Source organism: Muntiacus reevesi, chromosome 1 (assembly GCF_963930625.1).
Source record: "Muntiacus reevesi chromosome 1, mMunRee1.1, whole genome shotgun sequence".
In the NCBI taxonomy this organism is placed as follows: domain Eukaryota; kingdom Metazoa; phylum Chordata; class Mammalia; order Artiodactyla; family Cervidae; genus Muntiacus; species Muntiacus reevesi.
In genome coordinates, this window is record NC_089249.1 from 192303762 (window position 1) to 192364963 (window position 61202).

Below are 61202 nucleotides of genomic sequence, written 5' to 3' on the forward strand. Positions count from 1 at the left end.
AATTTAGATGACAACATTCAGGCTGAAAGATATTAAGATCTTTCTCAGTGTCATTTAAATACATACAGCAGATATGACTCAAAATTGACTGTGAGTCTCTGAGGCCTGTGCGCTGAACTTTTCCACTGTTTGTGTCCACTTCAGAGAGTTTAAGTAGGGGATCAGAGGTGTCTCCCAAACGTTCTAAGGTATACCTTTAAACTATTTCTTGTTTCTTACCTAAGAATAAAGTCCAACACCCTCACTCTGTACTCCCTTAGAGATCAAGAGGATATAAATTACAAGAATGAAGGAATAAGTGGAAACAGAAAAAAAATCCAAGAGCTGGCTCAAGAGAGAGAACCGTCTTGAATCCTTATAAACAGAATCTTTGTGGGATTCCCACCCTCAGCTCAACCTTTTTTCCTACAGTTGATGCAGCAGTACCACCCCTGCTTTCCACTATGTCTACCATGAACCTCCAAAGGAAAGAGTCCAGTGAGCAGGACATCTCTGCCTAGGATGAAAGGAAAAAAGTTTGCTTTTTGCTATCTTTGTAGTGGGTTGATAAAACTTCTTAAAGATGTTGCAAAACCTAAACATTTGTGAAGGGTTGATTTCTCATCAGATCCTCATAAGTATACTCTTATGGATACTTGAGAAATTTAGGACCAAGGTCACGTCTGAAACCTAAAGTTGGCCTTTTATGACAATTTCAGAATTTTCAAGTCAATTTGCCCTTTTAGAGGACTGCATTTCTTCTAAATTCAGCTCTTTGAATACAGGTTGAGTTAGCAGAAAAGACTACTGTCTACATGCCCTATGGATGGGATTTCATTGTCTGCATTCAAATCTGAATTTAATCCTTTTCTACCCTAGAGCCTAGTAAAAAAATTGCATTAAAGTCCTATGTTCCTATCCTTAACTGTAAAATGATGCTAAAGCATATATGGGAGGTGATAATGCAGGTAAAAGGAAACGAGCTATATGAAATCTTAACTCAGCTCCTGGCATGTGGAATCCCTAGGTAAAAGTTTATAATTTTGTGGTTACTGTTCATTTTCATGACCTTCCCCTTCATGATCATCTGGAGTACTTAGGGCATAGTTTAGAGGTTTCTATTTCTTGTTCAGGTAGAAAAGATGCCCAAGGAAGAGAGAAGGGAGGAAAATAAGCACTTAAATAAGAGTGCTAAGATCCCCACTGGTAACAACAACATCAATTTCCTAGGCCTCTCAGCTGAATCTATGTATTTTGGTGCCCTCCCACTGGCTTGATGAGAAATGTCCCACTGCTTTGATGAGAAAACAAGGCTCCCCCAATCCCTCCTGCATTCAGTGTCTCTCACTGCGCTTGGCACTCACTGGGTTGTGCTGCGTCTCTGCAGGGGCAAGACTGAGGGATACAGATTGGCTGTCCCTTTTCCACCTGGTGTTGGATGAGGGCTGAGGCTTGTCCTCATGACTGGCAGCAAGGCAGACTCAGGTGTGGGCCTCCTGGTGTGGACAACAGCTCTGGTGGATGGGACACACAGGTATGGAGCTGGCTAACTAAAGGTCTGGGAAGCACAGGATGATTATTTATTGTGGTATAGCCTTGAGACCTTAATGTACATAGCAGATAATTAGCCAACTTGGTCCATGGTTTCACAGTCTCTGAGGATTTGCTAATTTAATGGAGGAGGAAGAGGAGAAACTGACTGTTTTAGGAAGAATCTAGACCTGTCCTCTTCTCAGGCTGATCTCTTCTCCTCACTTCTGACTTCCAGGTTGTTTACCTCATCATAAAATTCAGGCACATTCTATTTAAAAAGAGAAGGGAATATGTGACTTTTATATCTGCACATTTATTGAGTTCATCATGTAAACTAGAGAGATTTAGGTCTTCCATAACAGGATTCTGATAGTATTTCTAATTCTTAAGTTAAGATTTCTGTCTCTGAAAACTTCCTACTTTTTATGTAGTCTTGCTTTGAAGTTTTAGATTTTATGCCTTGGAGATGTATGGTTTTTGCTATTTTGAATGACAGTTCAAGTTCTAATTTAGGTGGAATTAAAAATTTTAATTGAAATTAATTTAAAATTTTTGCTCTAATTTTACTACTCAGTTGAAGTACATTTTCACACTGCACAAATCTTTATTTGACATATTTATCTGGTTACTTGCTACTTTGCTTAAACTCTTCAAGAGGCCTTAGAGATATTTACATTCAAAATGTGTTAGGGCTACAGTCCTTATAAGGCTTGCCTGGAAAAGTATCTGATTTCCCTCACTTACAAGTCTGTTGATGGGATTCAGCTCTTTGAGCTCCAGAGAATTCTCTTAGCTTCTTACCAAATGGACCTCTGACAATATGGCAGCTGGCTTCTATCTCACCAGAGCAAGGCGGTGGGATGGCCAGAGAGTGTTGGCAAGATAAAAGCTGAGTCCTTCTACACATTAAAGTTTGAAGGGACAGCCCAATAGTTTCCCAAATTCTGGAGTTTTTTTTGTTAATATTTCAGTAATCATTTAATGAATGAACTATTGTTTCTTGGCTGCCCATTTACTATTTTACATTAGTTCATCATTGTATATTTACTTTGATACAATTTTTTTATTTTTTATACTTTTAATTTTTGCCATTTATTTTTATTAGTTGGAGGCTAATTACTTTACAATATTGTAGTGGTTTTTGCCATACATTGACATGAATCAGCCATGGATTTTCATGTGTTCCGCATCCCGGTCCCCCTTCCCACCTCCCTCCCCCTCCCATCCCTCTGGGTCTTCCCAGTGCACCAGCCCTGAGCACTTGTCTCATGCATCCAACCTGGTGATCTGTTTCACCCTTGAAGCAAGTCACTGTTTCCAGTCCACTCAAAGAGACAGGTATCTACAAGAGCATGAACACAGGTGGCTGGTTTCACTGGGAGCATCTTTGAAGCTACCCACCACACAGAAATTACCCTCTATCAGGACAGCTGACTTGGAGAAAGGTAAGACTGTAGAGATATTCCTTTTTTTTCCAGCCTCATCTCCAATCCATTAAAACTTCATCTTTTCTAGAAAACTTTCCTGTAGAAGAACTGGAATGTGGAAGGATTTGCACTGTTTGGGGTATTTTTGCAGATGCCACCATACTGCTCCTGGCCATGTAGTCAGAAATTCCTCTAGTTGCTCTAGAGGAGCAGCTAGGCTCACCATAGAGTTCTTCCATCAATGTTCGAATAAGCCACAGTCATTCAGTGCCCCAGTTCTACAGTCCCCAAGTGACTCAGTGGTAAAGAATTTGCCTGCCAATGCAGGAGACATAAGTTTGATCCCTGGGTCAGGAAGATCCCCTGGAGGAGGAAATGGCAACCTACTCCAATATTCTTGCCTGGGAAATCACATGGGCAGAGGAGCCTGGCTGGCTACAATCCTGGGAATTACAAAGAGTCAGACATGACTTAGCAACTGAGCATGCACGCATGGCCTGAAGTGAGGCTAGCCCTGGGGACTCCTGAACTTGTGGTGGTATCTGAAATGAGGACAGGCTTGTGAGAACTGTTTCCTTAGGCTTTGTGGTTTAGCAAACTCTTTGCAGTGAGGAAAGACAGTAGGAAAAAAACAAGCCAAGTTGAAGCCCCTCAAAGGTCTCTCAAAACCTCCAGGAAGCTCTAGAGTTAGGATGATCCCTTGGATCATCCTGGAGTTGGGGCAAAGATAGATGCTTCTACCGCCACATCATATAGTAATTGGATGTGGGCTGCCTGCCTAGAGGCAGATCCCTCTAGAAGTAGATTGCTGAATGCTAACACCCAACATTGGAGCAGTATGTTCTCATCCCTGATAGGAGTTTTTTTTTTATTGTGGTAAAATAATACAAAATTTAGTCTTAACAATTTTTAAAAAACTTTATTGAAGTATAGATGTTTTACTTAGTTGTGTTTAATTTCTGCTGTGTAGTGAAGTGACTCAGTTGTATATATGTATATATTCTTTTCATATTCTTTTCTATTGTGGTTTATCACAGGATATTGAATATATTTCCCTGTTCTATACAGCAGGACCTTGTTGTGTATCCATCTCTATATAATAGTTTGCATCTGTTAATCACAAACTCCTAATCTTCCCTCTCACCTCTCCTCCCCCTTGGCAAATACAAACCTATTCTCTATGTTGGTGAGTCTGCTTCTGTCTCCTAGATATGTTCATGTGTGTTGTAGTTCAGATGCCACATATAAGTTGTATTATATTTGTCTTTCTCTTTCAGACTTACTTTGCTTAGAGTGATAATCTCTAGATCCATCCATGATGCTACAAATGGAATGATTTCTTTCTTTTTAATGGCTCTAATATTCTATCATGTATGTATACCATATCTTCATCAATTCATCTGTCAGTAGACCATCTTAACCATTTTTAGGTGTACAGTTCAGTGGCATTAAGTGCCTTCATATTGTTTTGCAACCATCACCATCAATCATCTCCAGGAATTTTTCATCTTCCCCCAACTGAAACTGTATTAAACACTAACTACCCATTCCTCCTCCCAAATCCTCTCTATGCATGACTCTTCCCTCCAGTAGTATGAATTGGACTTTGTTTGATATCTAATACACATGGAATCATTTAATATTTGTCCCTTTCTGTCTGGTTATTTAGTATGATTGGGGAGAAGGTTGACGGACTAGGAAGAGGAATTATCAGAAACATTGGGGATCAACTTTGCTCTGGTAGGTACTCTCCATTCTATTCCTGAGGAGCATTTGTCAGTTTTCTTAGGAAAGTTCCATGTGAAAAATCAATATTAATAGTGTATCACTTGAATTTTAAAATTTAAGCAGGATCTTACTCATCCTACATGTTAAAAAAAATCTGGCCACAATCATTTAGAAGCAAAAATATACTAGCTGTCTATTTAAAATGTCTAAATGTAGCTAAATGTCTACTAAAATATACTAAATATACTAATGTCTACCTAAAGAATGTCTACCTAAAGGTAGCATTTAGATACTCTTATTAAATAACAGGAAAAATCATAGGCAAAGTATAGAAGTAATCAAAAAGAAGAAAAAGAGAGCTACAATTATTTTGCAATGATAGAAATAAGCCTGTCTGTGATCAATACATTGTCTTTATGTATCCTGGATAATACATAGGAATGTGAGAATGGTATATTCATATGCCATGCAAAATCTAAGAAGAGTTATGACTTAAGTGGGAAACCCCAAATAATTTCCCAATCCTATTAGAGCAATTCCAAGAGGACAAATTGTGTAAAGAGAAAGCCAAGAGCTAGGCAGATACATATATGGACATTACCGCAGCATCTGAGTTTCCTGCAGCACATATTTGATTCTCCTTCCCTTTCCAGTCTCATGAACCAAAAAAGACCAAAAAAAAAAAAAAAAAAAAGACACTAGCACTGAGATTAGACTATTCTTCTGATAATCCTCCAGAGGGCACGCTTAATGTCCTTGTTCCTTGGGCTATAGATAAAGGGGTTCAGCATTGGGGTGACTACAGTGTACATCACCGAGGCCACTGCACCCTTCCTGGGGGAAAATGAGACAGCTGAGCTGAGGTATACACCCATGACTGTTTCATAAAATAAACAAGCAACTGCCAGGTGAGAACCACAGATGGAGAAGGCTTTGTAGTTCCCACCTGATGAGGACACTCTCATAATGGAGGATATAATTCGAGTATATCGAGTATATCCATTCCCTGAGAGTAGAATCCCAAATGATGGTACTAATGAAATAGACTAATGTGATATTGATGGAGGTGTCAGAACAGGAAAGGTTGAGGAGTTGAGAAAGGTCACAGAACAAATGAGGTATTTCACCATCTGCACAGAAGATAAGTTGTGACATCATCACGTAGTGCAGCAGGGAGGTCAAAAGGTTGATGGAAAATGACACCAGGACCAATAAGCCACAGAGGCAGGGGTTCATGATGACCAGATAGTGTAGGGGGTGACAAATGGCCACCAACCTGTCATAAGAAATCACCATCTGATGATGCAAAAAGAGAGAAAAAGGTCACCTGAGCTAGACACCTTGCATAGGGGATGGATTTACTGTGTGTCTGGAGATTCAGTAACATCTTGGGGACAGTGGTGGTGCTGAAACTGATGTCAGCCCAAGGACAAACTTGAAAGGAAGGAATAAATAAGGGTGTGGAGGTGGGGGTCAGAGATGACAGTCAGAATGATGAGCAGGTTCCTAAACACAGTGACCAGGTATATGGACAGGAAGAGTTCAAAGAGGAGGGGTGACAGGTCTGGATCATCTGAGAGGTCCAAGAGGAGGAATTCTAAGAGACCTGTTAGATTCTGAGGTTCCATGTTGATGAGGTATCTTTACAAAAAAGGAGAGAGTGTTGAATAAGCAACAATTGTGGAGGTACCCAGATAAGTGTCCAAACTTTGTATTTAATAATTCACAAATAGTTTTCACTCTTGAAGACCGCACACTCCAGCACCTTCAGCAATATTTCTCAATTGTGAGGACATTTTTTTTTTATGCCCAGAGTATTCACCAGTTTCTTTTTCTTCTTTTCTTTTTTCAGTCCAGAGCTTCTGCTTAATCAAAAGACACTGTAGGAAATGAAAGGAAAGTCACAGAGGGACAGAACCCCTTGGTAACACGTTGGTTACTAGTTTTCTACTGCTGCCTCAACTCATTACCAACAACCTAGGGACTTCAAAAACAAGGGAAATGTGTTACACATAGTTCTACAGCTAGAAGTCTGGCATGGGTATGACTGGGCTAGAAGCAGGTTGTCAGCAGTGTTGGTTCCTTCTCAAGGTTCCAAGGAGGAGTTTGTTTCCAGCTTCTGGATGCTCCTTCTTCAAAATATCAAGGACTCACCCCTCTGACCCTACTTCTGTGGACCATCTCCCTCTGATTGTGGCCAGGAAATCCTCTCTGCTCTGAAGGACTCATGGGATTCAGTGGACCCACCTGGATTTCACAGTGTCATCTCTCCATCTCGAGATTTTTAGTTTAAGCACATCTGCCAAGTTCCTGTCCCCATGTACTGTGACATACTCTTCAGTCCTGGGGATTAGGGCAGGAAATCTTTAGCAAGGGGAACTTTCTGCCTACCACAGCCTACTAAAAAAATCATGGTCTCATACCCAGGACTTTTTTTTTTCAAACTTTAAACCTTTTATTTTGTATTGGGGTATATCCGATTAACAATGATGTGGTAGTTTCAGGTGAGCAGTGAAGGGACTCAGTCATACACATACATGTATCCATTCTCCCCTCCCATCCAGCTGCCACATAACATGGAGTAGAGTTCCATGTGCTATACGATAGGTCCTTATTGATTCATTTTGAATATTGCTGTGTGTACATGACCTCACTACACCTCCCACCCTGACCCCAGGCAACCACAGTTTGTTTTCTAAGTCTGTGTCTCTTTCTATTTTGTAAGTAAGTTTATTTGTATCATCTTTTTAGATCCCACATATAAGGGATTTCATATGATATTTCTGCTTCTCTGACTTATTTCACTCAGTATGACACTTTCTAGGTTCATCCATGTTGCTGCGAACATACCGGAATATTTAAAGAACTCCTAGTTTTTGTTGTTCAGTTGCTAAGTCATGTTCAACTCTTTTGCGACCCCATGGACTGTAGCCTGCCAGGCCCCTCTGTCCATGGGATTTCCCAGGCAAGAACACTGGAGTGTTTTGCCAATTTCTTCTTCTAGGAATCTTACTGACCTAACTTACTGATCTAACCCACATCTCCTGCACTGGCAGGCAGACTCCTTTACCACTGAGCCTCCAGGGAAGTCATCATTAGTTTCTTTAGCACTGATTTTAAAGGCATGGGGCCAAAGAATATTAGCAAGATAAGGACATTTTGAGATAACAAATCTATGAACACAATAATATATCCGCTCCCTAGTTTTAACAGGAAAATAAAAATGTAAAAATACTCTTTTGATTAAAAAAATTATATTTAGAGGACACTAAAAAGCACTCAAATATACTATATCTTATCTAAATGCAGTACAAGAAAGTTCGTTGATTTGCAATGCAGTTCTAAAGAGGTAAAACCTTATTCACTGGATTCTAAATTAAAATCAAATGTTCACAGTCAGATAGCATCCCTGTTTGCCAGTTAGCTTTAAGGGTTTTTCCTCGTTTTTTTGGTTTTACGAAATACATCTCTCATGGGGATAAGAACTCAGTCAAATGTGTGGGTGGTTTGGTCAGTCTCTTCAGATGTAACTGATAAACACTTGGTCTTGGTGAACTTCACATTTTGATGTATATGTTTTTGTTGAAAGAACAAAGCCATTTGGCATTGCTGATCTTGGCGATAGTATTAATATACAATGTGCCAACGATTAACCATTAAATTTTAATATATATCTGAACTTTTTTTTGATATTTGCAAATTTTTAAAAATTGGAGTATAGTTGCTTTACAATGCTGTGTTAGTTTCTGCGGTACAACAAAGTGAATCACGTACATGTACACACATATCCCCTCCCTCGTGGACCTCACTCCCGCTTCCCCATCCCACCCACCTAGGTCACCACAGAGCACCCAGCTGAGCTCTCTGCGCTATGCAGTAGCTTCCCACTGGCTATCTGTTTCATACAGTACATAAATGTCATTTCTAGTCTCCCAATTTATCCCACCCTTCTCCTGCTGCATGACCACAAGCCCATTCCTGCCCTTCAAATAGGTTCATCTGTACTATTTTTCTAGATTCTTTTTCTAGATATTTGTTTTTTTTCTTTCGGACTCACTTCACTCTTTATGACTGTCTCCAGGTCCGGTCCATCCATGTCTCTACAAATGACCCAATGTCATTCTTTTTTATGGCTGAGTAATATCCCATTGTATATATGTACCACATCTTTATCCATTCATCTGTTGATGGATGTTTAGGTTGCTTGTATGTCCTGGTTATTGTGAATAGTGCTGCATGGAACATTGGGGTGCATGTGTGTTTTTGATTTACGGTTTTCTCAGTGTATGCCCAGCACTGTGATTGCTGAATCATATGGAAGCTGTATTTTTAATTTTTTAAGAAACTGTAATACTGTTCTCCATAGTGGCTGTATTAATCCACATTCCTACCACTCCCTAACACCATACACAAAAATAAACTCAAAATAGATTAAAGACCTAAATATAAGACTGGGCAGTTTAAAGTTCTTAGAGGAAAACATCAGAAGAACACTCCTTGACATAAAGCACAGCAAGATCTTTTTTAACATACCTCCTAGGATAGTGAAAATAAAAGCAAACATAAAAATGGGACCTTGACTCCAAAACATCATCTTTTCAAGAAAAATTCCCCAGAGAAGAACTAGAACATGAAAAACTTGCCCTGTTGTGGGTACTTCTGCAGATCCCACCTTGCTGTTCCTAGCCATACAGTCAGAAATACCTCTTGTTTCTCTTACACCCATAGAGTCCTTCCATCACTGTTAGAATAAGCCACAGTCTTTCCAGTGGCAGAGTTCTACAAACATCTCAGTGTTCATCCCTCAGTCGTGTCCGACTCTTTATGACCGTTGGACTATAGCCCACCAGGCTCCTCTGCCCATGGGATTCTCCAGGCAAGAATATTAGAGTGGGTTGCTGTGCTCTCCTCCAGGGGATCTTCCCAACCCAGGAATAGAACCTGGGTCTCTGGCATCTCCTGCATTGCTAATTTCTACTCAATAAAGAGGTCATACCTCTCTCTAAATATATTTTTCTTTAAAACCTTTGTGCTTGAACCCTTGGTGTTCATTAAGACAGTGTCCTTTTAGTTTTAAAGCAGGATATGTGAGATGTGGTCTGTTGTGACCTTCTACATCTTATCCTTGCAGTACTCCTGGTTCATAGTCTATGTATGAGGAACTCAGAGATTAATTCCTCATTAACTGATAGAAAACTAGATATGCAGTTTTCTCAATTAAGCTGAATATATTTATCTAGTGTTCTGCCTATTAGATAATAAGAATATTCAATTACATTGGACATGGGACTTCCCAAGGGGTACAGTGGTAAAGAACCCACCTGCCCTGCAGGAAACACAAGAGATGCAAGGTCTATCCCTGGGTTGTGAAGATCCTCTAGGATAGGAAATGGCAACCAGCTCTAGTATTCTTGCCTGGGAAACTCCATGGACAGAGGAGCCTGGTGGGCTACAGTCCGGGGTTGCTAAGTGTTGGATACGATTGAGCACTGAGTACATTCAGCGCAAATTGGACATGGAACCCTAGGAACCACTGCACTTATGGTGGTATCTGATATGAGGGCAGTCTTGTGAGGATGGTTCTCTCGATTTTGTGGTGTGGCAAGTTCTCTTCAGTATGAAAGGGCAGTGGAAAAAGTAAAGCCAAGTTGAAGCCCCTCAGAGGTCTATGAAAACCACCAGGGTGCTCTAAAGATGATCCCTTAGAGTTGGCTGCAGTTGGGGGAAAAGGAATCAAATGCTTACACACTCACATCATACACAATCTTTGGATGTGGGTTGCCTTGGGGTCTCTGTAGCAGAGGGAGATCCCTCTAGAAGTTAATTCTTTCTTTAAAAGTCTCTTTATTTTAATTGGAGCATAATTGCTTTATAATATTTGATGGTCTTGCCATACATCTACATGAATCTTGAGGGCTGAGTAACACCTAACATTTGGGGAAATTGTCTCTCATTTCTGACTGATTTTTTGTGTGTGTGTGTGGTAAAACAACATAGATAAATTTTACCCTGCTAATTATTTTTTAAATGTACAATTAAGTGGCATTAAGTATATTCATATTGTTTTGCAACCATCACCACCATTCATCTCCAGAACTATTTTGTCTTCTCCAACTGAAACTCTGTGCCCATTAAACACTAACTCCCCTTTCCTCCTCCCAAAGCCTCTGGCAGTCATCATTCTCTTCTCTGTCTATTCTTTGACTACTTTAGGTACTTCATATCAGTGGAATCACTCAACTTCTGTTCTTTTTGTCTGATTATGTAACATGATTGGGCTTCCCTGGTGGCTCAGAGGGAAAAGCATCTGCCTGAAATGAGGGAGACTTGGGTTCAATCCCTGGGCTGGGCAGATCCACTGGAGAAGGAAATGGCAACCCACTCCAGTACTCTTGCCTGGAAAATTCAACAGACAGAGGAGCCTGGTAGGCTACAGTCCATGGGATTGTGAAAAGTCACACACAACTGAGCAACTTCACTTATATAATAAAATTGGGGAGAAGTTAGATGGAATGGGAAGGAGAATTATCAGGAAAATTGGGAATTGACTTTGGTGGGTACTCTATATCTACCCCTCAGGAAACACACATCCCAGTTTCCCTAGTAAAGTCCAAGTTAACAACTTCTTTTTCAAACTTAGTATTCATAGTGTCCTATTTTGATATCAGAATACTTTGGTTTGGAAATGAAATGAAATACCCATCCTATTTGCCCAAAATTCATTAAGGAGCAAAATATATTAGATGTCTTGGTCATTAAGGTACAGTTTAGATACATGTAACAAATAGGGAATAATAATAGGAAAACATAGAGTCAGTTGTTTAGTCACTAAGATGTTTTGGGACCTCAGGGACTGTAGCCTGCCAGGCTCCTCTGTCCATGAGATTTCCCAGGCAAGAATACTGGGGTAAGTTGCCATTTCCTTCTCCAGGAGATCTCCCCAACCCAGGGATTGAACCCCCATCTCCTATACTGCAGGAGGATTCTTCACTGTTAGGCCAACAGGAAAACCCATAGACTCAGTATATGACATAAATAGATCTGTGTTTATTTGGAGGTGATGGAAATAAGACTGCCTGTGACCAAGGGCTTTGGGCAATGCATAAGGAAATTGAGAAGTGTACAGTGAGGTGGTGTGCAAAATTTTGGAAGGGTTATGACCCCCAAATAATGTCCCAATTTCAGTAGAGCTAATTTAAGAGGGAAAAAATGTGTAACCAGAAAGCCAGATTGCTACATATATGCTAAGGAACTGCAGATTCACAGTTACTTGTTGCACATATGTGATTTTACTGTCTTTTACAGTCTTAACAAACAACAGAAAAATTACACAAGTATTGAAATTAGGCTTTTCTGATGATAATTCTCCACAGGGCACTCTTGATGTCCTTGTTCCTTAGACTGTAGATAAAGGGGTTCAGCATAGGGGTGACCACAGTGTACATCACTGAGGCCACTGCACCTCTCCTGTGGGAAGATGAGACAGTGGAGCTGAGATATACCCCAAGGCCAGTTCCATAAAATAAGCAAACAACTGACAGATGAGAACCACAGGTGGAGAAGGCTTTGTACTTCCCATCTGATGAGGAGACTCTCAGAATGGAGGATATAATTCGAGTATAAGAGTAAATGATCCCTGAGAGTGGAACTCCACCCAAGATGGCACCAATGAAATAGATGAATATGTTATTGATGAAGGTATCAGAACAGGAAAGGTTGAGGAGTTGAGAAAGTTCACAAAAGAAATGAGGGATTTCCACATCTGCACAGAAGGTAAGCTGTGACATCATCAAGTAGTGCAGCAGGGAGTTCAAAAGGCTGGTGGAGAATGACACCAGGACCAACAAGCCACAGAGGCGGGGGTTCATGATGACCAGGTAGTGCAGAGGGTGACAAATGGCCACCAATCGGTCATAGGCCATCACTGTCAAAAGGAGACTCTCCAAACATGCAAAAAGGGAAAAAAAGGTCAATTGAGTTAGGCAGCCTGCATAGGTGATGGATTTGCTGTGTGTCTGGAAGTTTACAAGCATCTTGGGGATGGTGGTGGTGCTGAAACTGACATCAGTCAATGATAGGTTAGAAAGGAAGATGTACATGGGGATGTGGAGGTGGGAATCAGAGATGACAGTCAGGATGATGAGCAGGTTCTCAAGCAGAGTGACTAGGTACATGGAGAGGAAGAGTCCGAAGAGGAGGAGTTGCAGGTCTGGATCATCTGAGAGGCCCAGAAGGGGAAATTCTGAGACACCTGTTAGATTCTGTGGTTTCAGGTTGATGGGACACCTTTCAAAAAAAGTAGAGAGTGTTGAATACACCAAACAATGGTAGAGGCACCTAGATAAGTGTCCAAACTGGATTTAACCAATTCACAAATAAAGTATTAGAGGAAAAACATATCAAGAACATTCCTTGCCATAAATCACAGTAAGATCTTTTTTCACCCACCACCGAGGGTAATGAAAATAAATTGATAACAACAACAACAACAAAAATGGGACCCAATTAAAATTAAAAGCTTTTGCACAGGAAAAATAACCATAAATGAGATGAAAAGACAAACCTCAAAATGGGAAAAAACATTTGCAAATGAAGCTACTGACAAAGAATTAATCCCCAAAATATAGAAAGAGCCTGTGAAACAGTATCAGAAAAAAAAAAAAATCAATAAAAAATGGGTGGAAGATCTACATAACATGTTTCCAAAGACACACAGAATTTTTTTTCAATTGGTATCAAATACTTTCAGAAAAAGATTGGAGGTTGAGTTTACATTTTGCTGTATTTGTTTGTCATGGTCAGGTAAAACTTCTTAAATATCCCTCTACTCCTGAATATATATGAAAACTTGATTCTTCATAAAAAAATCTCTTATGAACAGTCAAAAAATTTAAGACCTAATTAGCTCTCAAACACTAAGTTGGCCTACTTATGCCAGCTTAAGAGAGCTTGTCATGCCAATTCTTCCTTATAGAGAGCTTTGTGTTTCTCCTAAATTCAGCCCCCTAAATGTTGGCTGGATTGGCGGGAGAGAATACAGTCAAGGTGACTTGTAAATGGAGTGTCACAAATGACAACACTGTCAAGGTGCCTTATAAATGGAGTTTCACTGTCTGCATTTGAATCTGACTTTATCCCCTTGTCTACCACAGAGCCTGATCAAAATTACTTTAAAATTAAAATTCCTATCCTCAGGTAGAAAATGATAATAATGCATGTGGCTCTCTTTTGGGGGATGGGAATGCAGATAAAGGGCTTCCCTGTTGACTCAAAGAATAAAGAATCTGTCTGCAATAGAGGAGACCTGGGTTCAGTCCCTGGGTTTGGAAGATCCTCTGGAAAACAGATTGGCAACCCACTCCAGTATTCTTGCGGTTTCCCTGGTGGCTCAGATGGTAAAGAATCTACCGGTAATGCAGGTGACCCAGGTTTGATCCCTGGATTGGGAAGATCTCCTGGAGAAGGGAATGGCAACCCACTCTAGTATTCTTGCCTGGGGAATTCCATTGACAGAGGAGCCTGGCAGACTACAGTTCATGGGGTTGTAAAGAGTTGGACATGAATTAGTGACTAAAACATTCACACTTCCAATGCAAATAAAATAACAAACTACATTAAAAAATTACTCCAGCCTCTGGCATATGGATTCCTACATAAGTCTTTGTAATACTGTGGTTATTGTCATCATTTCATCACCATCACCTTCAAGATCAACTGGAGTACTTAGGGAACACTTTTAGAAGGACCCATCTCCTAATCAGGTAGAAAAGATGCCCAAGGAAGATAGAATCAGTGGGGAAGGAAAACAAAACTTGAATAGGCATTCTAGGATCCCCACCACTAACAATAACATAAACCTCGTAGGCTTTGAGCTGATCTTTGCATTTTGGTGGCCTCCCACTGACTATCGTAACTATCCCACTGCCTTGATGGTGAGCATTCAAGTCTCCCTCATCCCTCCTGCATTCAGGGTCTCCCACTGCACTTGGCACTCTCTGGGCTGGGCTGTGTCTCTGCTGGACCAGGACTGAGGGTTGCAGATTGGCTGCCTGTCCCCTACCTGCTGTTGGATGAAGACTGAGGCTTTGTCCTAAGAACAGACAGTAAGACAGACTCAGGTGTGGGCTCCTGGTGCAGACAATAACTCTGGGAGGATGAGACACACAGGTATGGATCCCATTGGACTAGAGCTGGCTAACTGAAGGTCTGGGAAGCACAGTCTGATTATTTACAGTAATGCAGCCTGGAGACCTCCATGCACAGAGCAGATAATTAGCCAAACTGGTCCATGGTCTCTCAGTCCCTGAGGGTTTGCTAATTTAATGGAGGAGGAAAAGGAGAAAAGTGAATGTATTAGGAAGGATCCAGTAGAGCCTGGAAGAGGCTGATTTATATTCCTCACCTCTGCCTTCCAGTTTATTTTCTCATCATAAAATTCAGATACTTTTTTTTTTCTCAATTAGGGGAAGCAATACATGATTTTATGTCTGTAAATTCACTGAATTAATCATGAAATCTAAAGAGATTTTGATCTTCTCTTCAAAGAATGTGGTTATATTTCTATTTTCATGGTTAAGTTTTCTGTCTCTGGCATTGTCATATTTTTCTTTCTATAGTCCTGGTCTCAAGCTTTGGGCTTTCTGTCTTGGAGATTTATGGTTTTTGTTATTATATTTTTTGAATTTGGAGCCAAGATACCCAAAGTGAGAGTCAGTCTGGGAACCACTGCACTTGTGTTGGTGTCTGAAATGAGGACAGTCTTGTGAGAACTGTTCTGTAGACTCTGCGGTTTGGCAAACTCTCTGTAGCATGAAAGGGCAGTGGAAAAGTCAAGCCATGCTGAAGACCCTCAAAGTTCTATGAAAACCACCAGGGTGCTCTAAAGATGATCCCTTAGAGTTGGCTGCAGTTGGGGGAAAGAACCCAAATGCTTACACCCCCCCCCAACATTATGCAGTCCTCAGATGTGGGCTATCTGAAGCTGAGGCAGGTACCTCTAGGAGTTGATTCCTGAGGGCTAACACCCGAACTTGGAGCATTTCATCTCTCATTTCTGACAGGAGATTTTTTTGTTGTGGTAAGAAAAAAAAATAACATTTACCTCCTAACTATTTTTAAGTGTACAATTCAACAGAATTAAGTACATTCACATTGTTTAGCAACCATCACAACCATCCACCTCCAGAACTATTTCATCTTCCGCTAATGGACACTCTGTGCCCTTTAAACACTAACTCTCCTTCTCATGATCCCAAAGCCTCTTGCAACCATCATTTTCTTTAAATTTGACTACTTTAGCTGTGGAGTCATTCAGTGTTTTGTCCCTTTCTGTCTCACTAAGTAATATGATTGGGGAGAAGTTAGGTGGAATGGGAAGGAGATTTATCAGAAAACTTTGGAATCAATTTTGCTCTGGTAGGTAGTCTCCTTGCTACTCCTTGGGAAGCATATACCTCAGTTTTCCTAGGAAAGTCCCAATTGATAACCGCTTATGTAAACTCAGTATTCAGAGTGCCCTATTACAATTTCTAAAGTACTCTGATTTGGAAATGATATACCCATCCTATTTTCACAAAAAGATTATTAACAAGCAATAATATATTGGATGTGTTGATCATTATAGTACAGTATAGATACATATGGCAAATAGGAAATAATAAAAGGAAAAGTATAGAATCAATATATAGCAAGAAATAGAGCTGTGTTTCCTTCCTTGCAAGGAAAGTTATGACAAACATAGATAGCCTATTAAAAAGCAGAGACATCACTTTGCTGACAAAGGTCAAAATCGTTTTTCTAGTAGTTATGTACAGATGTGAGATTTGGACCATGAAGGCTGAGCACCAAAGAATTGATGCTTCTGATTTGTGGTGCTGGAGAAGACTCTTGAGAATCCCTTGGACTGCAAGGAGATTAAACCAGTCAATTCTAAAGGAAGTCAACTCTGAATATTCATTGGAAAAACTGATGCTGAGGTTTCAACTTCAATACTTCGGCCACCTGGTGCAAAGAGCTGACTCATTGGAAAATACCCTAATGATGGGAAAGATTGAGGGCAGGAAAAGTGGGTGGCAGAGGATGATATAGTTAGATAGCATCACCAAATCAATGCACATGAATTTGAGCAAACTCCGGGAGATAGTGGAGTACAGAGGAGCCTGCTATGCTACAGTTCATGAAGTCCCAAGAGTCGGACATGACTCAGATACTGAACAACAACAGCAAAGAGCTGAATTTATTTTGTAACTATAGAAACAAGACTACCAGGGACCAACGGCTCTGTGTAATACATAAGGAAATTGAAAACGTGTAGTGATGTGGTATGCAAAATCTTGGATGGTTATGACTAGGGTGACTATATAATGTTCCAATTCCATTAGAGCTATTTTAATAGGAAAAGTATATAAACAGAGAGCCAGATAGGTACATATATGGTGTGAGACTGAATATTCAGAATCACATGTTGCACATATTTGTTGTTACTGCCTTTAATAGTCTTAGGAACATACACACACACACACACACACACACACACATATAGGCACATATGACACAGGTATTGAAATTAGGTTCTTCTGATAATAATCTTCCAGAGAGCACTCTTTATGTCCTTGTTCCTTAGGCTGTAGATGAAGGGGTTCAGCATAGGGGTGACCACAGTATACATCACCGAGGCCACTGCACCCTTCCTGTGGGAAGATGAGACAGCTGAGCTGAGGTATACCCCAAGGCCAGTTCCATAAAATAAGCAAACAACTGACAGATGAGAACCACAGGTGGAAAAGGCTTTGTACTTCCCACCTGAAGATGAGACTCTTAGAATGGAGGAAATAAATTCGAGTATAGGAGTAAAGGATCCCCGAGAGTGGAACTCCACCCAAGATGGCACCAATGAAATAGATGAATATGTTATTGATGAAGGTGCCAGAACAGGAAAGGTTGAGGAGTTGAGGAGGCTCACAAAAGAAATGAGGAACTTTCACTTTGGCACAGAAGGTAAGCTGTGACACCATCAAGCAGTGCAGCAGGGAGGTCAAAAGGCTGATGGAGAATGACACCAGGACCAACAAGCCACAGAGGCGGGGGTTCATGATGACCAGGTAGTGCAGAGGGTGACAGATGGCCACCAACCGGTCATAGGCCATCACTGTCAGAAGGAGACTCTCCAAAAAGGCAAAAAGAGAAAAAAAGGTCAGTTGAGTTATGCAGCCTGCATAGGTGATGGATTTGCTGTGTGTCTGGAGGTTCACTAGCATCTTGGGGATGGTGGTGGTGCTGAAACTGACATCAGTCAAGGACAGATTGGAGAGGAAGAAGTACATAGGGGTGTGGAGGTGGGAATCAGAGATGACAGCCAGGATGATGAGCAGGTTCCCAAGCACAGTGACCAGGTACATGGACAGGAAGAGCCCAAAGAGGAGGGGCTGCAGGTCTGGATCATCTGAGAGGCCCAAGAGGAGGAATTCAGAGACACCTGTTAAATTCTTTTTTTCCATGTAGATGGGACACCTTATTAAAAGAAGAGTATTGAATAAGCAAAACAATAGTAGAGGCACCCAGAGAAGTGTCCATACTTTGGATTTAAGCAATTAAAAAATAAAATATTCACACTTGATGACCACATGGCCTAGCACCTTTAGCAATATTTCTCAGTTGTGAGCACATCTTTAATGAGGCCCCAAATATCATTTGCTTCTTTACTTGCCTATTTTAGAGGCATGGGGCCAAAGAATGCAAGAGAAGTAAGGACTTTTTGACATAATAAATTCATGAACATGATGTAATATGTGTCCCCTTAGTTTTGAAGGAAAAATCTTTAATAAAAGTTTTTTCTCTGTAAGAAAAGTCATTCTAATTAAAGGACACTAAAAAGCATTCAAATATACTGTATCTTATCCAAATGCTGTACAAGAAACTCTCTTGGTTTGTAAAGTCATTCTAAACAGATAAAACCACTCTCTGGGGTATAAATAAAAATATTAATAATCAGATAGCATTTCTATTTTTTAATTACCTGCTAGAGGTTTTTCATATTTATTTGGTTTTATGACATCCATCTCCCATGGAAATATGTGTTCACTCAAATGTGTGTGTTGTGGTCACAGTCTCTTCACATATAACTCAAATATAAATATTTGCTTTGAGTGGACTTCATACTTCTATAAATGCATTTTTCATATCTCTTTTTCTAATTTATTTATTTTTAATTGAAGGATAATTATAATATTGTGTTGGTTTCTGTCTAATACGTCAGCATGGATGAGCCATGGGCATACATATGTCCCCTCCCTCTTGAGCCTCCCTTCCACCTCCCACCCCTCTCGGTTGTCACAGAGCCCCAGTGTGAGTTTGCTGCGTCACACAGCAAATTCCTACTGGCTATAAATTTTTTAAATTTTTAATCGAATGATAATTGCTTTACAAAATTTTGAAGCATCAAATTATACGCTATCACTGAACCTGAAGATAGCACTCATATGTTATGCACCAATGATTAATTAATAAACTGTAATTAAGACCCTGAACTTGCTTTTCTTATTGCAGAGTCTTTTTCTATCAGTGCTATAACAGTCTCAGGGAAAGTTCTGAAATTGAGATTGCTGTTTGTTGTTTGTTTGTTTGTTTGTTTGTAGTGGCTAGGTAACATTTCTTAACTATGACATATCTTTAATCCTAAAGGTTTGTGAAGGGTTATTTTTTCATCAGATCCAACCTCTTATGAACTATCAAAAAATTTAAGACCAAATAACTTCCCAACATTAAGTGGGCTTCTCATGCCAGTTTAAGCCAATTCTTTTTTCTTTCTCATTTAATTAATTAATTTTTTGTTGGAAGATAATTGCTTTACAGAATTTTACTGTTTTCTGTCAAACCTCAACATGAGTCAGCCATAGGTATAAATTCTTTCTTACAGAGAATTTGTTATTTCTTTTAAATTCAGCACCCTGAATGCAGTTTGGGTTGGCAGGAGAGAAATCTGTTTAGGTGCCTTGTAAATGGAGTTTTGGGTTTCACTGGTGGCTCAGTGGTAAAGAATCTGCCTGCAATGCAAGAGACCTGGGTTCAATCCCTGTGTTGGGAAGATCCCCTGGAGAAGAAAATGGCAACTCACTCCTGTATTCTTAGCAGGAAAAACCCCATGGATAAAGGAACCTGATGGGCTACAGTCCGTGGGGTCTCAAAGAGTTCAACGTGATTTAGCAACTGAATAATAAACAAAATGGAATTTCACTGTCTATATTCAAATCAGACTTTACCTCCTCTCTACCACGGGGCAAGATTGAAATTACATTAAGATACTGTGCTCCTGTGCTCCTAAAATGATAATAAAGCACGTTGCTCTCTTTTGGGGGGTAATAATGCAGGTAAAAGAAAACAAGTCACATAAAAACATTGGTTCAGAGCCTGGCACATGGATTCCTACATAAGGCTTCGTGATATTGTGTTTATTGTCACGACTTTCATCACTATCACCATCACGATCATTTGAGGCACTTGAAGGACACTTTACTGTGCTGTGCTAAGTCGCTTCAGTCATGTCCAGCTCTGAGACCTCACGAACTGCAGCCCGCCAGGCTCCTCTGTCCATGGACTTCTGCTTGCAAGAATACTGCAGTGGGTTGCCATGCCCTCCACCAGGGGATCTTCCTGACCCAGGGATCGAACTTGTGTCTCCTGAGGCTCCTGATTTGCAGGCAGATTCTTTACCACTGAGCCACTGGGGAAGCCCAGAGGATACTTCAGAGAAAACTATTACCTGCTCAAGTTAAAAAAAAAAAAAAAAAAGATGCCTTAGGAAGACAGAATAATTATGGGAGGAAAATAGACATTTAAATAAAAGCTCCAGCATCCCCACCAGTAACAACAACATCAACTTCATAGGCTTCTGAGCTGATCTATCCATGTTGGTGTCCTTCTACTGGCTATCCTATCTGTCCTCTACTTTGATGATGAGAAAACAAGGCTCCCCCAATCCCTCCTGCTTCAGTGTCTCCCACTGCACTTGGCACTCACTGGGCTGGGCTGTGTCTCTGTTGGGGCAGGACTAAGGGATGCAGATGTCTCACATCTCCCCTACCTGGTGTTGGATAAGGGCTGAGTTTGTCCTCAGAACATGCAGGAAAACAGTCTCAGGTATGTGCTTCCTGGTGCAGACAACATCTCCAGGAAAATGAGACACACAGATATAGAACCCTGGACTGGAGCTGGCTAACTGAAGGGCTGGGAAGCACAGGTTGATTATTTACAGTGATGCAGCCTGGAGACCTCCATGCATCTAGAAGATAATTAGCCAAATTGGCCCATGGCCTCTCAATCTCTGAGGATTTGCTAACTTCATGGAAGAAGAAAAGGAGAAAAGTGAATGTATAAGGAAGGACCTAGACCCTTCCTACTCCCAAGAAGAGGTTGACCTGTACTTTTCACCTCTGAGTTCCAAGTTATTTATCTCACCATAAAATTCACACACTTATTTATTCAGTGAGAGAAAGCAATATGTGATTTTCATCTGTAAATCTTTGATTAGTCATATAATTTAGAGAGATTTATGCCTTCCATGGGCTTCCCAAGTGGTGCTAGTGGTAAAGAACCTGCCTGCCAATGCAAGAGACATAGAAACATGGGTTCAATCCTGGGTCAGGAAGATCCCCTGGAGGGGGGCAGAGCAACACACTCCAGTGTTCTTGCCTGGAGAATGCCATGGACAGAGGAGCCTGACAAGCTACAGTCTATGGGGTTGCAAAGAGTCCAACACTATTGAAGCGACTTCACCTGCACATATGCATGTCTTCCATACCAAAATTCTGATAGTATTTCTATTTCCTTAATTAAGATGTATATCTCTGAGAGCTTGATACTGTTTTCTGCTTTTTTTAATAGTCCTGTTTTGGGGTTTTGGAATTTATGCCTTGGAAATTTATGGTTTTTGCTATTTTGAATAACAGTTCCAATTCTAGTTCTGATTCTATTGGAATTAAAAATGCTTCAATTCAATTAGTTTAAAATTTAGCTCTACGTTTTCTGCTCAATTGGTGTATGTTGTTATATTCTACACTGTTTATTGTGATGCATTCACCTGTTATTTTGTTTAAATACTTCTAGGCATTTCAGAGTCTACATTCAAAATGTGGGCCTGGGCTATATAGTCTTGTCAAGTCTTGACTGGAAGAGTATCTGAACGCCAGCTCACTTACATGGCTATTGGTAAGATTGAGTCTTTTGTGGGCCAGAGGACTCCCTTAGTTTCTTATCAAATGGGCTTCTGACAACAGGACAACTGACTAGTATCAGTGCAAGGTGGTAAGATGTCAAGAGAGGGCTGGCAAGATGAAATCTGAATCCTGGTGATGGAGGGTGGGAAGAGATGGATTGGGAGTTTTGAATCAGCAGATGCAAACTAGTGTATATATTAAATAGAATGAATAAACAAGGCCCTACTGTGTAGCATAGGTAACTATATTCAATATCCCTTTAAAAAGCAATAATGGAAAAGAAAAAAACAAAGCTCAGTCTTTCTGAATGTTTGTGTTGGCAGATTGAGTTTTTTCTCATTTTAAGAAATTAGAATCTGTAATGGTCTTTATCTTTCTGGCTTACTTCTCTCTGTATAATGGGCTCCAGTTTCATCCATCTCATTAGAACTGATTCAAATGACTTCTTTTTAATGGCTGAGTAATATTCCATGGTGTATATGTACCACAGCTTCCTTATCCATTCATCTGCTGATGGGCATCTAGGTTGCTTCCATGTCCTGACTACTATAAACATTGCTGCGATGAACATTGGATGAAACTGGAGCCCATTATACAGAGTGAAGTAATCCAGAAAGATAAAGGCAATTACAGATTCTAATTTCTTAAAATGAGAAAAAACTCAACTAGTGCACTGGGAAGACCCAGAGGGATTGGGTAGAGAGGGAGGTGGGAGGGGGGATCGGGATGGGGAATACATGTAAATCCATGGCTGATTCAAGTCAATGTATGACAAAAACCACTACAATATTGTAAAGTAATTAGCCTCCAACTAATAAAAGTAAATGAAAAAAAAGAAATTAGAATCTAACAAATTATTGCTTTTTTCCTTCAGTTTCCTCCTGAAACCCTATGCATGTTGCTCCTTCTCCAATTGGTATGTTTTGAAAAGAAAAAAAAATGTGCTACTTTTTCACATCATGAGAAAAATATTTTTATCTTCAAGTAATTGGGGGGAAAAGATAGTCTCATTAACAAAGTCACGTGATTTATCTCACATGTATTATGACTATAGTCATTAGAGCTTGGAGTTGCAAATAACATATCGTAATCTTGACCTCAGGTCCTGAGTGAATCCTGTTGGATGCTTTCAGCTCAATAACTCAACATCTTTGTGGTCAGAAATGAGATCTTGAAAATTAGAAAAACTATTTGGGACTTAATTCCATTGGAAGTTTTCAAAAGGTAAGTGATGGAATCTGATTGACTCTTCAAGTCACATAATCCTTTTCTACTCTGGGGTCATATTACATGGTGGCATGAGGTCAACTCTAAAGTCTGGAAGCCTGAGTTCAAATCCCTTCACCACCTCTTACAAAAGCATGAATCCATGTATGTACAGCTTAAACTTACCTTATACCTAAGTGAAATAATGGTAAAGTGGGGCATGAGAAAAGTGCCCATCTTATAGGTGTGTGGGAAGAATGAAATTAGCTAACATAAGTAGATGCTGAGATAGCTGCCTAGCAGTAGCCATAACTCTGTTATTAATGGTGGTGGTAGAGTATAATAATGATTATTTCAGTATTATGAAAATGAAAGTGAAGTGAAAGTCGCTCAGTCATGTCTGATTCTTTGTGACCCCATGGATAGTCCATGGAGTTCTCCAGGCCAGAACACTGGAGTGGGTAGCCTTTCCCTTCTCCAGGGGATCTTCCCAACCCAGGGATTGAATCCAGGGATCGAACCCAGGTCTCCTGCACTGCAGGCGAATTCTTTACCAGCTGAGCCACAAGGGAAATCCAAGAATGCTGAGTGGGTAGCCTATCCCTTCACCAGTGTATCTTCCCGACCCAGGAATCGAACCATAGTCTCCTGCATTGCAGGCAGATTCTTTACCAGCTGAACTACCAGGGAAGCCCATTTCAGTATTATGGTTTTTAGTAATTTTACTGTTTATCAGAAAATTTAGAACACAGATTTTGTGATAAGAACTCAAATGGTAGAACATAGAAATGAAAATAAAAATTAGAAGAACAGATTTTTAAGGATCCATTGACAAGGAAGAGGCTTAATTCACTCGTGGATTTGAACTCCCAGCAGAACTATGATGATCTGGGTCACCATCTGCTCAGGAAGAGTACTGGATATGTGCAAGCCAGTGGATGTGTTAATTATCCATGCTCCATAATGGTCAATGCTTTAGAAGAGTGGTCCTTCTGCATGACCATCACAGTAGCAACATCAACATTTAGGAATATTTTTAGAAGGGCACATTAAAAAAATATTCATTTATTTTTGACGGTGCTGGGTCTTCGATGATGTGTGTCGGTTTTCTCCGACACACTTTTCTGCAGTGAGCAGGGACTACTCTCTGGTTGCCCAGGCTTCTCGTTGCAGTGGCTTCTGTCGAGGCAGAGCACAGGCTCTGTGGCGCGCAGGCTTCAGTAGCTGCAGCACTTGGGCTCAATTCTTGTGGCTTCCAAGCTGTATATCACAGGCTAAGCAGTTGTAGTGAATGGGCTTCGTTGTTCCGCAGCATGTGGAATCTTCTTGGATCAGGGATCAAACCCGTGTCTCCTGCATCGTAGTCGATGAAACAGAGTAGATTTTCTTCTGAAATTCCTTTGCTTTCTCTATAATCCACCGAATGTTGGCAATTTGATCTCTGATATCTTAAATATGTTTATAAATATATTATTTGGCCAATATGCAAAATAGGTTTCCACACTTAAAATTGGAATCAGGCTTTCTGATTTTATAAAATAAACAGAGATGCCTTTGTATGTAACATTAATAAGGAATAGATTGGGAGTTTGGGATTGACATGCACATATTGCTATATTTAAAATATAACGCCTTTCCATGAAAAAATAAATAAATAAAATAAAATTCTGTGCCCCACCCCACAAACAATAGGAAGGAAGCCTGGAATTAATTAGAAAAGGAATGTTTATATGTGAAATGCAGGTGTATATGAATGGGTGGATAGAATACATGGCATACACTTGGTCTAAGAAGGTCAAGGATTATCCATCATGAAATTCTCTCTTGTACTGCTGTGGTCTTTAAGGATTTGCACAGCCCAGGGATCAGAATGGCATCAAAAATATTTGTCTAATGAGGAACACCGGTTATTGATCCCCAGGGGTATAGCTATGGTTAGCCGTCAGCCTGTGATATGAAACAGCCCTTGCCTTCCTAGGAAAGGCACACCTGAACCACCTTTCAGAGGTGATCCTTCTTGACCAGGAGTCCATGGTCTCACATGCTGTGTCTGCCCTTCCTGAGGACAGATCTGTCTCCAATATCCAAGTGTCATGTCAAGCATCATTACACGCTGATACCAGTCAGGTAAAGTCCCTTAGTTAATGATTTGGGGATTTTTTTTTTTTTTTTTTTTTGTAACAGGAAAAAGTGTTTTACTAAAAATTTATCTAAGGGACGAGATGAGGAGAGTTCAAGCATGTAATGATCAGAATGAAGTGTCTTATGAGATTCCAGACAACCTGTCTTTTTCTGATAAGTTTGTACCAATGCTCACCCAGTTCTCAATCTGCTGGTCTTCTATTTCCTCTAAAAATGGAAGAACTCTTTATCCACTCTTTATTCTCCTACGCAGAAATATGCCCTTTCTCAAACCTGATGCCTCAGAAAACTTTCTGACATTTGCTTGAATACTGTGGTGGTTGTGGGGAAGAGATTTGGTCAGTTTTTCCTTTATTTCCCTTTCTGGTTCTTCAAATACCACTGCACAGAAGTCCGTTTGCCTTATTGCTGTACTTGGGCTGTGAAGACACCGGGATAAGTAGAGACATGCGGAGCCTTAGCTGGCTGTCCCCCTAGCACACCTCTATCTATAAAATTTACAAGAATTCAACACATGAACAGCAAAGATAGTATAATACCTTTTAAAAAATATAACCATCCTTAAACTCCTTTGAAACTTTAAAATGTTGACATTCTGTTCCCAACTTCAGATCTGTAAATATAATGTAAGAAAATAATACACATACAAAAGGCTCCATTTTGTATCCCCCTCAGATCTTATTCCCTCCTCCTGAGAGTCAAAATCATCTTGCATGTGATAGTGTTCCCCCTTGCATTGTTTTATATTGTGCGTGTGTTGACAAACATATGTAAGACAAGCGCATTAACCATAACACCTATCAGTTAGGAAACAGAGAAATAAAGGATGATGTAACAATATAGTGTTAAAATCTGCCTGCAGCATGGGAGACCTGGGTTTGATCCCTGGTTGGGAAGATCCCCTGGAGGAGGACATGGCAACCCACTCCAGTAGTCTTGCTTGAAGAATCCCCATGGACAGAGCAGCCTGGTGGGCTATAGTCCATGGGGTTGCAAAGAGTCAGACACGATTTAATGACTAAGCACAACAGTATAGTGGGGTTTCCCAGGTGGCTCGGTGGTAAAGAGTCTGCCTGCCAGTGTGGGAGACACAGAGAGGTGGGTTCGATCCTTGGGTCAAGAAGATCCCCTGGAGGAGGAAATGGCAACCCACTCCAGTTTTCTTGCCTGAAAAATTCCATGGACACAGGAGCCTGATGGGCTACAGTCCATGGGGTTTCAAAGAGTTGGCCACGACTGCATGACTGGGCACATACACAACAATATAGTGGAATACTCTCTGGTAATTAAAATTAATGAAGAGGGATTAAAAATACAACAATAAAGAGGAGATAAATTACACAAGAATGCCAATTGTAAATGACGTATACTATGTGGTCCTAACTATATAAATGGACTTCCCTGATGGCTCAGATGGTAAAGCATCTGCCTACAATGTGGGAGACCCAAGTTCAATCCCTGGGATGGGAAGATCCCCTGGAGAAGGAAATGGCGACCCACTCCAGTACTCTTGCCTGGAAAATCCCATGGATGGAGGATGCTGTTAGGCTACAGTCCATGGGGTTGCAAGGAGTCAGACACGACTGAGCGGCATCACTTCACTTTACTACAACTATAAAAAGCTTCAAAATGCAGTACAATGCAATTGTCCACGAAGCAATAACCCTGCTTATAATAAAAATTGTTGAAGAATAATATATATGTAATTCATTTAGTGGTTCTCTTGAGGAAGGAAAAGCATCAAGATTTGCCAACACAAGCTGTGGGGACTCCATATACATTTGTGTTATTTATTGCAATAAAACACCTAGAATGAGGACTGTGATGTGTGTGAATTTGATACTTTTCACAAGATGGGAATGCTGCTTGTACTTATTTCTGTATTTCTTTGCTTGAATAATCCTCCAGGTTTATATTTGTTGTGGATTATTATTTATAAGTGTTCAATATATATTTTACATTTTCTAATGCTGTAGACCTTGTCATTCAAAAGATTTATCTTACCGTTTTCGTAATTGGTACTGATTTGTGTATCTGGTTTATTTTATCATTTACTTCATTTTAATTTCTATCTATTTTGTCATGTGTCCATGGCCAATGAACATGGATATCATCAATGTTTCCTTCATATTTTTTCTATGTGATGATGATTTCTAACTGGAGTTTAAGCCCATAACACCTCCCTGATATTTTCAGTTGCCATGGAAGAATATTCATTCCCCCTTTCTATTGTCTTCTTTCAATATGATCACTGCTTCCTTCTGAGGCGTGTAATGAGACAGGTGCCTTTGTTCATGAAGAAAATTTTAAAATAGGTTAGGTGAGTACAAGCTCATATGCTGAGTACTATGCTGATGTCTCTTTATTCATTTCTCATCATTTCAATATTCCATAATATTTTATAATAGCTTCCATAAAACAAATAAGGACTTTGAAATTTCTTACACAGTTGAACAATTTTTGAATTCTGAAAGAAAGTGCTGGTCCTGGATTAAGTTCATAGTGTTTGAGACTAAATAATATACCAGCTAATAAGGACTGACCTAGCCACTTCTGTCTCCCCCAGCTGCGGAGGACTATTGCTTTATAGTCCTGTAGGATGCCTGAATATATAAGTTGTTGTTCAGTCACCCAGTCATATCCAACTCTTTGTGACCTCATGGACTGCATGGGGTCCAGGCTTCCCTGTCCTTCACTATCTCCTGGAATTTGCTCATGCCCATAGAGTCAGTGATGCTGTCTAACCATCTCATCCTCTGCCACCCTCTTCTCCTTTTGCCCTCAATCTTTCCCAGCATCAGGGTCTTTTCCAGCCAGTTGACTCCATCAGATGGCCAAAGTATTGGAGCTTCAGCTTCAGCATCAGAACTTTCAAAGAATATTCAGGGTTGATTTTCTTTAGGACTCACTGGTTTGATCTCCCTGCTGTCCAAGGGATTCTCAAGAGTCTTATCCAGCACCACAGTTTGAAGGCATCAATTCTTTGGTGCTCAGCTATACAATCTTGAGTTTGCCTGCACTGGGTCTTTGCTGCAGTGCAGGACTCTTTGTTGCTAGTTGTGGCATGTGGGCTTCTCCCTGTGGCGCACAAGCTTTGCTTGTTGCAGCAGGAGGCTCTGGAGGAGGTCGGCTCAGGAGTTAGAGTGCACAGGCTTAGTTGCCGCATGGCATGATGTATCTTAGTTCCCAGACCAGGGATGGAACCCACCTCCCCTACATTAGGAGGTGGATCACTAGGGAAGTCTCAATGCCTGAATATTTTTGAAGTGTCATATGTCTGTCTTATCTTGTAGTTTTCTGTCTTCTAAGGAGCAAAACTTGTTGCTCTGCAGGCATGCTCAGGCTCTTCAGTCGTGTCTGACTCTTTGTGACCCCCATGTACTGAAGCCCACCAGGCTCCTCTGTCCATGGGATTTCCCAGGCAAGAATATTGGAGTGTTGCCATTTCCTCTTCCAAGGGATCTTCCCAATCCAGAGATAGAACCCGTGTCTCCTACAGCTCCTGCGTTAGCAGGCAGATTCTTAACCACTGAGCCAACTTGGAAGCCCACATTTTTGCTATTTTAATCTATTTTTTGAAGCTTATGAATTTAATTCTCTCTCATCTAGCTATTTTGTTTTAATGATATCTCACCTATCATCTTAGGGGAAGAAATTCCCCTAGGATGAAACACAGAATGTGATATTTGTCCAGCTTCTCTAGAATTAATTGCTAATGCGAATGAGTTGCATATCATGAAGGAATTGACATGATATTTTCTTTTATAAAGTGAAAATTGATATAATGAAATGTCAAACTCAAACATAATCAACATCTTTACTAAAAGTATTCCATTTTGTTACTATTGTAAATGAATCTTACTTTTGACCTTTATAAACTACCAAAAATAAAGAGCTGGTTTTATGAAAAGATCAAGTAAAAGATTGTTATGGGTGAGGATATATGTCATTTCTAGTCTTTGCTCAGGTGCAGAGCATATACTTGTATAGGTGCCATGACCTGCTACACAATACTTCATCGGGAGAGATGAACATATGTTGTAGGCAGGAGAAAAGATCTGGTGCATTTTCAAGATGAAAATATTAAAGCTGTTAAGGGAAAATTATAAAATCTGAGTGTTGGTTTTGGAATGGTAATTCTGTACTATCCAGAGTCAGCTCAGTGGTGAGAGGATCTGAGCTCAGACTTAATATTTTCTATCCACTGTGTATTTCATGACCTTGATGTAACCTCACCTTACCTAAGTGTTCCCTGGATGAATAGAGATATATTATAACTCAGATATGATATATGTAACTTAGATCTGATAACTTATCTATAGTCTGATAAGCCTCTCAAGTTATTTTGAGGTATGTCAAGTTTGGGGCACCACATTCCACAAGACAGATTAAATAAATGCATTCTCATCTTTCTGCTTGTTTGAAGCAAGAAATATTTCTGAAGGAAAGGTCACATTTTATTCTTTATTTCAGTCTCAGAACTTGGCACAATGTGTGAAAAAGTGCTGGTGATCAATAAAAATAAGAGCCAAAAAAGTGTGAAATGTGATGATGGAGGAAAAAATTAGCAAAGGGAAATACTTAAATGTTCTCTTGAGTTTACAATATACATAGAATTTTATTTCTTTATATTCAATATTTAACCACTATTTTTTCAAACTTTATGATATATCAAATTCATCCGGTGGGTTTGTTGAAACTTGAGTTTCTGGCCCTTGCCCCTAGAGTTTATCAGCAGTAAAGCTACAGTGATACCAAGAGTTTGCAGTTCTAATCAGTTCCCAAGGGCTGCTGCTGCTCACCTGGGGACCCGTCATTTTATTTTATTTTCACTCCATTTTTCCTTCAGATTCATCAACAATATGGAAGCCAGAAATCAAACAGATGTTTCCAATTTTTATCTCCTGGGATTGACAGATGATCCAGAACTACAGCTCCACATCTTCTTCCTGTTCCTGTCCATGTACCTGATCAGTCTCCTAGGAAACCTGCTCATCATCCTGGCTATCAGCTGTGACCCCCACCTCCACACCCCCATGTACTTCTTCCTCTCCAACCTGTCCTTTGCTGACATCTGCATGAGCACAACCACAATCCCCAAAATGCTGGTCAACATCCAAACACAGAATCAGAGCATCACATATTCAGGCTGCCTCACCCAGATGTGCTTCGTCATGGTTTTTTCCTTTCTGGAAAATTTTCTCCTTACTGTCATGGCTTATGACCGCTATGTGGCCATTTGTCATCCCTTAAGATACTCACTTATCATGAACCCGCAAAACTGTGGCCTGCTGATTATATTCTCACTGTTGCTAAGCATTCTGAATGCTCTACTCCTCAGTCTGACAGCATTGTGGCTGTCTTTTTGCCAGGACCTGGAAATCCCTCACTTTTTCTGTGAACTTGCTCAGGTTGTCAAGCTAACATGTTCTGATACCCACATCAATGACCTTTTGTTATATTTGGTGGGTAGCATATTTGGTGTCGTTCCTCTCTCTGGGATCGTTTTCTCTTATACTCGAATTGTCTCCTCTGTTTTGAGAATGCCATCAGTGGGTGCAAAGCTGAAAGCTTTCTCCACCTGTGGATCTCACTTGTCAGTTGTTTCCTTATTCTATGGGACAAGTTTTGGAGTTTATATAAGTTCTATACTGACTGGCTCATCCAGGAAGACTGCAGTGGCTTCAGTTATGTACATCGTGGTTTCTCAGATGATGAATCCTTTTATCTACAGCCTGAGAAACAGGGACATGAAGGGAGCCTTGAGAAAACTCATCAGTGGGAAACCTTCTTTTCTGTGGTAGTGCCCTCTACCTTGGACTTGTGTTTGTAGAATGAGGCAAAATAATAGTTAATAGATATATGTAGAATATTCCATTTGTAAGTGGCAGAATATACATTTTTGTGTGTGCATGGACATTCTGTAGCATAGATCATATGTGGATCATTGACATACAACAAAGGAGGCAAGAATATGCAATGGGTAATTGACTATATGTATATAAGTGAATTATATATAAATAATATATCTAAGAAACCTCCTTCAAAAAAGGAGACCCAGGTTCAATCCCTGGGTCAAGAAGATCCCCTCAAGAAGGAAATAGCAACCCACTCCAGTATTCTTGCCTGGGAAATCCCATGAACAGAGGAGCATGGTGAGATACAGTCCATAGGGTCACAAAGAGTCAGACACAACTGAGCGACTAATAATTTCACACTTTCATGTATGTATCTGTATATGCAATATTACTCAGCCATAGACAGGAATGAAATTTTGCCATTTGCTACAGCATGAATGGGCTTGGGGGAGTGGGTACTATGCTTAGTGAAATTAATCACAGAAAGAAAGACAAATAAAGCATGCTATCACTTACATGTGGAATCTCAAAAATAAAATGCATGAATGGATGTAACAAAATTAAACAGGCTCACAGATATTGAGAACCACCCAGTTGTTACTAGTGAGAAGAAGAAGGTAGGAGAGGCAAGAAATTGGCAAGGGATTAAAAGGTACAAACTACTGTGTATAAAATAAATGAGCTACAAGGATATATTGTACTGTAAATGTAGCCAATATTTGATAATTCACTTCATTGTACAGCAGAAACCAACACAACATATACCCCAATAAAATATATAATAACTTTAAATGCAGATTAATTTATAAAAACTTTGGATGACTACATTGTACAACTGAAACTAATATAACATAAATCATCTACACCTTAGAAAAGATAAATAAACACTAGGGGTGCAATGTACAACATGATGACACTAGTTAACATTGATGTATGATATATAGGAAAGTAGTTGGAATAAATCTTGAAAGTAAGAAAATGTATTTTCTTTCTTTTTTCTTTTTATTGTATCTCTTTTTTTCATATGAAATAGATTTTATTTCTTTTCTTTCCCATTTATCTTTATTACTTGGAGGCTAATTACTTTACAATATTGTGGTGGTTTTTGTAATACATTGACATGAATCAGCCATAGATTTACATGTATTCCCCATCCTGATCCCCGCTCCCGCCTCCCTCTCCACCTGATCCCTCTGGATCTTTCCAGTGCACCAGGCCCGAGCACTTGTCTCATGCATCCAACCTGGGCTGGTGATCTGTTTCACCATAGATAATATACATGTTTCATTGCTGTTCTCCCAAAACATCCCACCCTCACCTTCTCCCACAGAGTCCAAAAGTCTGTTCTGTACATCTGTGTCTCTTTTTCTGTTTTGCATATAAGGTTATCATTACCATCTTTCTAAATTCCATATATATGTGATAGTATACTATAATGGTCTTTATCTTTCTGGCTTACTTCACTCTGTATAATGGGCTCCAGTTTCATCCATCTCATTAGACCTGATTCAAATGAATGCATCTCTTGATTATGACTGTTAGCTGAACCTGTTGTGATAATCATTTCACAATAAATGTAAATCAAATTATCTGCTGTATACCTCAAGTTTATAAAATTATATGTGTTAATTATTTCTCAACAAACTAAGAAAAAGGAAATATACAATGAAATTATTGTGCCAAAATTGGAAAATTTGGATATGAACTGAAAAGGGATTAACTACCTATGTTGATTGAAACAAAGCTGTCCAAACAGAAGTGGAAAGAAGTAGATGGTGTGCAGCAACCTTGCCTCAGAGGGTCAGACATTGGCCATCATGAACTCATTCATTCTAGAATCTTGATCTGGAAGGTCCAGAGGTCAGCATGACACTAAAATAGATTGTCTAATAAAGAGCTTTAGTTATTGATCCCCAGGGATGTAGAGACTGCAAGCATCTACCTGTGACCACCTCACTCAACAGTCCTCGCTCAGTAAGGAAGCAGGACACCTGAACCTCCTTCCAGAGATTATCTTTCTTGACCTGGAGCCCGTTGCCTCAATCAGTTTGTCTGGTCCTTCTGAGGACAGATCTTCCGTCTTCAAGATTCATGGGAGATATTGATATCAAGTACCACACTTCAGTGATGTCAGCCAGGAAACACAAAGTCTCTTTGAGATTGCTACACTATAATTTCTTACAGGAGAAGCAGTGAGGAGAGACATAAAATTAAAACCAAGACCCTCATGTCCCCTAACAAACCCTGATTTTCTTTTTTGACATGTTCACGTATATGTTTGTATGAATTCTCACCCAGCACTTTTTCCACTGGGATCCTGCAGTCTGTCTACAATGGCAGGACCCATTTTCCTCCTGAGTAGAAATCCTCCCCTTCACAAACACGGGTGCTATAAAATGTTTACTTGAATTCTTGTGCTGGTGGTGAAGGGGTTTGTACAGTGTATTAGTTTGCTGTGCTGTGTACTTAGTCACTTAGTCATGTCCGACTCTTTGTGACCCCATGGACTGCAGCCCACCAGGCTCCTCTGTCTATGGGAATTCTCCTGGTAGGAATATTGAAGTGGGTTGCGGTGCCCTTCTCCAGGGTATCTTCCCAACCCAGGGATTGAAGCCAGGTCTCCTGCATTGCAGGCATTCTTTACCACCTGAGCCCCTGGGAAGCTAGTGTTGCCATAACAGAATAGCACAAACTGGGTGGCTTAATAGCAAATTTATTGTCACAGTTCTGGAGATTGGAAGCCTGGTTCAAAGTGTCAGCAGGACTGGTTTCTCCTGAGGCCATTTTTCTTGGCTTGCAGCAGGCCATATTCTCCGTGTTTCTTCACGTGGTCTTGCCTCTGTATGCATGCATCCGAATCTCTTCTTGTTGGATTAAGGTTCACCTTAAAGATTCCATTTTAACCAAATTACATCTTCAAAGATCTTACCTCGAATACAGTAATATTCTGAAGATTAGGATGTCAGCATGTGAATGAAATTAAATTAAAAGACACTTCCTTCTTGGAGGGAAGCTTCGTGGAGGTTCCTCTGTCCTTGGAATTCTCCAGGCATAAATACTGGAGTGGGTAGCCATTCCCTTCTCCAGGGGATCATCCCAACCCAGGGATTGAACCCAGGTCTTCTGCATTGCAGGCAGATTCTTTACCATCTGGGCCACAAGGAAAGCCACCAGAAACAGGGGAGGAGCAGTCAAATGGGGGTGCAGCATTGGGTCAGGGTGCTGGTTCCTCCTCAAGGAGTATATATTGAGTATATATAACAATATCTTTGAGTTCTGAAGAACTGTATCCCCCATCCAGGAGGAGGATGGTAACTTCAGGCTGAGTGCAAGATTCCTGGAGTCCTGTTACCTCAATACCAAATGATCAGAAGAAAGTCATACACTCTGGAGCCCTCACTCCCAATTTTGCCTTCCTTTTCTGAAAACAGTGATGACATCCTGTTAGGCCTCTTGTTTGGCCCCTGCCTATTATAATTACTTATATCTCTGACAGTTTCAGGCTAAATTTTTGTAATTACAAGGGTGGATATCAGTTTCAGACATAAAGATTCTTCGATTTAGAACAGATGGAGAGAGACTTCTACTCTACTAGGCAGGACAATGTTCATTCTCAAGAGAAAGTAGTTACATAAGAAAGATCTCTGCCCCAGTTCTTAAGATGTTATCTTCAGTATGAAGTCCCAGCAGGGGAGGGGTTTGGGGGGCAGATTTTTAGGGAAACCACTGACTGAAACCACCAACTCTGGCCAAGCATGAGAGTAACCACTTGTATGGGTTATATTTCAACGGGTGTTCCTGGTAAGGGATGCAGAACTAAAAAGCTACGACCAACTGAAAGAATATGGGAAAGATCAAAATTAGGTAGGAACACAGTCTATATGCCCTACTGACGTCCTGGGATCCTTCTCGCTGGAATACATCTTGGTTGAGTAATGCGTGCCACCAGGAAGGACCCTGAGTCAAAATGGTTGATCAGAGACAACCCAGAAACTAACCCTATTACCATAAAACCTGAAACTGTGAACCACGTGGCAGAGTAGTTCTAAATTCCCTTATCCCGCTTCGTTCTGCCGAAGCACCCTTTTCCAATAAAGCCTCTTGCTTTGTCAGCATGTGTGTCTCCTTGGACAATGCATTTCCAAGTGTTAGACAAGAGCCCTCTCTCAGACCCTCTCTCTCCTCTTCTTGTTTTGCAGCTACAAACCACTGTTCTTCTCCAGCACTATTTCATCTTCCCCAACTGAAATTTGTCCCCATTAAACCCTAGCTCCCCATTCTTCCTCCCAAAGATTCTGGCAATGACCATTCTAATCTCTATTTGTATGAGTTTGGCTATTTTTTGTACCTTTTAGAAATGGAACCATTCTACTTTTCCCCATTATGTCTGACTATGTGGTATGATCAGGAAGAAGTTAAATGGAGTGGCAAGGAGAATTATTAGAAAAACTGAGAATTGACTTTGCTCTGGAAGGTAGTCTCATCATTCTTGGGAAATCATACATCCTATTTCCCAAAAGTACTAGTTGAAAACTCTGTGTTACTAATGTACAAATTCAGTCCCAAAATATCCTGGTTAAACAGGAAATTATTCAACCTACTTGCTCAAAAATCTGAACAACATCATAAAGAAACAAAAATATACTTATGATAGGGTTTAAATCCACCTAGCAAATGGGGGGGGGGGCAAATAATATGAAACCTATAGAAACAAAAAAATAACAAAAAAGAAAGCTATGATTATTTTGTAATCGTAGGAAAAGTACTGCTCATGACCAAGGGTCTGACATAATACATAAGAAAATTGAGAAGGGTATACAGATGTGCTATGCAAAATCCTGAATGGGCTATGACTCACATGGAGTGTCCAAATGATGTCACAATTCCATTACTATTCTAAGTAATTACTATTCTAAGTAATTCTACTATTTCCAACTATTCTAAGAGGAAAATTTTTGTAGACTGAAAGATGAAAGCCAGATAGGTATATATACACTATGGAACTGCAGATTCAAATCATTTGTTGCATATATGTGATTTTACTGCCTTTTCTAGTCTTATGAACCCAAAATAGTATGACACAGGTGTTCAGTTTAGATGATTCTGCAGAAAATCCTCCACAGGGCACTCTTGATGTCCTTGTTCCTTAGACTGTAGATGAAGGGGTTGAGCATAGGGGTGACTACAGTGTACATCACCGAGGCCACTGCACTCTTCCTGGGGGAAGATAAGACAGTTGAACTAACATACATCCCAAGACCTGTTCCAAAAAATAAGCAAACAACTGAGAGGTGAGAGCCACAGGTAGAGAAGGCTTTATACTTCCCATCTGATGAGGAGACTCTTAGAATGGAGGATATAATTTGAGCATAAGAATAGAGGATTCCTAAGAGTGGAACTCCACCAAAGATGGTACCAATGAAATAGATTAATAGGTTACTGATGAGGGTGTTGGAAGAGGCAAGGTTGACAAGTTGAGGAGGATCACAAAAGAAATGAGGGATTTCCACATTTTCACAGAAGGTAAGCTGTAACATCATCAAGTAGTGCAGCAGGGAGGTAAAAAAACTAATGAGAAATGATGCCAGGACCAACAAGCCACAGCTACGGGGATTCATAATGACCAGGTAGTGTAGAGGGTGACAAATGGCCACCAATCGGTCATAGGCCATCACTGTCAGAAGTAGACTCTCCAAAAATGCAAAAAGAGAAAAAAAGGTTAGCTGAGTCAGACACCCTTTATCGGTGATGGATTTGTTGTATGTCTGGAGGTTCACTAGCATCTTGGGGATGGTGGTGGTGCTGATACTGATGTCAGCCAAGGACAGACTGGAAAGGAAGAAATACATTGGGATGTGGAGATGGGGGTCAGAGCTGATGACCAGGATGATGAGCACGTTCCCAAACAAGGTCACCAGGTACAAGGACAGAAAGAGCCCAAAGAGAAGGGGCTGCAGGTTTGGATCATCTGAGAGGCCCAGGAGGAGGAATTCTGAGACATCTGTTAGATTCTGTGACTCCATGTAGATGGAACACCTTCTGAAAAAGAAGAGAGTGTTGAATACCAGAAATAAATATAGAGGAACCTGTATAAATGTCCCTGCTTTGGATTGAAACAATTCACAAGTAATGTATTCAGGCTTAAGTATCAAACACTGGAGTACATACAGCAGTATTTATCAATTAAGAGTTCTTCTTTATTGATGCCAAGAATATTCACTTGTCTATACACCCATTCTAGAGTCATGGGGCCAAAGAATATGAGTGAAGTAAGGAGACTGTGAAATAACAAGTCCATGCACACAGCAAATTATGTACCCCCAACTTTTGAAAGGAAAAAATAGAATAAAATGTATTCTCCTCCCTTAAAAATGTCATTCTAATTAAAGTACATTACAGTGGAAATAGATGGGGAAACAATGAAAACAGTGAGAGACTTTATTTTTCTAGGCTCCAAAATCACTGCATAAGGTGACTGCAGCCATGAAATTAAAAGATGCTTGCTCATTGTAAGAAAAGCTATGACCAAATTAGACAGCCATATGACTCAGCAATCCCACGGCTGCGCATACACATCGAGGAAACCAGAATTGAAAGAAACACGTGTACCCCAATGTTCATCGCAGCACTGTTTATAACAGCCAGGACATGAAGCAACCTAGATGTCCATCAGCAGATGAATGGATAAAGAAGTTGTGGTACATGTACACAATGGAATATTACTCAGCCATTAAAAAGAATTCGTTTGAATCAGTTCTAATGAGGTGGATGAAACTGGAGCCTATTATACAGAGTGAAGTAAGCCAGAAAGAAAAACACCAATACAGTATACTAATGCATATATATAGAATTTAGAAAGATGGTAATGATAACACTATATGCAAGACAACAAAACAGACACAGATGTATAGAACAGTCTTTTGGACACTGGGAGAAGGTGAGAGTGAGATGATCTGAGAGAATAGCATTGAAACATGTATATTATCATATGTGAAACAGATCGCCAGTCCAGGTTCGATGCATGAAACAGGGTGCTCCGGGCTGATGCACTGGGATGACCCAGAGGGATGGGATGCGGAGGGAGGTGGGAAGGGGATTCAAGATGGGGAACACATGTAAACCCATGGCTTATTCATGTCAATGTATGGCAAAAACCACTACAGTATCATAAAGTAATTAGCCTCCAATTAAAATAAATGAATTTTAAAAAAAAGCAGAGCCATTACTTGGCCAACAAAGGCCCATGTAGTCAAAGCTATGGCTTTTCCAGTAGTCATGTATGGATGTGAGAGTTGAACTATAAAGGAAGCTGAGCGCCAAAGAATTGATGCTTTTGAATTGTGGTGTTGGAGACGACTCTTGAGAGTCCCTTGGACTGCAAGGAGATCCAACCAGTCAATCCTAAAGGAAATCAGTCCTGAATATTCATTTGAAGGACTGATGCTGAAGCTGAAACTTGAATACTTTGGCCACCTGATGTGAAGAACTAAGTCATCGGTAAAGACCCTGATGCTGCGAAAGATTGAAGGCAGGACAAGAAGGGGATGATAGAGGATGAGATGGTTGCATGGCATCACTGACTCGATGGACATGAGTTTGAATAAACTCCGGAAATTGGTGATGGACAGGGAAGCCTGGCATGTTGCAGCCCATGGGATCACAAATAGTTGGACACAACTGAGTGACTGAACTGAACTGAACTGAACTCACAGTGGAATATTACTGAGCCATAAAAATAACAAAATAATATCATTTGCAGCATGTACCTAGAGATTGTCATACTGAGTGAAGTAAGTCAGCCAGAGAAAGACAGATATCATATGATATTGTATTTGTGGAATCTTAAAAAAAGGGTACAAATGTATTGATTTACAAAACAGCAATAAAGCTACAGATGTAGAAAACAACTCATGGTTACTGGTGTGGGGGGCAGGATAAATTAGAAGGTTGGGATTGAAAGGTACACACTCCTATATATAAAATAGATAACTAATAAGGACCTACTGTACAGTACAGGGAACTCTATACTCTGTAGTGACCTATATGGGAAAATAATCTTAAAAAGAGTAAAAGTACAGATATGTATAAAAGACTCACTTTGCAGTATACCTGAAACTAACACAATGCTATGAATCAACTATACCCTAATAAAAAATTTTTAAAGTACACTTGCAAAGCACTCAAATGTACTTTATCCTATTCAAATACAGTACAAAAATTCTCTTAATTTATAGGGTAATCCTAAATACTTAAAACCTTAATCACTGGACTATAAATTAAACTCAAATATTCATAGTCAGATACCATTTTTATATGCCAATTATCTTTTAGAATGTTTGTTCTTCATTTGGGTTTTAAAAATATTTATTATTTATTTGTCTGTTCCAGGTCTTAATTGTAGCACATGGTATCTGTGTTGCAGCATAAGGGATCTATTTCCCTGACCAGGGATTGAACCCAGTCCCCCTGCATTGGGAGTATGGAGTCTTAGTCCCTGGACCATGAGGGAAGTCCCTTTATTTATTTTTGACATCTGTCTTCCTTGGAGTAAAATGCTCATTCCAGTGTGCAGATTGTCTGATCAATGTCTCTTAACTTGCACATCCAACACAAATATTTACCATTGGTGGGCTTCACATTTTGATAATAACTAATTGTCAGAAGTGCAAAATCATATCGCATCATTGATCTTTAATATAACATTAATATGTGGTACACCAGTGATTCAGTAATAATTAATAAACACTGTGTACCTATTTTTTTGCAGGGTTTTTTCTATCAGTGTTATACACCCTTGGAGAAAGACCTGAGGCTGAGTTTGCTTTTTCTTGCTTTTGTTTGCAGTGGCCTAGGTAACACTCCTTAAATAAGTTTCTCATCCTAAACATATGCGAAGAGTTGATTTCTCATCAAATCTAACTCTCATATGAACAATCAAGAAATTCCAGACCAAAGTTGGGTCTCAAACTCTAAGCTGGTCTTCTTATGCCAGCTTAAAAGCCTTTGCAAGTCATTCTTTCTTATCAAGTAACTGTTTCTCCTACATTGAACTCCCTGAAGGCAGTGCAGGTCTTCATTTCTCCTGCCAGGTCAAAACAAGATGTAATATGTGCAAAACCAAAAGGAAAGAAAACCAAAGGCTAATATCAGAAACACTGGGGTGGTTTACTCATCTATAAAATGGGCATATTAGTTTCATAGGCCTAACCAGGTTACTGTAAAGTAGTAAGTTAAAATAAAGATAGAGTACTTCAACAGTGGTTGTCAGTGTTAGTTCATCTTTATAATTACCTTTTTAAAAAACTTTTTATTTTGTATTTGTGTATAGGTGATTAACAAAAAATGTGATAGTTTGGGGTAAACAGCAAAGGGACTCAGCCATGCACATACTATAATTAGCTTTTGATCTTTTATACTTTGTGGACTGGCTACAGCCTAGAAGCAATTAAATCAGAATCTCTACCAATAGGCCCTTTTGGTATATTAACATATCGCCAGGGTAGAGAACCATTGTCAGGCAATCAATTAATATTGCATTCATGTTACCTATTATTAACATCATTATTATACACTTCACATATTAGAATGTAAATATTTAATAATACTTGCATTAGAACTTATATTTATTACTGAAAAAACAACAGAGGGTTTTTCTATCCCTGTATGGTCCTATTCCCCTGTGTTTCACTGTTGTTCAGGATAAACATTGTCATGAATTCAGTAGATGTATTTTCCTTTCAGTGTGCCCATAATATTTTATTGACTTCTGTGTTTATAAGTAGTTTTCTTGTAAATTGGCCTAGATTCCAGCTAACATAAAGTTGTCATTTACCACAGTATTGCATTTTAAGTACATATATCTATATACTTAAGGACATGTATCTATGTACCTATATCTCTTAAGTAAATATATGAAGTATATATAACACATAAAATGATGCACAGTATTACCTGAGGGTTAAATTTCATTTATTTTGCAATTTCTTGTTATGACACAGATGCCTGAATTATCATATCACCCACCATCCTACACAAGAGAGGATTTCCAAAATATATCTGCATACAAGAGTACTGTTTTAGTTTTAAAGATGGAAACTTCTGCAAGTTTACTATTAATTACTTATTTTCCTAATGGAAATATCAGACAAAAGCAAATGCACACTCTGATTGTCAAGGTATCAAATCAGAAAGGTTCTTGAAATTTGACTAGCAAGGCTTTTTGTGATAGAGTCATATGAACATTTCTGTTTTTCAAAGATAATGATATTTCCATGGCTCAGTTTTACAAAATGGTCTGAAAAATGCATTATTATTCATAGAAAACCCTATCATCTATAATATTCATGTAAAAGGCCCCTGCAAATCACTTGTTCCATTCTACTAATTCACGGATAGGCTCACCAAATCCCAGAAGAAACAATCCATTCTTCTAATTGCATTTGCTCATCTGGGACTAAAGAAGGTTTCAAAAGAAAACAATTCACTCAGGTGATACAGAGACTTGGGACTGGAATTAGGAAACCTTTCTGTGAGACCAACATCTTTCACTCACTAAAGGTGGAGTGTGTGTAAATCTCTCCACGTCTATGCTGGTATCCCTTACACTGAAGTAGGATCCGTAATATCCATTTGTAGGACATGTGGAGGCTTCCCAGGTAACTCATTGGTAAAGAAGTAACAGTGTACTAGAATTAACAGGAGTGCCAGGCAGGGAGCTGCTCCCCCAGGTTTGGTGCTGAAAATAAAATCACCCCTCAACCTCCAATGAGCACTGAAGAATTGATGCCTTCAAATTGTGGTGCTGGCTGTTTATAATTGTAGAAGCTGGCTGCTTCCAGGACATGGAAGCAACCCAGATGCCCATCAGCAGACGAATGGATGAGGAAGCTGTGGTACATATACACCATGGAATATTACTCAGCCGTTAAAAAGAATTCATTTGAATCAGTTCTAATGAGATGGATGAAACTGGAGCCCATTATACAGAGTGAAGTAAGCCGGAAAGATAAAGAACATTACAGTATACTAACACATATATATGGAATTTAGAAAGATGGTAATGATAACCCTATATGCAAAACAGAAAAAGAGACACAGAAGTACAGAACAGACTTTTGGACTCTGTGGGAGAAGGTGAGGGTGGGATGTTTCGAAAGAACAGCATGTATATTATCTATGGTGAAATAGATCACCAGCCCAGGTGGGATGCATGAGACAAGTGCTCGGGCCTGGTGCACTGGGAAGACCCAGAGGAATCAGGTGGAGAGGGAGGTGGGAGAGAGGATTGGGATGGGGAATACGTGTAACTCCATGGCTGATTCATGTCAATGTATGACAAATCCCACTGAAATGTTGTGAAGTAATTAGCTTCCAACTAATAAAAAAAAATAAAATAAAAAAAACAAAAAACAAATTGTGGTGCTGGACCTGAAGATCCCACATGCTGTAATGGAAGAAAGAAGATCCTGTGTGTTACAACGAAGACCTGGTACACCTAATTAAATAAATATTAAAAAGAAATTGTGGTGCTGGAGAAGATTCTTGAGAGACCCTTGGACTGCAAGGAGATCAAACCAGTCAATCCTAAAGGAAATGAACTCTAAATATATATTGAAAGGATTAATGCTGAAACTGAAGCTGCAGTACTTTGGCCACCTGATGCGAATTGCCAAAAGACCCTGATGCTGGGAATGATTGAAGACAGAAGGAGAAGTGGATGACAGAGTATGAGATGGTTGGATGGCTTCATTGACTCAACGGACATGAGTTTGAACAAACTCCAGAAGATGGTGAAGGACAGGGAAGCCAGGAGTGCTGCAGTTCATGGGGTCACAAAGAGTTGGGAACAATTTAGCAACTGAACGACAGCAGCACCTAGTTCCAATAAAGAATCTGCCTGCCAGGGCTGGAGATGCAAGAGACGTGGGTTTGATCCCTGGGTGGGAAAGATCCCCTGGAATACAAAATGCAACCTGCTCCAGTGTTCTGGTCTGGAACATTTCATGGACAGAGGAGCCTGGCCAGCTGCAGTCCATGGGGTCACAAAGAGTCGGACATGACTGAGAGTACACACACACATGCACATACAAACACACACAGTCATGGGTTTCACATTCTAAGTTGCCATTCTTATGTCAGGTGTAGAGCCTTTCACGTCATTTCTCCCTTACAGAGAGTTTGCATGCATGTGTGCTAAGTCGTTTCAGTCATGTGCAACTCTGTGTGACCCCATGGACTGTAGCCTGCCAGGCTCCACTGTCCTTGGGATTCTCCAGGCAAGGATACTGGAGTGGGTTGCCATTCCCTCTCCAGGGCATCTCCCCGACCCAAGGATGGAACCACGGTCTCCTGCATTGGCAGATGGATTCTTTACCCCTGAGCCACCAAGGAAACTCAACAGAAAGTTTGCATTTGTCCTAAATTCAGCTCCCTGAATGCAGGTTGAGTTAGCGGGACAGGAAACTGTCTAGGCACCCTATGGATTGAATTTCATTTTCTGCATTCAAATCTGACTTTACACTCTATACCCCAGGGAATGATCAAAATTGCATTAAAATAAAATGTTTCTATCATAACTGTAAATAATGATAATGCATTTGACTTTCTTTATGAGGTGAAAATGCATATAATAGGAAACAGACTGCATAATAAACTTAGATCAGAACTTGGCTTTTTGAATCACCGAGTAAGGTTTTGTGATGTTGTGGTTACTGTCTTCATTTTTTAAAAAATATTTTTAAAAGAAAGGATTTTTAAAAATAATTTTGTTTATTTATTTTTGGCTATTGTGGGTCTTCATTCCTATGCAGGCTTTTCCCTAGTTGCAGCCGGTGGGGTGGGGGGTGTTGGCTATGCTTCATTGCAGTGCACAGATTTCTCATTCCAGAGGCTTCTCTTGTTGCAGAGATGGACTCTAGTATTTGCCATACATGGGCTCAATAGTTAGCAGCTCCAGGACTCTAGAGCATGTGCACTCAATAGTTGTGGAGCACAGGATCAGTTGCTCCTCAGAGTGTGGGATCCTCCTGGACTAAGGATTGAATGCATGTCTCCTGCATTGGCAAGTGAATTCCTTAGCACTAAGCCACCAAAGAAGCCATACTGTCATCATTTTCATCATCATCACCTTCACGATCATTTTGAGCACTTAGGAGATGTTTCAGAAGGACCTATTTCCTGATCAGGTAGAAAAAATGACCAAGGAAGACAGAACCAGCGTGGGAGGAAAATGGAAATTTAAACGAGTTATACCATCCCCACCACTAACAACAACATCCACTTCATAGGCCTCCGAGCCAAACTATGCATTTTGGGGCCCTCCCACTGGCTATCCTAACTGTCCCAGTACTCTGATGATAAGCAAACAAGTCTCCCCAATTCCTCCTGCATTCGATATCTCCCATTGTACTTGGCAGTCACTGGGCTGTGCTGTGTCTCTGCTGGAGCAGGAATGCCCCTCCCATACCTGGCGTTACTTGAGGACAGAGGCTTTGTCCTCAGGACTTCCAGTAAGACATACTCATGTACATGCCTTATGGTACAGACAATAACTTCAGAAGCATGAGATGCACAGTTATGGAACCCACTGGCTGGAGCTGGCTATATGAAGGACTAGGAAGCACAGGGTGATTATTTATAATGATACAGCCTTGAGACCTCTATGCACATAGCAGATAATTAGCCAACTTGGTCCATGGTCTCTCCATCTCTGAGGATTTGCTAATTTCATGGTGGAGGAAAAGAAGTAAATAAATATGTTAGGAAGGATATAAACCTGTCCTCTTCTCAGGAGGGGGCTGACCTCTATGCCTCACCTCTGATATCCAAGTTGTTTACCTCATAAAGTTCAAACACATTTTTTAAATTAGAGAAAAAAATATATGACTTTTATATCTGCAAATCTATTGAATTGGTCATATAAGTTAGAGAGCTTTAGGTCTTCCATACCAAGATTCTGATTGTATTTCTAATTTCTCAGTTTAGATTTATGTCTCTGAGAACTTTCTATTTTTTTAATCTATAGTCCTTGTTTGGGGTTTAGGATTTTATGCCTTAGAGGTTTATGTTTTTTGCTATTTTGAATGACAGCCCCAATTCTAGTTCTAATTTTATTGGAATATTAAGTTTTAAGTAATTTAGCATTCTAGCTCAATTTTTTCTCTTCAGGTGAGGTATGTTCTATGTGTTCCTCCCTTTAGCTGTTCTAATTTGTATCCTTTTGCTATAAAACTATTATAATGGGTAGAGTGCTTTTCTGAGATCTGAGTAACTCTAGTGCATGACAGAACTTGAGGAGGTCCTCTCAGTTTGAATCATGTTGGAAAATTATTGAATGTGAGATAGTTCCCAAATTTGTAGCAAATTGTCCTATAACAAATATGGCCCTGGAGATGCTTGAACTAGTGCTGGTGTCTGGTAGAGGGCGGTCTTGTGAGTGTTGCTTGGGCTGTGCTGATTCACAAACTCTCTGCAGTAAGGAAGGGAGTAGAAAACATCAAGCTAAGTTGAAGCCCATCAAAGGTCTCTGGAAATCACAAGGAAGCTCTGGAGCTACAGTGATCCTTAGAGTTGGCTGGAGTTGGGGCAAAGGAGCCAAATGCTTACAACCCCACATCATACAGTCATCAAAAGTGGACTGCCTGGGGGCTCTTCTAGCTGAGGCAGATCCCTCTCGGAGTTGTTCGCTATGGCTCAGTAACACCCAACATTGAAGCACTATATCTCTCATTCATGCAGGAGATTTTTTTATTGTGGTAAAGCAACTGTCAACTTAAAAAATATTCAAATCTAAGAAAACATACACAGAACACTCTATGACATAAATCACAGCAAGGTCCTCTCTGACCCATCTCCTAGAGTAATGGAAATAAAAACAAAAAGAAACAAATGGGACCTAATTAAACTTAAAATCTTGCAAAGCAAAGGAAACTATAAACAAGGTCAAAAGACAACCCTCAGAATGGGAGAAAATTATAGCAAATGAAACAACCAACAAAGGATTAATTTCCAAAATACACAAACAGTTCATGCAACTCAATACCAGAAAAACATACAACCCAGTCAAAAAGTGGGCAAAACATCTAAACAGATATTTCTCCAAAGAAGACATACAGATGGCTAATAAGCACATGAAAAGATGCTCAACATCACTCATTATTAGATAAACGCAAATCAAAACTACAGTGAGATATCACTTTTGATAACCACTTGAGTCGATTGTTAATGAGGTGGATAAACCTAGAGTGTATCATACAGATGAAGTAAATCAGAAACAAATATCAAATCCTAATGCATATTTGTGGAATCTAGAGAGATGGCAATGATGAACCTATTTGCAGGGCAGCAACAGAGATACAGACATAGAGAGCAAACTTGAGGACAAGGCAGAGGAAGGAGAAGGTGGGGCAAATGGAGAGAGTATCAAGGAAGCATATGCACTATCATATGTAAAATAGACAGCCAGTGGGAATTTGCTGTGTGGTTTAGGGAGCTCAGATCGGTGCTCTGTGACAACCTAGAGGGGTGGGATGGGTTGGGAGCTGGGAGGAAGTTTCAAGAGGGAGGGGACATATGTTTACATATGTGTACCTTTGGCTGATTCATGTTGATGCATGACAGAAAGCAAAACAATATTGTTAAGCAATTATCCTTCAATAGAAATTAAAATTTAAAAATATATTCATAACCTAAGAGTTGAGAGTTATGCTTTATTCAGCAGGAAATTTTAGGACTTAAGCAGGGAGACAACATCCTCAAGTGAGCCTGAAAGAAATGGTTTGAGGAGGCTGAGGGAGGAGCTGGGCTATATAGAAGTTTCTCTATAGAAAGGCAGATAGTCTGAATGTTGAAAATATTTTTGTGAATTAAAGGAAACCAGATACCCCAAGTTAAGGAATTTAGTGCTTTTCTGTGTATGGGAAGATTCAAGAGTCTGGGCTCATTGCTGAAGCCATTCCTTTCATATGCATCTCAGCTATCTGAGGCCAGTATCCTGTGTTTTTCACATCCTGAGCTCCCTGTGGCTCACAGGGAGAGTAGCTGCAGTCTGATGGCTGTTAGATCACAAGTATTCTTCTCCTTCCTGAGTGCCCTTAGGGTTCACCATCTCACACAGGAGGGCTAAAATCACTAGTGACTGTGACATCCTATTTTTCTGATATGGCGGGGAATACTCCATATCTCACAACATAACATAAAATCTACCATCTAGAGTATTTTTTTAAGTGTACAGTTGCCTTCAGTACCTTCACATTGTTTTCCAACCATCACCACCCTCCATCTTCAGGACTATTTCATCTTCCACAAGTGAAAATCTGTCCCCATTAAACACTAACTCCCCTTTCTTCCTCCCAAAGCCTCTGGCAACCACCATTCTACACTCTCTCAGGGGCAGTTTGACTACTTTAGGTCCTCATTTCAGTGGAATCCTTCAATTTTTACCCCTTTCCATCTGGCTATGTAATATTACTGGGGAGAAGTTAAATGGCATGAGAAAGAGAATTATCAGAAAAATTGGGAGTTAACTTTGCTCTGGTAGGTACTCTCTTACCTACTCTTTGGGAAGCATACACCCAGTTTTCAAAGGAAAGTTCCAGTTGAAGACTCAGTTAATCGTTTCTGACTTCAATTTCAAAACACCCAGATTAAGATAGGGAATTCATCACTCTCAGTTCAGTTCAGTCACTCAGTCGTGTCTGACTCTTTGCAACCCAAGGACTGCAGCACGGCAGGCCTCCCTGTCCATCACCAACTCCCGGAGTTTACTCAAACTCATGTCCATTGAGTCGGTGACTTTCTCAAAAATTAGACCAAGATCATTAGGAACTAAAAATTTACTGAAAGTCTTGTTCCTTGAGGTAGGGTTTAGATCCTCATATCAAAGTGTGGGCAAAAAAGTCATTGAAAACAGTATAGAAACAATAAATAACATAAATGAGAGGGCTATGATTATTTTTCAATGATAGAAAAAAAACTGCCCATGGCCAGGAGTCCTGGATCATGCATAAAAAAAGTGAGAATGGTCTATTGATGTGCTGTGCAAAATTCAGGTGGGAATATGATTTAGGTGGGTGAGTCTAAAATGATTTCCCAAACCATTAGAGTCTTTCTAAGAGGAAAAACATGTTATAGGAAAGAAAAAAATCTGAATACATCTGAATACTTTAACCTTTGCTTCCTGTTGCTTTTGTTCATTAGAAGGATACTATCTGCACATAATGGCCTGCCTTGGGAACCCTGATCTTCTGCCTGAATGTTAAACCAAAGTGCCTTTGTTCAGGGACACTCTGACCCTGTCCACCTGTGAATGGCTGCAAGGAAAAAGAAATTAACACCTCCCTTCTCCTGAGGCTGGTCATTTCAGGAGATATTTGACTTTACTTCTTCACCTCCCTTTCCCTTTTCTATAAAAGAATCTGGCAGCCAGGCCCTGATAAGATGGCTATTTTGAGACACTAGCCTTCCATCTTTTCCATCTGCCGGTTTTCTAAATAAATTATGATTCTTGTCTCAGTACTTTGTCTCCTGATTTATTGGCTTGCAATGCAGTGAGCAAAGCAAGTTTGGACTTAGTAACAAACAGAAAGCAGAGATGCATATACCCTATGTGACTGGAGATTCAGAACTTCTCATTGCACATATTTGATTTTACTGCCTTTTCCAATCTTATGAACCAAAAGAAAAGAATGGAATTGGTGTTAAGATTAGGCAATCCTGTGGGTAATCCTCCACAGGGCACTCTTGATGTCCTTGTTCCTTAGACTGTAGATGATGGGGTTCAGCATAGGGGTGACCACAGCGTACATCACTGAGGCCACAGCACGCTTCCTGGGGGAAGATGAAACAGCTGAACTGAGGTATACACCAAGACCTGTTCCATAAAACAAACAAACAACTGCGAGGTGAGAGCCACAGGTGGAGAAGGCTTTGTAATTCCCACCTGATGATGAGACTCTGAGAATGGAGGAAATAATTCGAGAATAAGAGTAAAGAACTCCTGAGAGTGGAACTCCACCAAAAATGGTACCAATAAAAAGAATTAATATGTTATTGATGAAGGTGTCTGAACAGGCAAACTTGAGGAGTTGAGAAAGGTCACAAAAGAAATGAGGGATTTCTGTATCTGCACAGAAGGTAAGCTGTGACATCATCAAGTAGTGCAGTTGGGAGGTCAAAAAGCTGGTGAAAAATGATGCCAGGACCAACAAGCCACAGAGGCGGGGGCTCATGATGACCAGGTAGTGTAGAGGGTGACAGATGGCCACCAACTGGTCATAGGCCATCACTGTCAGAAGGAGACTCTCCAAACATGCAAAAAGGGAAAAGAAGGCCACCTGAGCTAGGCAACCTGCATAGGGGATGGATTTGCTGTGTGTCTGGAGGTTCACTAGCATCTTGGGGACGGTGGTAGTGCTGATACTGACGTCAGTCAATGACAGACTGAAGAGGAAGAAGTACATGGGGGTGTGGAGGTGGGAATCAGAGATAAAAGCCAGGATGATGAGCAGGTTCCCAAGCATGGTCACCAGGTACATAGACAGGAAGAGTCCAAAGAGGAGGGGCTGAAGTTCTGGATCATCTGAGAGTCCCAGCAGGAGGAATTCTGAGACACATGTAAGATTCTGTGGCTCCACGTTGATGGGGCATCTTTTGAAAAAGAAGAGTGTTAAATAAGCAAAACAAATGTAGAGGCATCCAGATAAGTGTTCATACGTTGGATTTAAGCAACCCGTAAATATTGTCTTCATACTTGATTATACACCCCAGTACTTCTGCAATATTTCTAAGTTCTCAGTTGTGAGCATGTCTTTATTGATGACCAAGATATTCACCTCTTTCTTTGCACCCATTTATGTGGTGACCCAAGGATGAAAGAGCAGACAAAACCAAGGACAGTCTTGGAACGCAGGAACAGAAAAACCAGACCCTTATCATCCTTCTTTCCCCCATGTTGTAACTGTTAATGGAACAGTATAACCTGTCTCCCCTCTTACCCCATAGGAGAAGGTATTTGCCCTACTCTTCCCCCTACCCAGTATACATGCCTCATACATTCAGCAAATGACCTGCAAGACCCCTATCCCACTCCATGTACCCTGGCTATAAAAGTGGACTAAGGACCCCTGTTCAACGTCTGTTCTCCCTTGAGCTGGCCTGCTGTTCTAACAGCATCTCCCACTCTAATAAACTTTATTTCCCTCTCATTCTGTCGCATGTCTGGAAATTCTTTTCCAACCCTCACCTGGACCACCACATTTTACACATGGGACTAAAGAATATTAGAGAAGGAAAGACATTTTGAGATCACAAATCCAGGAACACAATAAAATATCTGGGTTTTTTTTTTTTTTTTTTTTGCTGTTTTTTATTTTAGTTGCTAGGTAACGCTAAATAAAACACTTTTATTTTATTTAGTGCTAGGTAACACTTCTTAAATGTCTCCAAGCCTAAACAGGTCCAAGGGGTTGATTTCTCATCAAATCCAACCCTTTTATGAATATTTGAGAAATTTAAGACCAAAGTCAGGTCTCAAACACTAAGTCAACCTTCTTATGCCAGCTTAAAATATTTTTAAGTCCACATTTCCTTAGAGACTTTGCATTTCTCCTAAGGTCAGTTCCCTGAATGCAGGCTGAGTTAGCAGCATATAATACTGTCTAGAGGGGCTTCTCTGGTGGCTCAGTGCCAACAATCCACTTGCAGTGCAGGAGATGGCTATTCAACCTCTGGATCAGGAAGATCCCCTGGAAATGGATATGGCAACCCAATCCAATATTCTTGACTGGGAAATTCCATGGACAGAGGAGCCTGGCGGGCTACAATCCATGTGGTTGCAAGAGTCAGACACAACTTAGGAACTAAACCACCGCCACCACATAGACTGTATAGGTACCCTATGAATGAATTTTCCCTACCTGCATTCAACTCTGACTTTACCCCTTTTCTACTCCACATTAGGGTCTGATAAATGTTACATAAAAATATTGTGGTCCTATCCTCAACTGTAAGAGATGATAATGCATGTTCTTGGGGGGGGGAGTGGTAATGCAGATAAAAGAAAACAAGCTTAAGAAAAATCTTAGCTCTGCTCCTGGCAAATGGAATCTCAGGTAAAAGTTTGTGATATTGTGCTTACTGCCATCATTTTCATCACCATCACCTTCATGATCATCTGGAGAACTTAGGGGACATTTTAGGGAGAACTATTTCCTGCTCTGCTGGAAAAGATGCCCAAGGAGGATAGAACCAGTGTGGAAGGAAAATAGAAATTTAAATAAGAGTTCTCAATTCCCCACCATTAATAACATGAACTTCATAGGTCTCTGCTTTGAACCTATGCATCTTTGGTGCCCTTCCACATGCTATCCCAACTGTCTCACTGCCTTGATGATGAGAAAATAAATCTCCCCCAATCCTTCCTGCATCCAGGGTCTCCTTTCTTATGGACAGTTGAGAAATTTCAGACCAAAGCCAGATCTCAAACACTAAGTTGGCCTTCTTACACCAGCCTGAGAGCTTTTCAAGTCACTATTTCCTTGTAGAGAGTCTGCATTTCTCCTAAATTCAGTTCCCTGAATGCAGGCTGGGTTAGCAGAAGAGGATATTGTTTAGGTGCCTTATGAATGGACTATCACTGTCTACATTCAAATCTGACTTTACCCTCTATCTCCCAAGGGTTTATAAACATTACCTTAAAGTATTGTGTCCCTATCCAGAATGACAAAATTATAATAATGGTATTGCTGTCTTTGGAGGTGACAGTAAAGCATATAAAAATAACAATTACACAAAAAACTTAGCTCAGCTCCTAGACTTGGAATCCTTAGGAAAAGTTTTGTGACAGTGTGGTTACTGTCATCATTTTCATCATCATTACCTTCATGATATTTTGGAGAACTTGGGGGACAATTTAGAGGGACCTCTTTCCTGCTCAGGTAGAAAGAAATGCACCGCTTCCCCCCAAGACAGAACCAATGTTAGAGGAAAATAGAAATTTAAATGAGTTCTTAGATCCTCACCACTAACAACAACATAAACTTCATAGGCCTCTTAGCTGAATCTGTGTATTTTGGTGCCCTCCCACTGGCTCTCGCAACTATCCCACTGCCTTGTGGTGAGTAAACAAGGCTTCCCCATCCTTCCTGCATTCAGTGTGTGCCTCTGCACTTGACACTCACTGGCTTGGACTGTGTCTCCGCTGAAGCAGGACTGACTGATGCAGATTGCCTGCCTCTCCCATGCCGGCTGCTGGATGAGGACTGAGGCTGTGTCCACAGGACTCATAAGAAAATAGACTCAAGTATCGGCTTCCAGGTTCAGACAGCAACTCTGGGAGATGAAACACACAGGTATGACACCCAGTGAACTGGAGCTGACTAACTTAAGGGCAGGGAAGCGTAGGGTAATTAATTATTTACGATGATACAGCCTTGAGACCTCAATGCACCTAAAAGATAATTAGATGCATTGGTCCATGGCCTCTCAGTCTCTGAGGATTTGCTAATTTCATGGAGGAGGAAAAGAAGAAAAGTGATTGTATTACGAAGGACCTAGACCTTTCCTCTTCTCAAGAGGAGTCTGACCTCTACTCCTCACCACTGAAGTCCAAGTGGTTTACATTATTGTAATCTTCAGGCACTTCTTTTGCAAATATATATGTACTGTTTTTATATTATTTTCCATTATAGATTATTATAGGTCTGTATATATAGAATATACTTCCCTATGGTATTCAGTAAATTTTTGTTGTTTATTTTATATATAGTAGTGTATATATGGAAGTTAATCTCAAACTTCCAATGTATCCTTCCCTGTGCCTTCCCTTTTAGTAACCATCAGTTTTTTTTTTATATCTGTGACTCTATTTCTGTTTTTTAAAATGTTTATTTGTGTTATTCTTTTAGTTTCCTTATGTAAGTGATATCATATGATAATTTGTCTTTCTCTTTCTGACTTATTTCACTTACTATGCTCTCTAGGTCCATCCTTATAGCTCCAAATGGCATTATTTCATTCTTTTTCATAGCTGAGGAGTATTCCATTTATACAACAACACATCTTTTTTTTAATTAATTTATTTTTTATTGAAGGATAATTGCTTTACAGAATTTTGCTGTTTTCTGTCAAACCTCAACATGAATCGGCCATAGGTATATATGTATCCCCTCCTTTTTGAAGCTCCCTCCCATTTCCCTCCCCATCCCACCCCTTTAGGTTGATACAGAGCCCCTGTTTGAGTTTCCTGAGCCAGACAGCAAATTCCCGTTGGCTATCTATTTTACACATGGTGATGAAAGTTTCCAAGGTACTCTTTCCATACATCTCACCCTCTCCTCCCCTCTCCTCATGACCATAAGTCTATTCCCTATGTCTGTTTCTCAACTGTTGCCCTGTAGGAAAATTCTTCAGTACCATTTTTTTTAGATTCAGTATATATGTGTTAGAATATGATATTTATCTTTCTCTTTCTGACTCACTTCACTCTGTATAATAGGTTCTAGGTTCATCCACCTCATTAGAACTGACTCAAATACATCCTTTTTTATGGCTGAGTAATATTCCATTGTGTACATATACCACACCTTCTTTATCCATTCATCTGTCCATGGTCATCTAAGCTGCTTCCAAGTTCTAGCTATTGTAAATAGTGCTGCAATGAACAATAGGATACATGTATCTCTTTCAGTTTTGGTTTCCTCAGGGTATAGGCCTAAGAGTGGGATTGCTGGGTCATATGGTGGTTTTATTCCTAGTTTTAGTAGGCATCACCATACTGTCTTCCATAGGGCTGTAACAGTTTACATTCCCACCAACAGTGCAAGAGTGTTTCCTTTTCTCCATACCCTTTCCAGCATTTATTGTTTGTAGACTTTTTGATGAGGGCCATTCTGACCGGTATGAGGTGAGATCTCATTGTAGTTTTGATTTGCATTTCTCTAATGAGCAATGTTGAATGTCTTTTCATGTGTTTGTTAGCCATCTGTATGTCTTCTTTGGAGAAATGTCTGTTTAGGTCTTTTCCCCACTTTTTGATTGGGTTGTTTGTGTTTCTGGTGTTGAGGTGTACAAGCTGCTTGTATATTTTGGAAATTAATCCTTTGTCAGTTATTTTTCAAGAAAAATTCCCTGGAGAAGACCTGGTACACGAAGAATCTGCCCTGTTGTGGCTATTTCTGCAGATCTCACCATGCTGTTTCTGGTCATAGAGTCAGAAATACCTATAGTTTCTCTTAAATTCATAGAGTCCTTCCACTGATATTAGAACAAACCAGAGCCATTCGGTGTCTGAGTTCAACAGACCTCTGACTTCTGATCAATTAGAGAGGACACATCTCCCTCTCTAAATGCATATTTTTAAAATAACTTTTATATTTGAATTCTGGATGTCATTAAAGTGCTTTTGGCTTACATTCCATGGACAGAGGAACCTGGTGGTCTACAGTGTACTACAGGCCATGGGGTTGCAAAGAGTCAGACATGACTGAGTGACTAACACTTTCACACACACTTATGGGAGGTGAAGGTCTGTTGCAACCTCCTACACGTTATGTTTCTGTCTTCATGGTTCAGAGTCTATGTATGAGAAACTCAAGAAATTGACTCCTCATTAACTTGCTAGTTGATAAGTGGAATATATACTCAATTAAGTTGGACATGGAAGAAAAAGGTTAATTATATTTGTGCAAACACATCAGAGAACAATTAGGGGGAAGACCAAATAACTGGTGTGTAGAGAATATTTAGGAGGAAAGAAGTGGGTATCAATAAATTTTATTAATAGATGTTTGAACAATGAGAATAATGTAAAAAGAAAGTGAAAACATTTCATAGTGGGAAGCAGAGATTGGTTGCTAGAAAAACTACCGAAATGAGTTTAGAAGACTTGGCATTTGAAAACCAAGGAGTGTTTTTCACAGATTTGTTCTGTGATTTTCTGAATCTCTCCTCCCTGCCATGATGCATATTCTTCAAGGAAACAGGTAGATCAACACCTTCTTGTACTGTCTGTTTAGACGTCCAATTGAGAAATGTCTATCCTTACATTTTGTCACTTTGTTATTTGTGAATCATATAAACACACCCTGTATTATGTGACAATCCTGTACACACTAGTAGTTGGACAAAAACAGATCCTACTGAGTATGCATACTAAAAGAAAGAAACCAAACATTGTTTCTTTTGGGAGCTGTAGAGCACTCTATACAAGGTCCAGTGATCCAGGGGGAAAGGGAGTTAGTGGAAGTATGTAATTAAAAATGGGAAATTAGTCACCCTATTTGCTCAAAAACCTGGCCAAGATCATTAGGGGTTAAAAACATACTAAACATCTTGGTCTTTCAGGTAAGATTGGGATTCTCATATCAAATAGTGGAAAAAATCACAGGAAAATATAGAAACAGTAAATTTAAGAAAGAAAGAGCTATGATTATTTTGTAGTGTTAGAAACAAGACTGCCCATGACCAAGGGTCCTGGATCATGTATAAAGAAAGACAGAATGGTATACTGGTGTACTAGCAAAATCCTGATGGGAACATGACTTATGTGGGGAATTCAAAATGACTCTCCCAAGTGATTAAAGCTATTCAAAGAGGAAAACTTGTATAAACAGAAAGCAGGAAACCAGATAAGTATATATACACTATTTGTTTGCATATTTAGAACATCTTGTTGCACATATTTGATTTTACTGCCTTTGTAAACCTTTTTTGTGATTGTTCAGTCACTAAGTTGTGTCTGATTCTTTATGACCCCATGGACTGCAGCATGCCAGACTTCCCTGTCCTTCACTATCTCCTGGAGTTGGCTCAAACTCATGTCTTATGAATCAAAAAACAAGAAGGCACAGGATTTTAGATTAGGCTATTCTGTGGCTAATCCTCCACAGGGCACTCTTGATGTCCTTGTTCCTTAGACTGTAAATGAAGGGGTTCAGCATAGGGGTGACCACAGTGTACATCACTGAGGCCACCGCACTCTTCCTAGGGGAAGATGAGAGAGCTGAACTTATATACACCCCAATGCCTGTTCCATAAAACAAGCAAACAACTGACAAGTGAGAACCACAGGTGGAGAAGGCTTTATACCTCCCACCTAACGATGAGAGTCTGAGGATGGAGGAAATAATTCGAGAATAAGAGTAGAGGACCCCTGACAGTGGAACTCCACCAAAGATGATACCGATGAAATGGATTAATATTCTACTGATGGAGGTGTCAGGACAGGAAAGGTTGAAGAGTTGAGAAAATTCACAAAAATAATGAGGAAGTCCCACACCTGCACAGAAGGTAAGGTGTGTTATCATCAAGTAGTGCAGTAGGGAGTTCAAAAAGCTAATGGAAAGTGATGCCAGGACCAACAAACCACAGAGATGGGGGTTCATGATGACCAGATAGTACAAGGGGTGACAAATGGCCACCAACCGGTCATAGGCCATCACTGTCAGAAGCAGACTCTCCAAACATGCAAAAAGAGCAAAAAAGTTCACCTGAGCAATGCACCCTGCATAGGTGATGGATTTGCTATGCATTTGGAAATTCACTAGCATCTTGGGGATGGTGGTGGTGCTGATACTGATGTCAGCCAGGGACAGATTGGAGAGGAAGAAGTACATGGGGCTGTGGAGGTGGGGGTCAGAGCTGACAGCCAGGATGATGAGCAGGTTCCCAAGCACAGTCACCAGGTATGTGGACAGGAAGAGTCCAAAGAGGAGGGGCTGCAGGTCTGGATCATCTGAGAAGCCCAGGAGGAGGAATTCTGCGACACGTGTATAATTCTGTGTTTCCATATAGATGGGGCACCTTTTGAAAAAGAAGTGAGTGTTGAATACACACAATTGTACAGGTACTCACATAAGTGTCCATACTTTGTATTTAAGCAACTCATAAATAAAGTGTTCATGCTTGAGGACCATACCATCCAGTTGCTTTCACAATTTTCTGAGTCTGAAGACATCTTTAATTTATTCCCAGGGCATTCACTTGTTTCCTCACACATCTGTTTCTGAGACATAGGTCCGGAGAATATGAGAGAAGTAAGGACATTTTGAGATCACAAATCCATGAGCATAGTAAAATATCTGTTCCCTACTTGTTAAGGAAAAATGTGGACTAAAAATTCCTCTTCTCTTTAAAAAAATCAGTCCCATTAAAGAACACAATGTGCTTAGTTGCTCAGCCATGTCCAACACTTTATGACCCCATGGACTGTAACCCACCAGGCTCCTCTGTCCATGGGGAGTCTCCAGGCCAGGATACTGGAGTGGATTGCTATGCCCTCCTACAGGGGATCTTCCCAACCCAGGGATTGAACTCAGGTCTCCCACATTGCAGGTGAATTCTTTACATCTGAGCCATCGGGGAAGACCAAGAACAATGGAGAGGATAAACTATCACTTCTCCAGGGGATCTTTCCAACCCAGGAATCAAACCAGGGTCTCTTGTATTGTAAGTAGATTCTTTACCACCTGAGTTACCAGAGAAGCCCAAAGAAGCACTCAAATGTGAAGCAGGAGATAGATGGGCCACTGGACCAGGCAGTTAATGTTTGTCAAACAGAGCAAAACTGAACTTCTTGTCTTTAGCCACACAAGAATGATGCCTGCTTCCCTTCCCCCACTGAAACAGAGAATAACTAACAGCGGGTATTCGTTGCAGCAAAAACAGAGATGAATGAGCAATCTTTGGCACATACCAGCCAAACAGGCCTACAAGAGTTAAACAATCTTGGTTATTCTTCAGTTGTTACTCCTAGCAAACACTTGTGACTGGACAATCCTTCACAAAACTAATTACTCTCTGACTCCATATAGATCTTACTCTGCACCTGGCATTCTTCTCCCCTACACTGTCTTGTAGTATTCTGCATTTCAGAAATGAGATCATGGGCCAATAACCTCAGGGGCACCAGACCTGGTTGCTGAGTTGCCTGATGCCAGCTGTGGCCATTTTGAAACTTTGCAAAAGAAAAAAATTCAAGACCTTCAAGAGGGTATAAAACCTCTCCCTATTCCTGAGATAGGGGTGTGGGCATAGTTCTTGAGGTGCTAGCCTGCTGTACTTCCCTTTTACCTGGTAAAGAAAATAAAGAAACTCTTGTCTATTTCCTCCAGTTTCTGTCTCTGTATTTATATTTGGCTTTGGACGACAGGGAGCCAAGATTTTGGCATCATTAATACCATGATTATTCACTTCACATACTAAAATGCAAAAATTTAACAATACTTGTTTTAGAACTTATATTTATTACATATAAAAATAGAGAGTTTTTGGACTTCTCTGATGGTCAAGTGGTTAAGAATTCATACTTCCAATGCAGGAGGTGCAAGTTTGATTCCTGGTGGGGGAACTAAGATCATATATGTGTTTCAGCACATAAAATCATGCAAAGTACTACCTGAGGGTTAAAATTCATTTTTTTTTCAATTTATTATTATGATAGAGATAAAATAATACTAACACTGCCCTCCATCCTACACAAGAGTACTTCCAAAATATATATAAGTCCATTGCCTCAGTTCTAAAAATTGAAACATGCAACTTTCCCATTAACTACCTAGACTTATTTTCCTGACCAAGATATCAGACAAAAGCAAGTACTTGCTCCAATTGTCAAGGGATAAAATAAAAAAGATCTCTCTTCTGACTTGCATAGGGAATGATGCTTCCATAGCTCAGATTTACAGAATGGTCTGGAAAATAGTGACTCAAACAGTAAAGAATCTGCCTGCAGTACAGGAGACCTGAGTTCAACCTCAGCATTCAGAAGATCCCCTGGAGAAGGGACTAGCTACCCACTCCAGTATTCTTGCTTGGAGAATTCTGTGGACAGAGGAGGCTGGCAGGCTACAGCCTGTATGGTAGCAAAGACACGGATACGACTGAATGATTTTCATTTCACTGGAAAATGCATTTCTATTCATAGAAAACTCCATCATTCATAATATTCACGTAAAAGGCCCCTGCAAACCACTTGTTCCATTCTGTTAATTCACGGATAAACTCACCAGATCCCAGCAGGAGGAATCCATGGTTCTAACTGCATTTGCTCATCTGGGACTAACGCAGGTTTCAAAAGAAAACAATCAATTCACTCTGGTGGGAGACATGGGGGGGAGGTGGGAATCAGGAAGACTTTGTGTGAGACCTGCATCTTTCACCCACTAAATGTAGAGTGTGTGTAAATCTCCCCATCTCTCTGTGCTGGTATCCCTTACATTGAAGTTGGACCAATAATATTTATTTGTAGGACAGTGTGATGTTGAGGAAGCGGATATTTTTCCATCTACCACTGCTGAGTGCTTGTGGCCAAACTAATAATAACATTGACATTAGTCAGATTAACAGGAGAAAAAGAATAACAAATTTTATTTCATGCACATGGAGGTCTCACAGAAATGGGGCCTGAGAAGTGTCTGAAACAGGCAACTTGTATCCCTTTTCAGAGAAGCAATAAATTGATGAGGAATTGACAGGGCAAAGAAATTTAGGCTTTGGGTTCTTCATTAGTGAAGAATCTTAGCAGCTTGGACTTGGGGTAGTATATTAAAGAAATAACAAGCTTTGCTTACATAACCTCTAGGCTCCAAATCCCCCCATCTTTGATGATAAAGGGGTCCTTCTATCTCCAGATACAGGAGAGCCCCTTTCATGTGAGAGATTTATTTACTAATTTCAGGGAAAGAGACAAGAATCAGAATCTCCTTCTTGCATCAGCTGCTTCTTGAATAACATCAATTATAACTAATCAATATGCCATTTTGGCATGTTTTGGGGCAGCCCAACCTGATCCCCAGTAGTGGCTCAGTTGTGTCTGACTCTTTGCAGTCCCAAGGACTGTAGCTTGCGAGGCTTCTCTGTCCATGGGATTCTCCAGGCAAGAATACTGGAGTGGGTTGCCATGCCCTCCTTCAGGGGATCGTCCCAACCCAGGGATTGAACCCCTGTCTCTTGCGTCACCTGCATTGGCAGGAGGGTTCTTTACCACTAGCGCACTAGTGCCACCTGGGGCGCCCCTGTGTGTGCTAAGTTGCTTCTGCCATGTCCAACCCTTTGTGGCCCTATGGACTGTATTCCGCCAGGCTCCTTTGTGCAGGTCAAAATTCAGTCACAGTTTTTAAATCAGAACTTTTTAACTTTTTGTTTTATACTGGAGTATAGTTGATTAACAATGTTGTGATAGTTTTAGGTGTACAGAATTTGATTTATTACTGAAGTAGCTAGTTAATGATATACAATTCTAATACTAGTTTAATTATCTTATATTCTATTATGGTGGTGGTTTAGTCACTAAGTCATGTCTGAATCTTGCAAACCCATGGACTGTAGCCCACCAGGCTCCTCTGTCCATGAGATTCTCCAGGCAAGAATACTGGAGTGGGTTGCCATTTCCTTCTCCATTATTCTGTATATATGAAGTAGAATTAGAAGTCTACCACATCTCAAGGAATTCATTCAGAGAATGAGTGCAAATCCGAAAATATGTCTCAGTTCACACACTAAAATTAACTTCCCCTTTTCTTTCTCTTTTTCTCTTTTTTTTCATTTTTATGATCCACTCTTTTTAAAAATGCTTGAATGTTATGAAAGTGAAAAGTGGATGTGTTAGTTGCTCAGGTATGTCCAGCTCTTTGGGACCCCATGGACTGTATAGCTCACCAGGCTCCGCTGTCCATGGAATTCTCCAGGCAAGAATACTGGAGTGGGTAGCCACTTTCTTTTCCATGGAATCTTCCTGACCCAAGGATTGAACTCGGGTCTCCCACATTGCAGAAGGATTCTTTACCCTCTGAGCCACCAGGGAAGCCCAATTGAATGTTTTAGATTCTATTAGATGTAAAATGATAGCTCCTGTAGGAAGTGACATCAAGCACCATTTTCTCTTTTGTCTAGCCCTACACAACATCACTGGAAGGAAGGAAACTCAGGCAGGGAAGTGCCCAGTGGGTGGAAGTCACATTGCCTACACGCATTGTTATGAGAACCAAAAAGAGTCTATTCAATATTTAGCAAAAATTTTTCTTGCTGCAACCTCTTCTGTGACAAGAAAAGGCTGTGGGGAATCAGAAATAAATGAGTCTCAATTTTTTCCCTCCAGGCATTCAGAATCCACTAGCATAAAGAAC

The 61202-nt window shown here is 40.2% G+C and overlaps 5 protein-coding genes and 1 pseudogene across 5 annotated transcripts; 1 reads left to right on the forward strand and 5 right to left on the reverse strand.

Moving 5' to 3' along the window:
* Positions 1 to 12010: 12010 nt before the first annotated feature.
* LOC136156244 (olfactory receptor 7E178-like) lies at positions 12011 to 13463 on the reverse strand. Its single transcript, XM_065918834.1, has 2 exons — positions 13441 to 13463; positions 12011 to 12953 (listed from the first exon to the last, which is right to left on the reverse strand). The coding sequence occupies exons 1-2, from the start codon at positions 13461 to 13463 to the stop codon at positions 12011 to 12013; spliced, it is 966 nt and encodes a 321-aa protein (XP_065774906.1).
* Positions 13464 to 17232: 3769 nt separating this feature from the next.
* Positions 17233 to 18172, reverse strand: LOC136166272 (olfactory receptor 7E178-like; annotated as a pseudogene).
* An 11915-nt stretch (positions 18173 to 30087) lies between these two features.
* LOC136156251 (olfactory receptor 7G2-like) lies at positions 30088 to 31029 on the forward strand. The gene has a single exon (XM_065918849.1). The coding sequence runs from the start codon at positions 30088 to 30090 to the stop codon at positions 31027 to 31029; it is 942 nt and encodes a 313-aa protein (XP_065774921.1).
* Positions 31030 to 36176: 5147 nt separating this feature from the next.
* On the reverse strand, positions 36177 to 37106 carry LOC136166277 (olfactory receptor 7E178-like). Its single transcript, XM_065932373.1, has one exon. It carries the CDS (start codon positions 37104 to 37106, stop codon positions 36177 to 36179), a length of 930 nt encoding a protein of 309 aa, XP_065788445.1.
* Positions 37107 to 48785: 11679 nt separating this feature from the next.
* Positions 48786 to 49829, reverse strand: LOC136156254 (olfactory receptor 7E24-like). Its single transcript, XM_065918862.1, has one exon. The coding sequence runs from the start codon at positions 49827 to 49829 to the stop codon at positions 48786 to 48788; it is 1044 nt and encodes a 347-aa protein (XP_065774934.1).
* A 6108-nt stretch (positions 49830 to 55937) lies between these two features.
* LOC136166282 (olfactory receptor 7E178-like) lies at positions 55938 to 56867 on the reverse strand. Its single transcript, XM_065932388.1, has one exon. The coding sequence runs from the start codon at positions 56865 to 56867 to the stop codon at positions 55938 to 55940; it is 930 nt and encodes a 309-aa protein (XP_065788460.1).
* Positions 56868 to 61202: the final 4335 nt, after the last annotated feature.

Excerpts from the sequence above, each read along its gene's own strand:
- LOC136156244 (XM_065918834.1), bottom strand. The coding sequence starts at position 13,463 with ATGACAAACAAATACAGCAAAAT. Across the intron at positions 12,954-13,440 it reads ACAAACAAATACAGCAAAAT|GTGTCCCATCAACCTGAAAC; the intron begins GTAAACTCAACC and ends TTTTTTTGAAAG.
- LOC136156251 (XM_065918849.1), top strand. The coding sequence starts at position 30,088 with ATGGAAGCCAGAAATCAAACAGATGTTTCCAATTTTTATCTCCTGGGA.
- LOC136166277 (XM_065932373.1), bottom strand. The coding sequence starts at position 37,106 with ATGGAGTCACAGAATCTAACAGATGTCTCAGAATTCCTCCTCCTGGGC.
- LOC136156254 (XM_065918862.1), bottom strand. The coding sequence starts at position 49,829 with ATGAAGACAATATTTACGGGTTGCTTAAATCCAACGTATGAACACTTA.
- LOC136166282 (XM_065932388.1), bottom strand. The coding sequence starts at position 56,867 with ATGGAAACACAGAATTATACACGTGTCGCAGAATTCCTCCTCCTGGGC.